The sequence below is a fragment of the Sciurus carolinensis genome, chromosome 9 (genome assembly GCF_902686445.1).
Source record: "Sciurus carolinensis chromosome 9, mSciCar1.2, whole genome shotgun sequence".
NCBI lineage: Eukaryota > Metazoa > Chordata > Mammalia > Rodentia > Sciuridae > Sciurus > Sciurus carolinensis.
Window position 1 is genome coordinate 36,739,894 of NC_062221.1, and position 72,089 is coordinate 36,811,982.

The window sequence follows — 72,089 nt, forward strand, 5'->3', positions numbered from 1 at the left end:
TTTAGTTTTCTTTTACATGTTGTGTTTAAAAATTCACAGATATTAGGTGATTATATAATATGTTAGATACATAATGTTTAAATATATATCATTATACTATGAAATCTATAAATGCATAACATCTCATTGTTATTTATAGCACAAAAATGAATCTACTAATGATCTATAAGTTTTTTGTTTTGTGAAGTTTTATTTTAAAATAACCATTTTCTTTAGAAATTAATGTAAGAAAAAAATTATATTTAAACATTTTAGGATCATTCATTCAAATAAAATACATATAATTACATTTACATAAATTAAAAGTAGACTAACAAATCTACCTGTTTTAAGATCTATTTTTCTTTACGTAAAACATGATGAAGTTCCAAAAGAAGCAGAAAAATCACGATAAAATTGAATAAAGAAAATCCATCTAAAGACTGAAGTTTTTGATTTGTTTTTGATTTGTTTTTCTCTCTGCTCAATGAAGTATTCCACAGAGGACAGGATAATGATTACTGCTCAGGCACTATGTCCTGGGGCTTTGTACCATCTATTTTTAAAATAAAGGTTTTAATTCATTTGTTTTAAACAGATTAATGCCCCAATTTGTTCATAGCTCTGCCTGAGGTCTGAGGGGGATGCCAGTTTTGCAACCATCCTCTAGTCTTATCGATGGAAGATATATCATTTCTTTAAATTTAAATATTTTTTATACATTAGAAAAATAAATGCCATACAAAAATATGAAGAGACAAAGAACTGTGAGAATACAAAGGAATAAAACTTTGCTTTCAACTGAAGACAGATAAAGTCTGGGGTAAGGGTAATAGAAAACTGTAGGAAGTTTTATTACTTCATCAGTGCTATGAACTTTTAGCACTTCTTGTCAAATGTCATCTTTTATCTTTTTGTTAGTGAATTTTCTGAAAACACCATTTCTCAGGAGATTTTTGCAATTAAAGAAAATTAGTTTAAAAGAGTCTAGCACACCAAACTTCATGCAAATTGATTTCTGTTGTCAATGTTTTCCAATTCAAATGAATGAAGATTTGTTTACATAAGTAGATTGGTGAAGATAAAATCCTTATTTTGTTAACATAAGAGACAGCAGGAAAGATGAAGTAGGACTGAAATCATTTCAAGCATACCCAACTAGTCATATTTTATATCTCTTAAGGATTTTACTGTTGATCTTGTCTATTGTTCTTAACTGTGTTAGTACATTAGGATATAATATAACTCAAAAACTACTGGTATGTTTCTATGTTTTGTTTTGAGTTTTTTGGGGTGTGAAAATTTATTACCTTTTTAAATTGCTGAAGTCATTGCCTGATGAAAAACATAACAAAACAACACTATTTTTAAAATATTAATGATTTTTCCTAAGTATAAAATGTCAGAATTGCTTGTAGTAGTGATTTTGTACCCTAAAAATTTACCAAGCTAAATATTAACATGTGAAAATTATTTTAATAATATTATCTGTATCAAAAATGATAATGTAAAATAATTAACATTTCCCATTGAAAAGTAAGTAACCTTATTTTTATCCTTGATTCAATTTTTTAATTTATCAAATACCATATTATGTTCTGTGCCAAGTACTACTTTAAGTGTTCAGTAAAATATCAACACATTACCCCAACCCTGTAAGGAGCCTATTGTTATCAGTGTGCCCTTAATAAGCATTAAAATGAAAATACAAAGAAATCATGTGTTTTACACATAACCAGTAACTTGGTAAGTTAGGACTTGAACCACAGCAATCTATCCCCAGAGCTTGTGTCCTTAAATTTGCCTTATAGTTTAGTCAAAGTTTAGTGAGGTAGCAATCTATCCCCAGAGCTTGTGTCCTTAAATTTGCCTTATAGTTTAGTCAAAGTTTAGTGAGGTAAAGCATCATTATAATTCCTTGAACATTGCATTAATTTTTTGGGGGGGGATGCTATAACAAATCACCACAAACTCAATGATTTAAAAACATAAATGTATTATCTGGCAGTTCTGTAGGGCAGAAATCCAACATAAGTCTCACTGGTTTAAAATTGTGCTGTCAACCAGGGTCATGTTCCTTTCTGGCAACTCAAGGAGAAAAATCTGTTTTCTTGTTTTTTCCACTTTCTGGATGCCATGACATTTCTTGGCTTGTGGCTTCTGGTTCTCTTCTTACCTTAAAAACTGGCACATTGCCTCTCCCCAACCATTCTTCCTCTGTCTCTACTCCCTCTGACCACAGCTAGAAAAGTCCTCTTTTATTTTATGATGATGTCCACATCTTAAGTTACTCAACCACATCTACAAAGTCCCATTTGCTACGTAAGGTAACAGCCACAGGATTCAGATTATGAAGTGAACATCTCATTTTAGTCTAGTTTCCCAGTATGAGAGCAAACAGTTGACCTTTGACTTTCTGACTCAGGCTTATTTCAATTAGCATGATGTTCTCAGTTCCATTCATCTTCCAGCAAATGTCATAGTTTCATTCTTCTTCATGGCTGAGTGAAACTCATCATATTTTCTTTATCCATTCATTTGTTGAAACAACCAAAATAAGGCAGAAAAAAAAAAAAAAAAAGGGCAAGAGGAATCACAAAAATTGAAAGGAAATCAGTGGAGAAGAGAAATGGGATGGGGAGTGGAAGGGACAGGAAAAACAAGGGACAGTGGAATGAAATTGGCCAAATTATACTATGTCATACATAAATATACCAAGTAGATTTTGCATTTATATATATATATATATATATATATATATATATGATATATCACTAATTAAAATTAAAACTGTAAATAAATGGAAGGGAGACCAGCAGAGTAGAGGAAGGGGAAAGGAGGATAGAGGAGGTGAAGGAAAGGAGAAGCATTGGAACAAATTATATTCCAAGCTGTTTTGAGTATGCCAAAATGATCCCCAATATGATGTATTAAAAAAAAAAAAAAAGAATGTGAATTCTTGAGGGTCCATTATCCTGAAAAACATAATCATCACTTCCTGTGTCCAATAATTTTAAGTCTTAGGTAAAAAATTAAGTTCTAATTTTGGTTCTGATAATAATTTGATGTGTAAACCAGAAAGGAAGTCACTAGTGAGTCACTATTCTCTACAGTTTTGTAAAATTCTAGAGTAGTGGGTGACATTCAAGGGAAATCACTTCTTAAGCAGAACTTTGAAAAGAGCAGTTTATTTAAAGCAGTTTATTTTTGATCACTCCCAGAATGTGATATAGGAATATGATCTCTTCAGGAGTCTAAGAGGTCAAATGATTTTTTTAAATAATAGTTAAACTGCCTGATTTCTTACTTTCATGCCTCCTAAAATGCACAGTGGAGTCTTCTAGAGATTGTATGATGTCTATTATAACAGCAGATTGAGATGGAAGCCCAGAGTTCAGTTGTTAATTATTAAACCCAATATTAAAGTTTTGGTAAAACATACAGCATGCTGCTTTTATTACCACAATATTTTGTTTGGGCAGTAAATTTATTATTATAACAAGTATTTACAATAGTATATAATTCAGTTAATATTTTACATAAATATTTTGCAATACTTCACTTATAATATCTAATATCATAAATATACCCATGCACACAGTCACATACATATATGTACAAAGCTCATGTAAGTAAAACTTCATTTTTGTTCTCAAGTTTGAGAGTATAAATGGATTCTGAAATGAAAACATTTGAGAATCTTTGCCTTTAGAACTTGTTGGAAATGAAATAAACTCATAAATTAATTATAATTTAAGGATTAATTATACTCTGTGATGGAGGATTATTATTTTTCTAATTCAATTTTAATTTTAACATAAAACTTTAGTATTTTAAGACAATGGAGTTTTTTTTTTTTCTTCAAAATAATATAAAACTGATTGTGGTAATACAAAATATTTTAACTCCCCCTCTTGGGAAAGTCATTTTTTATTACAAGATGATCTGCTTATTACACCCCTCACATCATATTCAGTTTTACTTACGCTCTGTTGCTTCTAAATGTGTCACAATGAATAGAAAAAATAAAGAAGTTGCAATGAGTAAAGCCTGAAAGATATTGGCTTGTGACCACAAGTCTTGTGTCTTTGGTCAATTTGTCTGAAGACTTTGACCTAGAATACTTGACCTAAAAATACCGTCTGTTGATTGTGTGAAGCATACCTAAATTTATCCTACCTATACCTAAGTTTTCTTATTAATCAAACAATAAAAATTTGTTTTGATGATTACATCAGATTCATAAACAGCAATTTGCACAATTGTGTCAGTAAGAATGTATAGAATAAATGTTAATGATTAAATTAATTAGTTTGTTGAAGATATTCAATAAATATGAGCATATTCCTAGTCTTTTTAAGATCCACATTACATAACCTAGATCATGTTAAATGTCTCATTAAAACGTGCAGTCTGCATTACTTTTTCCATCATTAAGTGTAAATATTTAAAATCTGTATACATACAGCCTTATATATATGGTCATAAAAATGTAGTAACAATATGCTTTTATGTTTACCTTGTCATAATGCAACAAGGGACATTTCTAACTATATTGTTTAAATGCATAAAAACTTGGAATTTTTTATTTTCCAGTTCTGTGTGCATTGAATTATAAATTAATTTTTTTATCCTAAATGATTGTTTTCTACCTTTTAGGTCAATTCTCTTATTAGCATTAAGCACAAACCTTTTTTTAGATCCTGAAAATAAAGATCTTCTCCTTTACAGAATTTTATTGTTTAAATTTATTGTCTTAGAAATCTATAAAATTCTTTCTCATGTATTTACTAGTGTCTTATAATTACACATAATAGCAGAGTTCATTTTGATATAACCATACATTCATGGAATATAACTTCCTCCATTTCAGTTCCCAGGGCTTCCTCTTTCCCTCTCATCCTCTCTTCCCCATTTCCTTTCCTATATTCAACTGGTCTTCCTTCTATTTATTTATTTTTTCTTTTTTAATTAGTGCCTTATATATTTGTAAAGGTGATACTGTGATATATTCATATATGTAAATAGCATGATTTTATCCATTTTATTCCACATTTCTTCTTTTTTTCTAACTCATCTTCTCTCCCTCTCATTCTCCTTCATCCATTTCAGTCATCTACAACCTATTTTCATGAGATCTGTTCCTTTTTTTTTCTCCTTACTTTGTTCAAGCGTCTGCATTTGGATGAAAACATTCAACACTTAACTTTATAGTTTATTTTTCTTAGCAAAGTGTTCTTCAGTTTCATCCAGCAAGTGCCATAATTCCATTCTTCTCTATGATCAAGTAAAACTCCATTGTGTGTATATGCCTCAATTTTTTTATTATCTGTTGATGGACAAGCAGTCCATTTCCATAACTTGGCTATTGTAAATAGCATTGCTATAAATATTTATTTACCTGTATCACTACAGCATGTTGATTTTAGTTCTTTTGGATGAATACTCTCACCAACAATGTATGAGTGTACCTGTCCCCCGTATCCTCACTGACAATTGTTATTATTCATATTCTTGATTGTCATTGTAACTGAACTTAGATTTGAAATGTAGCTTTGATTTGCATTTTTCTGATTGCCAGGGATATTGAGATTTTTTTTTATTTATTACTAGACATTTGTGTATCTTCTGTTGAGAAATGTATGATTATTTTTCTCATTGATTTATTTTTTGGTTGTTACATTTTTGAGTTCTTATATATTTATATTAACGTCCTGTCAGAGTAGCAGTTGTCAGACTTCCTCCCATTTTGTAGAATCTCTCTTCACTCCCTTTAATCATTTCTTTTTCAATTCGATGCCATTCCAATTACTGATACTTGGATTTATGTATTGAGATTTCATGATCTTGTTAATAAAGTCAATTCCTGCACCAACATGTTCAATTGTTGACCCTATGTTTTCTCCCACAAGTTGAAAAGTTTATCCTCTAATTTCCAGGTCTTTGATTTACTTTGATTTCACTTTTGTGCAGGGTGAGAGATAGGGATCTGGTTTTACTCTTCTACATATGGATATCCAGTTTTCCCTGCACCATTTGTTTAAAAGGCTATCTTTTCTCCAAGGCTGTTTTTGGTAACTTTGTCAAGTATCAGATCACTGTTACTTTGTGGGTTTGTCTCTGTCTCTTGTATTCGTGTTCATTTTGATGTCAATAGCATGCTGGGTTTTTTAAATTGTTGTTGTTGTTGTTGTTTGTTTTTACTATAGCTTTATAGTAGAATTTGAGATCAAGTATTGTGATGCCTTCCATATCACTCTTCTTTTTCAGAATTTCTTTGGCTATTATGGATCCTTAATTCTTCCAAATGAATTTTAAGACAATTTTTCTTAGTTCTGTGAAGAATGACATGGGTATTTTGATGGGAATTATATGGAATCTGGGCAATACTTTTGGAAAAATGTCCATTTTGACAATATTTATTCAGCCTATCCTAGAAAATAGAAGATCTTTAGATCTTCTTTCCAATTCCTTGTTGTATTGATACTGTTTTTTCATATTCTCAATTTCATTAATTTTAGTTGTGATCTTAATTATTTCTTGTCTTCTAGTGATTTTAGAATTAGTTTGTTCTTCCTTTTCCAAGATCTTGCAGTGGGGTGTAAGCTCATTTATTTGTAATCTCTCTATTCTTTTTTTAAATTGTTCTTCTTAGTTATACATGACAGTAGAATCCATTTTAATAAAAGCATAGAATCATGGGATATATCTTACTCTAATTTGGACCTCTTTCTTGTGGAATCTGTCTTTTCTTTAAATGTGGGCATTCAACACTATACATTTTCCTCTTAGAACAACTTTCATTCTTTTCCAGAGATTTTGATATGTTGCATCCCTATTCACAAGTTTCTAAGAATTTATTTTCTTCTCTCATTTCTTCTATGATTCATTCTTCATTTAGAAGAATATTACTCACTCTCCATGTGCTTTTGTGATTTCTATTATTTTATTGTCATATTTTGTAATTTCATCCCATTATGACCTGATAAGATGTACAGAATTATATCATTTATATTTTTGCATGTTCTAATACTTACACTGTGACCTAGATTGTGTTGTATTTTGGAAAGGATTTTATGAGCTCCTGGGAAAAAAGTAAATTCAGATATTTTAGGATGAAATAGTCTGTAGATATCATTTTATTTATAATATTATTTAGGTTAAGATATCTTTATTGATTTTATGCTTTGATGACCTGTCTATTGAGGATAATGGTGTTATGAAAACACCCAGTATTATTGCATTGGGATTCGTCTGGGTTTAATATCAAGAATTTTCTTTTATAATTAGATACTCCAAGATGTGAGACATATGTATTCAGTATAATTATATCTTATTGTTGAATTGTTCCCTTTATCAGTACATAGTGGCCTTTTTGTCTCTTCTGATTAATGTTTGCTTGAAATCTGCTTTGTCAGATATGCGACTAGCCACCCTGGTTAGTTTTAGACCAGTCACATGGAGTGTTTCTCTCCATTCTTTTACTTTCAGTCTATGGGTGTCTTTGCAGCATATAGTTGGATCTTGTTTTTAATCCATTCTGCCAATCTAGGTATTTTAATTGGGCAATTGAGACAATTGGGCAGTTGAGACCATTTACTTTAAGTGTTACTATTTGTTATTTCTCACCATTTTGGTTTGTTTGCTATATTTAATTCAGTCAATTTTAATTTATTTAGTTGCTCTTCTAAGAAGTTTCATCTATTTGGGAGATTTAGCATCTATTTTTCTTCTGTGTTGTAGTATGCCTTTAAATAATTTTCATAGTGGGTTTTTTTAGTTTATCCTCATTATGGAAACTTTTAATTTTTTTCTATTCTGAAAGATAGCCTATGTGGGTATAACATTTTTGGGTGGTAAATGTGTTCTTTCAGAGTGTGGAATATCTCTTTTCTAGCTCTTCTTTTTTTTTTTTTTTTTGTCTGAGTTGCAAAGTCAGAAGTGAGCCTTTTTGGTTTGACTCTAAATGTGATATGACATTTTTCTGTTGCAGTTTTAAATTATTTCTTTATTTCCTATACTAGGCATTTTTATTGTGATAAATCTGAGAGATTCTCTTTTGATCCTGTTTATTTGGCATTCTATATGACTCCTAAATGTGCATATCCATCCCATATCTAATGTTAATATTCTGGTATTATTTCATTGAGAAGTTTTTAAAGTCTTTAGACTGTAACTCCATGTTTTCTTCGATCCCACTGTTCTTAACTTTGGTCTTTTGATGTTGTCTCAGAGTTCTCATATATTCTGATCATGGTATTTAACTGCATTTTTTTTTTTCCTTTATTATATAGTGAGTATTCAAGTTTGTATTCCTCCATGTTTAAGATCTAAAGTTGTTTCTTTTAAATCTGAAGTTTTATTTTCTACATAATCTAATTTGTTGGTGATACTTTCAAGTGAATTGTAAAAATTTGATTCATTATGTCTTTCATTTCCAGGAATTCTGATTGGTTTATTTTCAGTATTTCTGTTTCTTTATTGAAATGATCTTTCAACTCCTGTATATGCTCTTTAGAGCTTTAGAACTTCTTTTAGTTCATTAAATATTTTATTAATCGGGGGGGGTTTATAGTCTTTCTCTGGAATTTCATCTTGTTCTATATCTGTGTGTTTCTTTATTGTGGATTTGTAAATCTGGGGGGAAAACTTTCCTCATGTTTTCAGAGGGTGGGACTTACATGTGTCAAGATGGATTCCTCCTCCTCTTTTATGTATTTGTGCTTTGGTGTGTGGTTATCTTTTTTGCTATTGAGACTTCTCTTTGTTTTTGCTATATAAGTAGATGTCCAGAAGCGGGACCTGAGGTACCCCTCTTGTTTTACTACTTGGCCCCTGGTCATTGCTTTTGAGTTTTTCTCTTCCTTATTCTATGTGTTGAAATATTGTTGGAGCTCTAGTGGGGCTAATTTGTGCATGAAGTGTGAGTTTCTGTCACTTGGCTGAGTTGTGGGTGTAGCTAAGCAATAGAATCTCTATTCTGTGAACTTGTAGTACCCCAATCACTTCCCACCTTCTCTTAGAAAAAGAGGAATGAGGAAATGCAATAATGGGGTAGCAACCAATATACAGCCTTAAAATAAGTATCCACTGCCTACTATGACATCTATAAATAACACTAATGGTCACTTGAAAAGGAATATGGAGTAAGCATTTACCATCAGCACTAAAAATAAAAAGTCATAAACTGACCTGACATTGAACAGCAGGAGTCAACTATGTTATCCACTGTATTGATGACCACAACACAAATGGTGTACAGTACAGACTAAACAAACTAAGTAGCTCAAACAGAGAGTAAATTTACAGTTCCTTAAGTGAAAAGAAAATGAGAAATGAAGGCAAGGGAAATTTTGAAATATTTAAAAAATAAACAGAGAGAAAGGAGGAAAAAGGCAGATGATGATGGTTACAAAGAAAGAATAATAAAGTAATTCTAAAAGAAATAAAATAAATAGAAGGAAATTCATTAGAGGGGAAAGAAAGATTAAGAAGAATAAAAACAAAGGTACAAACAAGCCAAAAGAAAGCCATATAAAAGTTTACCTCTCCAAAGTCAAAATAAGGTTAAAAATCAAATAAAAAGCCATTAAAAGATGAATTTTATAAATATATCTATATACAAGTATATAATATATATTTCATAAATATACAAATATATCATAGTTTTTATAAATATATAAATAATATAAAATAATATTAAATATAGAAATAGTTAACACTATATTTATAAACATAAATGTTAATATAAATATTTAATATTACTTATATATTTATAATATACTTTATATATACTTATATATAAACATATAACATAAATATTATATAAAAATTTTATAAATATATATATACACACATACACATATATGGTTTGTTTTCACTGAGGTGGTTAACAATATTGACAAAAATGAATGCTCATTGCTTATACTTCTGTGCCTTATTTTTCATTTGTTTTGGATTCTGTATCCACTGGATACAAATTTTTGTGTTTTTCACCAAGTCTCCAGCCATTGTGTTCTGAAGCCAAAGCTGATTGTAGTACCTCCCAGCTTCTTCCCTCACAGTATAGGATAATTTAATCTGGTGAGTAATGAAAATTCAAGTATTTTCTAGACAGACTAGGTTGATATACTCCCAGAATGGAACTGATGCAGAATTCTAAATGGGAAGTTAAAGCAGATGGGGTTTGATTTTGTCTGTGGGAACTTATTTGAGAATAGATCCACAACCCCTGTTGCTGAGCAGTGCTGATTTCTTCTGGATGTCTGGGTTTCAGGAACCTCCTGAAAATTCCACTCTTATAATGGGGCCCTAATCTTCTATTGCTCTCATATATTCCACTGCCAAGGATGTGAATTTTCCAGAACCAGACCTGAAATGCAGATGTACCCATCTTACCCATTTCTGACCTCTTCCCAGATGCTTGCATGGGCCTCCAGTGACAAAGGGAACTGAAGTCTTTCCCTTGGTATTCTCACTCTGGATCACCCCAGTCACAATCTTGTCTGGGCCTGTTTTAAGTCATTCCAGTCCAGGCACTCCACTCCGGACGTCACAACAGGCAACTGCTTGGTCGGTTTATGCATTCCAATCTCTCACCTTCGCAAGCTGCCAATTAGTCACATACAGGTGATTCCCACCATGACTCTAGTTTCACAGGCCAAGTGATTCTGATCATTTTTCAGTCATCAACTTGCTCCATCATCTCTGGGTCAATTAACCTCAGTCTCCCTCTCTATTTCATGTGTTCCTACAAGTGAATTTCTTTCACCATGCTTTGCTCTCTTTCTGCCTTTGTTGCCCTCCCCTCTTCAGTGAGCTGGAAATGCCAATGCTGCCACCAGTTAAGCTGGTGCATCGCTAACATATCATTTCTTTATGTTCATAACTTCTGATTTTCAGTGTGTCTATGATTATTTTACTATCCAATGTTGAATTTTAGTGAATTCTCTCAACCACCCATCTTGCCTAGAAACAGTACTCCTGCTGTTTGAATCTCCAACCGAGGAGCATTGGAGTATGCACACGTCCTCGAATCTACCAACTTCCATTCACAGTCTAATTTTCAAAGTTCCTTAGGACTAGGAAGCCTAGTAAAATTTCCGTTTCATGTTACATACTAAAGAAGGCTGATATTTAATTCCAAGTAAAGATTCAGTGAAAAATATTTGTGTATTTAATTCTCCTGGTCATACATATTTTATAAATTTTATATTAATATAGACTTATCTATAATTGCCATAAATTATTCCTCTTTCTTCCAGTGAAGGGAAGAGAATGAATGTGTGATATGCCTAGGATGAAGGGATCCCAGGTTTTAGTCCTACCGTCTAGTGGTCTTAGGCTTGCATCCCAGGTCCTGGATTTAGTATAATTTGTACTTTTTTTCCCCAACAGTGATTCTCAGGCTACATTTTTATTGAGTAATCCATGTTGCATATGATATTTACAATCACATACTTGATAGTAATCCTATAAATGGTTTCTAATTTTATTTGACACTATAGTTAGACCAAATATTTTATATTAGAGCATCATTTCTATTCTGTTTATTGAGATCACTCTGTTCTTCAAGATTTATAGTTCAAACTATATTCATTATTTTAAACTACAGGGTTATATTTACTGATTGAGAAAGCAAATTAAAATATTATAATGGTAAATATTAAAAGGTCACTAAAAGTGAATTCATGAAGTAATTTATATTTCAATATATTCCTTTTTTATTGGTTCTTTTTAGTTATGATAATAGAATTCATTATTACAGTTTTAAAAATATAAGTTGGGGTTTGTAATTATTGTTTTTTAAGCAAACTCTGAATCTAACCCCATCAAGAATGAAGATGAATATTGAAGTACAATTTTACACTGTGATTATATGGTAATAGAATACTTCCACCAATTTCATTTTTACTACTTTTCTTAGAAACTATTTTTTAAAAATAAAGCAAACACAGAATACATGTCTTTTAAAATATCATTTGTGATGGAATGAGTTAAAGCATCTATCTGAGTGTAGATAGAGATCAACAGGTAGTTTTAAAGTTTTTAAAATTTTAGTAACTATAGTCATCATTAAGAAGTTATACTGTTACTCAAAATAAACTGCAAAACTTCTAGTATATAAATACTAGAAAATAACAAATGGAATAATGCTATCAGAGGGGTATTTTATTTTACAATGTACAGCATTCTAAACAAGGTGTTTCATTTTAATTGCATACAAAAATAAAAATATACTACACTTCTTAAAAGTATATAACAAGTTGTGAAAAAAGTATGCAGTCAGGAAACATTATAATATACTACAGTCATAGAGTTAATATGAAATAGGAAAATGAAATAAAAATGAAATGAAGAAATGTTTGTTCTAATTTATTTGCAAAAGTTAATGACTACTGTAGAATTTTTAATTATTATGATTCAAGAATTAGACTTTCTAAATATGCATATTATTACTTAATATATTAATATATTCCCCTGACACTTCCATAGGTATGAATGTATATATATATATATTTTTTTCAATCAGGTTGTCTATATTCTTTTTTTCACATTGATGTTTTACATATATTGAGGACATTTTTAAAAGATAAACTCATGACTTCCATACAAATATTACATGAACATGGACAAAAAAACTTTTTAAACTAATTTGTGAGGGAACAGATGTTATAATTGGTTTGAAGGAGAACTTAAAGAGCAGACAGGTAAACAGGCAATCAGGAATGCTGACATGAACTTCCTAAACCCAAGCATTGTGGAACAGCCAGGGGCAATCAATACTCATTCCACAAAACACATGCATCACTACATTTCTTCTACAGCTTCCAGAGCTGAAAATTAGCCTAAAATAAATAAATAAATAAATAAATAAATAAATAAATATCAGAGCCACTTGGCAAAAATGTGTTAATCTAAAACCGGGTAGTGTTCCTTTATTTTCCATTTCAATACCTTTCACAATTTTTCTCTGACAAATTACAGCCAAATTCAAAAAGCAGAGTGAATCTACAAAATAGGCTGATCATGAAAATGTGATCGCTGATTATGCCAAAAATGTTCTGTGGTTCTCAGAATTACCAAGTAGCAATTCTGAAATTAAACTTATCTCCATCAAAGATAAGCAGAAAATCAAAGCTCTTAGAACACAGAAGTGATTTTTCTGAGGTAGAAAACATTCTTCAATGTGGATAAAGATATAGATACAACATGTATTCTATAGACACAAACTAAAACTATTGATTCATTCAGACAGGGTGATTTGCTGAGATTATCTGAAAGGAGCAAAAATAATTTTGAGGTTGGCTAATTGGAAAGATGGTTTCTTAAGGTTCACCAATAACAAGGCTCTTCCATTCAGGTTATAAAGGAGAGAAAATTAACATCTCACTTATCAGTTGTTTTTGCATGTTAACATCAACATCAAAGAGAGTGAAGAAATGTAATATATATATGTATATATACATGCACATACACATATATACACACAGAAAAATGTATACATATATGCACACATGGTTTGTATTTTCTAGCAGCAATTGTTCCCTTTATTGTATACTTTATCCACTTCATTATTCAGAGAGTAAAGCAAGACCTATGCTCTGGACTGTCTCTATTTGTCTTCCATTCACTACCAAGTGGACAGTTAAAAACGCTTGAGAGTGGGCCAAGCCAACAAAGGATGAAAAGGCCCATTTCACAAGCCCATTTTACACTGATGATATAGGTCACAATTTGAAGGCTATCGTTTTCATTCACTCTTTCCCTCAGCAGTAGGCATCATGAACATGGACTCTAGGTGCCAAGAAGCCCAAAAGAATACCGAGAAACCTCGCCCTCACTCATAGGCAGGCAGATCAAACAGTTCGGGCTGGACGTCCTGCAGGGAACTGAGCACCAGAGTGGCCTTTCTCGTCAAGTCTCTGTTCAGGTTTTCATCCGGAACCATGACCACCTGCATCCCAGCGGCCAGGGCCGCCTCCACCCCATTGGGAGCATCTTCAAAGACGAGGCACTTTTCAGGGAGTGGAGGAGGAGAAAACCTCCTGGCACAGGCGAGAAATATTTCAGGGTCTGGTTTGCCATTCTTCACCTCGTCTCCCAACACGATGTGGTTAAACAAACTGAAGAATTCCTTGTGTCTTCTCGTTTTCACTTTGAAGGATGCGGACTCTGAGCTGGTGGCCACGGCAATGGGTATGCTGTGCTTCTGCAGGTGGTGGATCAGTTTTTCGGCGCCTGGCATGAGTTCAGCTTCAGGGAAGAGCTCCTGTAACTTGGTTTGGCTCTCCTCCATCAGCTCCTCTTTGGACATCGGCAGCTTCAGGACATCTACCATGATCTGAGCCGCCTCCAACGCCTTTTTACCCATAACCAGGGGCTTGACTTCCCAGGTGTACTTTTTTTCATAGCGACCACATATTTCTTCCAACACCACAGAACGTAGCCGTTCAGTATCCAGAAGCAGGCCGTCCATGTCAAAGATGACGTGGGTGACTGGCCGCAGCCCCAGCACAAGCGAAGCCATCTCCACCTGAGTGGGGTTGGGAAGACGCTCGGCCACCGGTCGGAGCACGTGCTCCGAGATCCTCTGTGCACGTGCACCCTGGCCCGAGTCATCTGTTGTTAGGGCTGAGTCTCAAGGGTTCTTAATATTTTGGATGACCATCTTTTATCAGATATGTGTTTTATAATATTTTCTCTCAGCAGTTTGTCTTCTCATATTCTTGACAGGGTGTTTTCAAGAGCAGAAAATTTTAATTTTAATGAAATCCACCAATTACTGTGCCCTTGGTATTACAAGTAAAAGAGTCATAATCTAAACGAAGTTCTTTGGTTCCTCTGGAATTAGTGTAATGACTATTTTATCCATTTAGGTGTCTTTGCTCCTGTATCAAATATCAATTGACTATATTTATGTGAGATCTCTTTCTGGGCCCTGTATTATATTTCATTGATCTATTTGTGCATTTTTTTTTTCCCACACTGTATTGATTATTGTAGGTTTTTTTTTGGTTTTTTTTTTTTAAGGTGTTTGGTATCAGTCTTTCAACTTCATTCCTGTCAATATTGAGTTGACTTTTATAAATTGTAAAATCTCATTGTAAATTTTAGACTGGGTTTGGCAATATCTGTAAAAATGCCTTCTGAGTTTGTATTCATTCCATATATCAAGTTTGAAAGAACTGGCAGCCTCACTATGTTCAATCTTCCTGTCTATAGACATGGACAGTTTCTCCAGTCCTTCTTTGATATCTTACATCCAGATTTTCCTCAAATACTTGTACATATTTTGTCAGATCTGCATCTAGGTGTTCTATTTTGGAGGTAAAGCTAATGTAAACAACATTGTGTTTTTTTATTTAAAATTTAGATTTGTTCTTTCCTGGTAAAATATTTTCTTTTAGAATGTATTATGGCACTATAGGAATTAAAAGTGTGGTATAGTGAGTAAAGTAGATAAATAGAATCTGAAGCAGAATAAAAGCCCAGAAATAGTCACAAATGAAAATATTCTTTATCATCAACTTGGCTATAAACATCAGAGAAGAAAAATGGATTATGTGGAAAACTGGAGACAACTAGGTAGAGAAATGAAATAAGATAGACTGAATCACTACATTAAAACATCAAGATATTGATCCCAGACATTCTAGGATCTCTTCTGAATTGAAAAGGTAAGTCATGGAAGTTCAGTTTGTTATTCTAAACTGACAATGGAAAACTAAAAGAAAAAAAAAAATTAAAACTCATACAGTAGAAGGAAACAGCAAATTAAAATAATAAAAAATAACTACAGAGAAGTTAATAAACATGAAAAACTAACATTGTATAATTGACCTATAATACCAAGAGTTCTTTTCTGAGTCTATAAAGAAAACTATAATGAATAAGTAAAAGAAAAGTTACTATAAGAAACTAGGCAAAGTCTAGGAACAGTTATTTCTGAGCAATATGAAATTCAGAAATTCTCTGAAACATAGGGGAAAAAAAAGCTTATTTTCACTCATGAGTGTAATGCCACAGTTGAAATCATTTTCTCTTGTAAATTGGTCAGTTGTATAGAAGATTGAATCCTCAGTCTTGCTTGGCTTACAAAAGCTTATTTAACAATGCAGAACCTAAATTTCATTTGGTACAACACTGGTTAAATAATGAACATAGACAACTCCAGATTAATAATAAGGAAATATTACTTAGGTATACTATCAAGTAATTATAGAAAGAGTAGAGTACATTTCTTTTATATAAGAAAAGATAAATACAAATGAATATATGCATAATTAGATAATAAATAAAGACATTATTATAATACCACTACATAGTGTTTTACTATGGAATCATTAAAATTATATATTGTAAGAATACTTAATATAAAAAATGAAACATTATTGGAAGGGAAAATCAAGTTATAAAATATTGTAATAGTGTGATCCTATATATGTAAAAGAGAAAAATTGTATGTGTGTGTTTGTATGCATTTGTGTGTAACTTGTAAATTGAATAAAGATGACACATCTTGGAATAAAAAAAAAAAATCCTTGTACTGTACCCATGAAATCCAGAAGGTGGATCTGATCATATGTCAATGAGACCTCAAAAAATTTGACTGGAAACAAACAAACAAAAAAATAGGAAAATGATAGATGCATATTGTAAATGCATAGATTTATCTCTAAATGTACATTCAAGAGACTGGTGAATGATTGCCTGAGAAGAGACCGAGTTGAGTGGTGGACAAAAGAAAGGCTGGGAAATACTTTTCACTGTTTACCCTGTTGAAACTTTTTTAATTTTTCAAAGTTAAGTTTTTAGTTATACAAATTAGTTTTGAGAACAAAAAAGAGAGAGAGAGAGAAAGAGAGAGAGAGAGAGAGAGAGAGAGAGAGAGAGAGAGAGAGAGCTGTTTTTCCTTTTAGGGACTCAAAACCAGGAATGGTTACACATTTAGGTCATCAGGAATTGCAGTCTCAGAGAATACTTTAAACTTGCATAGAAAGTGGACTACAAGATTCAATTCATTTTATTTAAAGCAAAAAGACATGGCATTCATAGTTGATTTGGGGTTAGAAGTCACTTTTTTTCCCCAACTTCTGTTCCTGGAATTGCTGTTATTTCTGTGACACTGTTATCTATTGAGGTCTTTGTTGCTTTTGTTCTCCTGGTTCTTGCCTTGCCAGCCTATTTTCTGTGCACTAAAGCTAAACCCCTGCTTTTTTCACCAGTTCCACTAAGGGCCCTGTATAATCTTGTAAAGTTTTGGTTTAGTTTAATATCTACCAAAAAAAATTAAGTCCAGTTACATTTCTTTCTTTCTTTTAAAATTATGACTTGTGAATATATGTTGAACTAAGCAAATGCTCATTAATTTTATCTTTAAGATTACTATGCAAGCATCAGGCAGTTCTGTATGGAATTTAACTGAAGAGTAGACAGAGTTCCCCTAAATGGAAGGCAAAAATGTGTGGTTTAAATCACAGGTGTACCTTTTGTTAGCATTTCTCATCTTAAAATATGCTGCCTTTTTTATAACGAGCTCATATTTTTAAATTGCTTAGGATTTTGTCCCTCATCTCTAACAATCAGTAGTAGATATTATTTATTTGTCTATTAATTTATGTATTTTCCAAAATAGGTAACTGATTTCATGTACTTCTGTTGGTGGTAAAAACTTTAGTAGTAATATGCAAAAATTTAAATAACCTTCCATTTGGTCCTCATCCTCCTGGGTGAATGTGTTTTCTGGAGCTGAAATTTCAAAAGAGTTTAATTTATAGCTTAACACATACATTTTGATCCTTTGAGGTTGATTGACACAGAATTGTCTAGCCAGTGATTGTTGGGAGAGATGGAGATACCCTTAGCAGTACTCAATCCGCAGGCTCACGGGATTGAATTATTTCAATAAAACTACTCAGATTACAGTATTTTTCTTCTGAGACTGTGTGATATGTGAGATTTCAGTGAGTAGAACACAGAAGCAGATAAGAATCAAGCTTATTTACCCAATCAAATATCTAAGAGTTTCCAGAAAGGCAAAACAACACAATTATTCTCTTAAAAAAAAAAAAAAAAAGTTATGTTTTACAATGTTATTGTTACCTTGTGTCATTATTTTCAAGTGAATTAATAAATACGTTTTAAATTTATGCTATGACTTTTAGTATAGAAAGGATCCATAGCCACCAACAAGTTTTAGTCATCCTCATTCATTCATTTTTTAAAATTGATTTATTTTGATTCATGGTAAACAAATGGGATACAACTGTTGTTTCTCTGGTTGTACATGAAGTAGAGTCTCACCATTTGTGCTCATTCATTCATTTTTAGAGTGTAAACAGATTTAAGTAGGGAATCTTTATATAAGAGTCAAGATTTGCTCTAGAAGAATAAAACTTTGGAGCTAATAACAGTAGCAATCATTAACAGACAAGGAGAAAAGAAAGAGATGTCTCACTAGTTAAGGACACTAGAGAAAGGAGCAAGCACAGATAGATGGAACACAAAGCTGATCTGATCTCCACCATAATCCTTTTATCCTGACTGGTGTTATTTCAGAATGACCTGGCTTTCTGCCCTGACACACTACCACATTACACAAATTATTATCATTGAAAAGGCCATAGAATGTAACTGTTAAGTCAGCAGAGAGACAACTCCTTTTCTATTATAAAGATAGGTGTTTCTTTGTATTAATTTAATTTATAATGACATGAATAAGAATTTATTTACTTTTCAGGGAATTTTATTAATGATTCAAAGTGCACATTTTGCTTTATTTATATTTCTAAATTTTACATATTTTTTGTTTAATCTGTATTTATGTATTTAAAATATCTATGCTTATATAATGATAAAATTGGTAGCATGTTGGTAGCTTAAAATGTTAAAGAACATATTTAAAGGTAAGTAGAACAATCTTATATATTTGTTTTTTTATGTAGGAGTTAGATACTTATATTCTAGTTATTAATTCTGATCATTAGCACAATTAAAATATTGTTACTTATGAATAGTAAAATTAACATTGTAAGTTCTATGCAATCACTTTTTAAAAAGAAATTAAATATTTTCTCTTACAATGATTATTTAGTGTTGAAAAAAATAGCCTATATTGAATCACAGTATTAACAAATGTATATATTTTTTATCTCTTTAATGATAATAAAATCAACAGAGCCAATAAAAAAAAATTGCTATTCTAATTGTCTGTTTTTCTTCCTTACCTTGGTGGCAAGATTAAAAAACAAGAACATTTCAAAAAGTTCTAGTTGGTTACTGACGTTAGTAATAAAAAATAAGAGGGCTGATTAAATTGGTATGAATGAGCAGTACTATCTGAATTTAGTATTTTCTAATTCTAAAATTAAACATGAAGAAAGTACCACTGCCCTTTTAGATGATAATTTTTGGTTAGCCAATTACACAAAAATTTTCAGTGATATATAATAATAAAAATTTCACTAATGTTTATTTTAAGTGAGTGCATAATAAAAAGTACTTGTCATACTCTGCAAGTACAGAAATTCCAATTAAGCAAAATCACCCATAACCTATCACATTTAGTGATAGTGAATAATACGATGTTGCTGGTTAGTTTGTGGAGTTTTTAACCCCTCAAGTATAAATCAGGTTTCCTCACCTCAGTGTTCAACCTGAGAACATGGTATTTAAGATTCATCATACACTTATTAACTATTGTTGACTTTGCTAGCTCTTTATAAAAAACCATCAAAGGCAATATGATTCCTTTCAGGATTAATTAGTTTCCAATTCTTATAAAGTCTTGTAAAAATAAATTTTCAGAAATTCCTTCTTCACAGAACTTTTGCCTTAAAAATTATCCAGAAGTTTATGTCTCAGTAAATCATTTAAACAATTGATCCATTTTTATGAATTGAAGATACATGGCAGTGTGGAAGATACAGTAAGAGCCACAGATTTAAGTAAAGTATACACATTTGTCATGAAAATATGTTCTGCTAAAATAGAGCAAAGATTGGAAATTCAAATTAGATCTGCTTGGATTGAACAAAGTAAGCCAAGGGTAAGAGACATGGGATTGGGGAGGGCCATGAGTAGTGTCTGTGACTCATCTAAGGGACTATGCCAGTCAGCTCAAACAGATGGCTGCCTGGTGGCAATGCAGACCCAGAATTGTCATTGCCAGACACTCATTTTTCAAGAAAGATGGAATAACTGAATCTTAATATGAAATCTCCTGTTGTTGTGTTGTTGTTTTTAATTTTGGCAATACAAACAAAAAGCAACAACAAAAATCTACTCTATAGTTAAAGCAGGCATGACCATTCCTCTAAGGCACCTGGCAATCACATCTAATTTAATGAACTATTTAACATTGAATGAATGTTACCCAATCTCACATGCTTATAGGCTGCAACTTTAGGAATAAACATTACAAAACATGAAACTTTTATGCCCCAAATTATTTTGTTATTTCTTCCTCCAAAAACAACAAAACATTTTATTGCTCTCAAACTTACACAAACTGGCTGATAGACATACTGTCCTAAACTCCTGAAATTTTCTTTTGAGATTTGCTATTCTTGATTCATAGAAGAAACAGATTGTTTCCTATTTAGTACATAAAACAGAGGTTTCTTTTAATGGCCTTAGTATCTTTTTCACCCTTTAACCTTTAGGGGTGAAGAAAAATTATATATGTATATATACATATATACATATATATATATATGAAAAAATCATATATATACATATATATATATGAGATTAAAAAGAAGAAGAAAGGTTTTTCTTTTTCCATAGGTTAATGTTTTGTTTGTTTTTAATATACTTAATATGTTTCATTAAGGTATATTCTATCTGAATTTGGAATTTATATTAAAATATGCCTTGAATGTTTTCCATATTTACTACTTCTGAGTGTCTTGAGTGTTTTCTTTCCCATATTTACTGTTCTGTTCATAAGAGTAAAAGTTGGAATGTTAGTTTCTTATGGACTTTTCCAGTGTATGGAATGTAGTTAACTACTGTAACTGTTGGGTTGAAATTGAGTTTTCTCAAAACATGTCTTCTGTCTGTTAACTGGTTACACATAGGGTAGCTTTTACCTTAGTATTTTTTAGTCAAGTGGAGATTCTTCTTTAATCAGAGGGCTTAAAAATATATATCCCATTTCAGGGCAGGGGAACATTCTTGTCTTTGTATTAACTAACTACCCATTTCACTAATCCGTACTACGTTGTCATTGAATACATATGGAAACGAAGCCCTTCTTGTTTGACTGAATGGGTGAGACCTGGCTCTGAAGCCAAACATAATACAAGGTGTGTCGCTCTGGTCAGTGAGGACAATGATCAAGCAGGAATGGAAGGTAGGTGTATAAGACCATGAACAGATATCTTCCCCTGTATTTTCCAGCTATCTAAACTCATTTATTTTTCATATCAGGATGAAGAATGCCTGTGTCAGTAATAATTTTTTTAAATCAGGATATTTTGGTCCTTCACTACTTGGGCAATTATTTTTACTATTTTCTTTAGAGTCCAGTGAGGTTTTAAGGTTTCAAGGTTTTAAAATGTTTATCAATACTTCCACTGAAAATGGTGGAGATTAATATAAAGTATTACTAGTTTGATACAATCTTTATACAAAACTTAATATGTTTAAAATTATACAGATAACATTTTTCCAGGATAAAAATTCAATGGTGCCATAAATAAGAATTAATAATAACTAATATGCACTGAAATAGAGGGAATATGCATGGTTGAAATCCATAAAAAACATAATGAGTGCAGTACAGTTTAAAATCGAGCTTTCCTCTGACTAAGACATTATCAAAGAGAAAATTGCTATAATTTGTATGCTATGGACTCCCAGCAGGTCCTTGCTGACTCAGTGACTGACTAACAAGTAGGCTAATTTAAGTTTAATATCTCTTTTGCTCATCTTTTATTATTGGTGTGAAGAAGCATTAAGTGGACCAAAAGTCAGGCAACGAGGGAGAGAAATAATAATATGCTGATAATAAACTGAACAGGAGAAATCTGAATATAGGATAAACATATAAATCTAAGTTATCTCATTTTTTATAAAGTTCACTACAGAATTTGAGCTTTAACCTCCCTGGTAATCTAAATGGTTATATTCATGTATAATTAAATAACTAAATCTGGGCAAATGAAAACCAAAAAGAACAGTACCATTTCAGAACACATTGACTCAATTTTTAATTACTTCGCACTGCAGAAAATTATTTTGCAATAGTGCACTTAGAAATAGCAAAAACCTGTTGGAAATTAATTTATCAAATTATCATCATCTCAATTACTGCGTCATGATATGTAGATGATAGATGAAAATATATTTAGTAAATTTGTTAAAAAAGAGTAAAACTTTAGGAAATAGTTTTACTTTTCTCTTTGAAAAAAAGCACATTGTGACATACTAAATAAAATGACAAAGACAATTTCAAATTTAGCAATTTGAAAAACTATGTTCCTAAGGCTTTTTAGTCTAAGGATAGGAACCAGGAGACTTGTTTACACCTTTTGGATATGAAATTCTAATGAGCAATGACAACAGCTCCTAGGCAGATGACTCAAATCTGTTAGGAATGTTTATGTCATACAGATAAAAAGGGAAAAGGACAACGGTAATTAAGAAGGCCACTCTGAACCGTGGTTTGAAGATCAGCAGTACTTATCCATTGTTCTTGGGATCAATGATTCCAAGACAACTGACTACCGAGACTACATGTGTTGTCAGACTAATTGGATAAATTGGTACCAATGCAGCAAATGAGAGTGAACTACAGCAGCTTTAAAATGTCAGCCCTTCTTAGGAGAGGGTTTTGTTTAAAAAAGGAAATATTCCTTCATATGAGATAAATTCGAAACATAGCAGTTCTACAAGTGATATACTGGCCATTACAGTAAGAGGAGGAATGTACAGGTGTACAGGTTATGGGATTTTCACTGTATCTATTAATTTTTCTGAGATTATTGTCTCACTTATCAACAAGAAGAATATTATTTTCTCACATGTGGAGTGAGGATAATTTTCCTGAAGATCATTGACATTATAAATCACTATTCAAATGAGATTCATTGATAGGTTGTGCAGGCTTCTGATTAGGCAGTGTTATATGGGAGATATTTTTGTGTCACTCCAATATATTTTCTCAGTTCTTATGTACATGAAAATACTCCAATGTGTATTCTTGGAACTTGGGACTTTTTCATGAAGTTGGTAGTTACAGTTTTTGATGTTGTGCCGACTAAAGATTGGTAAATATAATCATGTGTATAGTCCTTTATGTCAGGTCCTTTCAGGACATTAAATACGTTAGTACCTTGTGACTTTCTAAGGGGTATGTGTGAAATAGAAATGGATGTATCCTTAGTATGCTTAATCATAGAACTTATTATTCTTGGAATATGAGAATTCATATTCAAAGCTCACTTTGGAATTTGCTCTTCTATATTTCAGATGCCATTCTCCCTAGAAGAATGCATTGTTTTGTGTAGTTTGCAATGAAGACAAAGTTTATCAAGCTATCCTTACTGGTATCAGATCCTGGTTCTTTCACTTCCTATGTAATTTACTCTCTTTTTATCCACATATAAAGGTAAAAGATTTTTGTTTTTTAGTTATATATGATGTATACATCTTGTTATGTTCCTTATAGCATACATTATGTTGAAAAGGTAAAGCTTTTCACTAGTATAAATATTTTTTATACAGGTTCTCTTAGGAAGGATTAGCAGTCATTTTTAAACTCATTTTAAAATAAAACCCTGACTAAAGTAGTCTGTTAATTAGTCCATATCAGTTATGTATGTTTTACATATAAAAAAAGAAAAGAAAACAGTGCTTTTTCTCTCTCTCATTGGTTTGTCCAGTGATCTTAAAACACTAGTTTTGCTTCACTTATTTTCAATGCTTATGTTGCTCTCTCTCAATTGATAGCATATTTAAAAACTCTATCTTCAAATTGTGTTTTAGTCAGAGGTTAAGAAAAACATGACTAGTAAGAATGATACCTAGCAAATGTTACTAAAGGACATACTAGTTAAAGATCATGTGTTCTTAACTACTATACCATGTGTGTTTTGATCTAAGTGCCTTCAAGTCCATTAAAACATAGACAGAAAGTTAATACTTGCACATTTTATAATTGTGTCGATGAAACAGACTATCATGGCAGTAACCATAAGGTGAAAATTACTAGGTGGAGAGTTCCATTATGTAGTAGTAACTAAAGAATTGTAATTGAAAGAAGGCCCTTTTTAATAATAGTCATCTTTACTGATGTGAGGATATATCTTGTGGTTATGATTATCATTCCATCATCAATACTAAAGTTGAGCATCCTGTCATATACCTTTTGATCATTTGGATAAATATCAACTTATTAAGCCCATCTTTAATTGCATTATTTTATTGCCATTGATCAGTAGGTGTAATTTCTGTATTTTGGGTACACTGTTTGCAAATATTTTCTTCCATTGTATAGGTTGCCATTTTCTTCCACTGATCATTTGCTGTTCAGAAGCTCTTGTGTTTGATGTAGCCCCACTTGTCTCACTCTGCTTTTGTTGTTTATGTGTTTGTGCTTTCACATTCAGAAATAATTTCCTAATCTAATTCATAAAGGTTTTTCCATTATATTTTCTTCCAGGAATTTTACAGTTTTATGTCTTATGATTCACTTTTAAATTCATTTTCAGTTATTTTTGGGCATTACATAAGATATGTGTTTTATACATTTTTGTTTATTTGCATGTGGATATTCAGTTTATCAAACATCATTTGTGGAAGAGACTATCCTTTTCCTAGTGTTTATTCTTGACATCCCTGATGAAAATCAGTTGAGTATACAGGCATAGGCTATTCCAAAAACAACATAGATATTGGTGGGAATATGTAGGAATTGGAATTCTTTCACGTAAAATGGCTCAGAGTCTTGTTAAACAGTATAAAGTTTCATCAGAAGTCAAAAATAGAATTACCATATGGTATAGCAATCCCACTTTTTGGTATATATCACAAAAATTAAAATATGGGTCTCAAAGAGATAACTGAAATAACCTAAATGTTCATAAAGTGGATGAATGTATAAAGAACATGTGATATACATATAAAGTGCAATAGGATTCACCCTTCGAAAAAGTAGGAAATCATGCTAGCTGAAGCAATATGGATAAACCTGGAGGACATTTTGCTAAGTGAAATAAACTAGTCACAGAAGGACAAATGCTGCATGATTCTATTTATGTGATATATCTAAAATAGTCCAACTTGTAGAAATAGAAAGTAGAATGATGGTTGCCAAGTACTGAGGAGATGGGTACGTGGGGATTTGTTGTTTAATTGGTATAAGGTTTCAGAAACAAGATTAATTCTAGAGATATGCTATAAGATATTGTGCATATGGTTAACAATATTGTGTTGTATACTTAAAAATTCAGAAAGAGGGTAAATAGCATCTGAAATCTTTCCACAGAACAATTACCATTCTTATTTGATTGTTAAAAAAACAAGCCTGAAGAAAAATTATGAATCGGATGGCCATGACCATCTCATCTTTCAGTCTCGGCCATTAATTCAGGAAAAGAAACCAGATGAGGGTCGATGTGGGATGAAAAAAAGACAAACGCATATCAAGAGACAAAGCTGGGGCTAGGTGTGTAGCCATCCTCTGATGGAGTTCGACTGACCAGAGGTAGCTCAGCATGTTTATTATATAGTTTTTATCATCAAAAGGTTATTTGTGATACAGTTTCAGCAAAGCAAGCAATCTGAAGTACACCGGACTGGTGAGGCATTAGGGTCATCTTGTTATGTTCAGAATTCTCTATCCCAGAAAGTTGTTGCCTGAGCTGACAGTTCCAACTGATACAACTCTGTGTTTTTGCACGTTTCCTTGGGCTAGCATCACCATAGCAACTGGGCCATCTTGAACTGCATCTTTGCATAAGAAGTTCTCAGTGCAGACGTAGCCATGAGGCAATCAGAAAGACTATGATTCAAAGCATCACTCTCCACATGCTTCAATATTCTTTACTTCGATATTCTTTACTTTGACAATGCCCCAGTCAAAAAGCAAGCCCCAACACAATTACCATGCCTGAACATGCCATGTCAGACAGCACATCCTCTGGAACTCTCAAGTCTATCTTCCTCAAATTCCAATATACTGAGTTCATGTGTTTCTCTTTCTGAACTAAATAGGCCTTCCATCATTATTGTTTGTTAGGCACATTATTTGAAATGATGCTTACTGTAAGAATTCTAGGATTATAGGTACTTTTGAGGATGTGAAGCCTCTTTTGTCATAGCTAATTCAAAAGGGTAACGAGTCACTGAAAGTAACTTGAGGAACAGGTACTGGTAATAGAGAGAAGAATAGTAATTCTAGCAGCAGCCGCCTACTGAATGAGATACAGGTAAAACAAAATAAACTAAGAAGTCAATTATCAAAGATTTATCAAAAAGTGTATCATAGTAATATTTGATTAATGAAATATTTTAATGTTATAGTATATCTGAAAAAATCATTATTTCTTACTAAATTAAAATATTACAATTTTTATAATTGAAGTATGTATTAATAGTTGGATACTAATGTAAATGGAGACTAATTCCCTCCTAAAACAAAAATTTACTTTATATCATGTATTTACAAATAGAGAGGGATATAGTCTTTAAGTGCTAATATAATGGACTAAATTTTTATATAATGATTCAATGTGTTGAATTAAAAATCTATCTTCTTGATTCATCTACCCACTTTTTCTACTTTTTCTCTTTGGAAAAAAAAAAGAGATGTCTTTATTTTCTTTCACATGACAGCCCTTCAAAACCATCCCAACTTTGATGTTGGGATCAATGATTCTCAGACAACTTGAACAACAGACTGTGTGTGTTTTCAAATAATGAGAGTATGGGCACTGGTGCATTGAATATTAATTGACTTCACATATGTGAGGATATTAACCTGTGATGAGGCCCTTCAGTCACCCATCAGGCTTTTCCCTTTTGTTTGTTAACTCTTGTTCAAACAAACTTTTATTTACATGAACCAGTTTACAATTCCCATATCCTTCCTCCAACATGACCTCTCTGCTTCCAGTATTAATGTAATTTTTTTTTAGCAATTCTGTTAAAATTGCTACATATATACAATTACAATAAGTTTTCTAAAAAAGAGAATGATTTAGACTGTCTTCTTCAAGTTCATGTGAAAGTTACTGTGTTATATTGGGATAATAGTATAATGTATTATTCATTTCATATTAGTTTTCTATTTGATGCATACATCTTTAAGATTATTTCATTCAGTCCCTTGGCTCATATGCCAACTCAACTTCATTCAAAAATTTTAGTCTTGTAGTCTATGTTATCAATGTACATTAAATATGTAGTGAGTAACATAGGACTCATTTTCTCTCTAGCTATTTCTCATTGTAATTACTTTTCTTCAAAAAAATGTAGTCACATGATATTAAGTTTACCTGTTTATTTTCAGACTACATCTTTCCCCTGAGGACAATATGAGAAACTATGTTCAGTAACATTCTGAACTAAATATAACTGTGCTATTTTCCTGAAATCTGAAACATACCCAAAAAACAAAACTATTTTACTCAAAGGCAGAGTCAATGCAGAAAAAGAACTAATATTCAAGAAGTCTTTGCATTAACAGAAACAGATTTCTTCAAATTTTTCTCTAGGTCTGACTGTGATACCATAAAACCTTATTCAAATTTCCTTTCTTTTATGTGGTCTGACTAACCTAACTTGATCTCTTTATTTCCCCCCACATCTACTGGTATTTTCTCCCTAATTCTGTGTCTTTATTTATTCCCTCAGATTTACTTTCACGCTTTGTCTTTGCTGTATTTGGACTGACACTAACTAGAAAATTATATGACACTTTTTCATTCTGATAACCTCTTTCGATGCTTGTTCTTGATGATCGTAGACACAGGTACAGAAAAACAAGTATTACATGATCTTACTCGTATATGGAATCTTAAAGAGTTCATCTCATAGCACTTGGGAGTAGAAAGGTGGATACCCGAGGCCAGGGACAGTGGTGGAGGAGTGCTGGGAAAGTGCTGATCCGCATGTAGCAAGTTACAGTTAAATAGGAGCAAGACGCTCTGGGATCCTATTGCACAGTAGGTGACATTAGAGAACAATTATGCACTGTGTATTCAAAAAGCTAGAAAAAAGGATTTGGAAAGTTTCACTTCAAAGAAATAATAGTATTAGGAGATAAACATATTTTGTCTGGTTTAAACTTTTAAAAATATATACATGTATAGAAAATTATATGGTTCTAAATAGGTACAACTTTATGTCTTTATGTACCAGTTTAATAGAAAAATCAATCAACAAATTGCATTTTAGTAGAACAGTTATCATTAGCAGTAATTAATTTTGTATTTCAAAATAGCTAATAGAAAGACGTCTTAATGGTTCCACTGCAAAGAAATGACATATGTCTGAGGTTGTACCTATGCCATTCATACTGATCTAATCATTAGACATTGTATACAGGCATTGAAATATCACACTTTACTCCATAGTATACAATTACCATGTGTCAATTATAATCTGTATACTGAACACATACTGGCTTTTACTTGTCAACATTCTGCAAACTATACATTTACATTATATTAGGTATTTATAAATAATTTAGAAATAATTTTAATATATGTAAGCTTGTGTATAGGTAAGATGCAAATCCACGCCATTTTATATAAGGGACTGGAGCATCTGCTGATTTTGAGCATCTGTGGGTGGTCCTGGAACCAATTCACCAACAATAAGGAGGAATGACTGCAGTTTCAAAGTGGTGTTAAAATACTAACTCAAATACATGCCAATTGGAAGAATATCAAAAATTTTGATACTTCAATAATTAGTATAGGTATATTTTGGCTGGAATAATTATTATAGTAAATTTTATGCCAATATCTGTCATCATTGCTTAATTAATTCTAATCTCTCTCCTATCACACTGGGAATATAGACCTATTTCACCTCAGATCATTAGGAGTTTTGAGATATTTGACTTAAGAAAGAGTTGGGTGGTAGTGACTAGTATTTTACTTATTTTAAACTAGGCTACTTTAATTAATTTACTTCAGTCATTTCCACAGACTAAACCAGAATATAAGACCTATTCATTAACAGAATTATTTATTGATGGGTGTAACGATACCTTGTTTTTTGTTGTTATTTAGTCTTTACTCATAATTCTAAACTTAATTCTGTAGTCCAGCTAGACTTGGAAGGGAAATATGGAAAATATGGAACCAAAAGAACTGCAGCAAGAGCACAAAGATTTTGGGACATTGGGAGCAGAAGGGGTGGAGGGGTGCTCTCCTGAGTTACATAGGAATGGTTTAGTGGTTAAGATAAACACAAGTCAAATGTATCAGAGTTGTCCACAGTCGATAATGGTAAATTTGATGGTATTGCCATTCCTAGACCCAAAGTGCTCCACGCTTTGACAATGTTCATGCCTTTTCACCCTCCCAAAGACCACATGCTTGCCATCCAACCACTCAACCTTGGCAGTGCAGATGAAAAACTGGGAATCATTTGTCATAGACAAGATGCCAGGGCCTGCATGCCTAGGTTGAAGTTTTCTCATCATCAAACTTCTCCCCATAGAAAGACTTGCTACCAGTGCCATTATGGCATGTGAAATCACCACCCTGTATACATAAATCCTCGAACAATTCTGTGAAAGCAGGAACACTTGTAACCAAATCCTTTCTCTCCAGTACTCAGCATGAAAATTTTCTGCTGTCTTTGGAAGTTTGTCTGCAAATAGCTCAAAGGAAATGTGGCCTAAGGGATTGCCATTGACAGTGATGTTGAAGAACATGGTGGAGCTGACTATGACTGACAGAGAACGATCACAGGTGACAGCGGTGTCTTGAAAGCCCTTAGTTGTTTTAATTAGGGCACACACATATGTTGAAATTGTTTTAAAATTCTGATTTAAGTTTTTGTGTTTATTTGAATCATCGAGGATGTCTGTTTAAACTATAATTACTGGATATCTATAACCAAAATTAGTAAATAATAATCTCAAGGATACAGATCTATTAATCATATTTTAATGGTTTCCAGTGACTATTTCTTAAATTTTCTCTTCCTGGGATGTAGTTTTTTAAAATATATAATTACTAATGGAGCAGGAAGAAATTAAATGGAATAAAAGTGTGATGAGACTTTAAAAGGACTAGTGATAAAATTGTCAAGCAAAGAGACTAGATACATTAGTGTAGATCTTTAGTCATGGTTTTAAATAATTAAGATAAAATATACTCTACATACCCAAATTAATATTTTACAGATTGATATACACAGCATGAAATTTTGTTACTTTTACAGAAATTTTAGTTTATTAGAGGTATATTAGAAGTGAATATGAATAGATTTGTTAGAGGGATAATTATATCAGATGCTTTAATTATTTTACCAACAGGAAAATGTAACAGCTAAACAATTGGACAGTCATCATAAATTAAGGGGTAACTGAATTATAACATAAATCTTTTAAGAATCAGGGAATTTAAAATGTGTGTGTTCTATGTGAAATTCTGTGTTGCAATACCCAATTTACTGTCAGTGAAAAATTTCAAGGATCTAATGAATACTTCTAATTAAAAGGAACTCATGATCTTAACAGAATGGAATAAAATAAAAAGGTCTGATTTATAGAAAGGCAATTTTACATTTGCTATATTTCTCCTTGGATTTCAAATAGGTCACATTTTTATATTAGTAGTATTCTGTGTAGTACTTGAAAGAATTGCTTTCCTGCATATTAGTACTTTTTGAGAATGATTCTTGTAGTGGAAAAATTGATACAGGCATTTCATCTTAGATTTTTCTTATTATAATAATAATTTCCAAGCTGATTGTGCTAATTAATCACATCAACTAATCCTACAAGGCATTAATAGTTTGCTTCTCAGCTATCAGATCTGAGTGATGGATTTTGTTGTTGTTGTTATTGTTGGTAGCTGTATTATATATTATTCTTGCTGAGAAGTTTGCATTTAGCTTTCAATTCTGATTTTTATTTATTTTTCTCATTTCATTTTATTTCCCAATATTTTGTAATGAATACTTCTTCAAGTATAGCCAAGTTAAAATAATTTTGCCATGAAAAATCATATGTCCAGCACAAAGATTCTAACATTTACATATCTATCATTTTAATTTATATTGGATGCATTTCAGGGTAAATTGCACACATTAGCTAACATCTCCATACATATCCCAGGATTCATGTGATTAATTTGAACCCATGTACTTTTCTTTTAAGGAAGTAAAAATGCTTAAATCTTAAGTTTTTCTTCTCTGTCTTCAGATAGATAATTCCACCTATACAACCAAATCACCTGGAAAGTTATATACATATTACCATTATCAAAAAAGTTCATACCCCTTATAAATCAATCCCAATTCCAAAATTCCACTTGTAGTCATCATTCTTATATTTTTGTCTTCTCTAAAATTTTACATAAGTGAAGTTTTGCAATAAATACTCTGGAATAAACCTTCTAATCATTCTGTATGACTTCAGCATAAAAATGTACCATTTACATAGGAATTTTATTAAACTCCATTACTGTGCATTACCAAGCACTTGCTTATTAAGAACAAAAGGCTGTTAAATTATTTGAAACAATAATATACTAAAATTATACTTGTGACAGAAACAATTTTGGAAATATTTTATTAAATAAAAATTTTATATTAGGAAAAAAAACCCTGAATTTGTATTTGAATTCATAATTGGGTTGCATTTCCTTTTTCAAATTTCTTTACTAGTTCAGAATCTTAATTATAAAGAATATATTATCAAATCAGTCTCAAACTTTTTCTAAAAAGACTTTTAATGATAATACCAGTATAGAAGTCCATGAGTATTTTAGGAATTAATTGAAATGTCATGAAATATAGTTTTAATCTGTAAATATATGATTATATGAGAAATATTTTGGTTCTAGGGATTAAACCCAGAGCCTTGGGCCTGCTAAACATGCCCTCAACTACACTGCCAAAAGGATAAGAGATTGGAAGTTGTTCTTGATTGCATTCATGATATTTTAGAGTTCCAACGTATTAACTATTTTATTTATTTTTTAAGATATTTTTTAGTTGGCAATGGACCTTTATTTTTTTTATTTATATGTGGTGCCGAGCATCAAACCCAGTGGCTTGCATGTGCTAGGTAAGTGTTCTGCCACTTAGCCACAACCTCAGCTACTTTAAATAATGGTAGTATATGACTGACCTAATGTATAACTTGATAAGCAGTGTGAATATTATATGATGCTCTAGAATAATATTCTAATAAGGAGTTACAGATGGGTACCATTAGTCACACATAGTGGCTATAAAATAGTCTGTATTCATAAAAAACTTACATGAAGTTTAAGTAGAGGAATATCACAATATTAAGTTTTCTTTCCTCTCACTACTTTGGCCAAGAATAGATGCACTGACTTTACCACAGTCAACCTTTTAGTTGAGAAACACTGACTTTAATAATAATTGATATATGTACTAGGTTAACAAATAGGAAAAAGCTATGCAAATACATGAAAATGAAAGAATGAAAGTCCTCTGGCTGAGGTGACCTGATAGATATGAAGAACTTCCCAAGAGCAGTGGCTGGTGTCAGCCTGTTCTTCCATTGTGCCAGCTCAGACCTGCTGAATCGGCACTTTATTAATCTACCAAAGGAAGGAAGGAAAAAAGCCTCCAGGACAATCCAGATCCATCTCTCCTTAGTTTATCCCTAAACTTTTTCAGGATTATCCTTTTACCCTGTTACTCTTGTCTCAGTTCAGGATATAGCAGGTTTTCAGTCATTTCTGGGATGTAAGAACCAATAAGTTCTCATGAAGCTTAGATCTGATATAGACAACATTTTAAGGAAGTAATATTATGAGCTATTGCTTGGGAAAATCACAGAGAACAGATGGGTTACTTTTATTTATATATGTAAACAAAGAAGAGAAATGTTTACCACCTGTTAAGGATTAGATGTGGAATGTCCCTCGATAGCTCATGTGTTGGTTCCTAATGCAAAAATATCTAGGGTTTGGGGAAATTATTGAATCATGAGGACTGCAGCCTCAACATTAGAATAATACATTTGATAAATTGATAATTTGAATGGACGACTGGAGAGGTAAAAACTATAAGCACATGGGCATGGTTGTAGGAAGCAGTCTCAGGAGTGGGGGTGGGGACTATGTCTTCTCCCTGGCCCGTTACTACCTCTCTCTATGTCTCTACTTCCAGTTGCCTACACTAAGCAGATTTTCTCTGCCACAGTCTTTAGTTTACTGCCTGGGAGCCAGTCAAGCCTGGACTGAAACCTCTGAAACTATGAGCCAAGGTAAATCTTTCTTCCTCTAAAGTTGTTCTTTTTAGGTATTTTGGTCACTGTGACTAAAACCTGACTAACACACCACCTCTTCCTGATGAGCTAATATTTCCTAGCATTGGATGTTTTAGAATCTCATGAATGAAACAGACTGTTAGTGTTCCCTTTTGTAGTAATGAGTTTCATAGAAATTTAACCTTCACCATTTTTTTCACCACATATAGTATCTGGAGGTAGAGGATGGGAGCTGTAGTATCACTTAAATGTTCATGTTTACCCAGGTTTCCACCATGCAAACAATAATAGGTATTTACTTACCAAAGTAAAAGAATAAAAACTGAGAGGTTTGCTTTGATTCTGTTTACTTTGATAATCTCTTTATAAGTGACATAGAAAATCAGCTGAGAAGGTATGATTTTGTGTGTGTTTATAGAGGTTATTACTCTATGGTAATAATCAGCTGTTCACATAGAGGTTATTACTGAGAAGGCTGGTATAGATGTTAATTGCATGAGTCAGAAAAATTCCATGTTGGTCATTCTAATCATCTTTGGTGGTTCCACTAATGTGATGAATCACAATACAGATTTAGTGGGCTACAGAAGAGATGGTGGTTAGCATATTTTATTTACTCTTCGAAGAGATTTTTCTAGGTATAACATTTCATATAAGCATTTACAAGCATAATATAAAGATCAAATTCAAGATTAAGCATTTCAGAATTGGGTAGAACAGTTGTCTTACTCAGGGGTTAGTAATAAAACCCTCCTTGTGTGCATGTGCATAAGCGCACACATTAAAAAAAAAAAAAAAAAAAAAAAAAGACCAAAGAAGAAAGGAGACAACAAAACAAAAAAGAAAGCCTAAAACACAGAACCAAAACCAAAACAAAACACACCTCAGAAAATCTGTGTACATTTTAGTCACTCTTATAGAGGTATGCACAATAGAAATGGTTATCAGCTAGGAAAAATTTTGCCTAGAGGGGACATATCTCAGTGTCTGGAGACATTTAAAGTTGGAACTGGTGGGGTATTTATTTACACCAAGTAAGTACAGGGAGGAAGGATACTAAATACCCTACAATGTTCACAATAGTCTTCCAAAGAAATAATTAATCCAAAATATCAATAGACTAACAGTAAGAAATCCCATTCTATAGTTAAGAATAGTATAAAAATAAAAAGTGTAGGGCATGGTGGTGAACACCTGTAATCACAGCAACTCAGAAGGTTGAGGCAGGAGGATCATGAGTTCAAAGCCAGCCTTAGCCATTTAGCAAGGCCTTAAGTAACTTAAAGAGACCTTATCTCAAAATTTAAAAAAAAAATTTAAAAAAGGACTGAGGGATATGAGCCAGTGGGTAAGCACTCCTGGGTTCAATCGCTGGTACCAAAAAAAAAAAAAAAAAAAAAAAAATCCCCTGATAAATTGGAATATCAGCCATTTTTTACCATTTAGAGGCATGGCCTTAGTACTCTGTTTTAACACAGCCCAGATATAAGCTTTTATCCGTTACTTATAAAATCGATTTAGGTGTCAAATATTACAAGCAAAACCCATCAATGTTTCAAAATAATAATTATTATTATACTAGAAACACCTCTGTGCATAATTGAGAGCAACTTTTTAAATGTGTTTTGGTGTATTATTTTCCTGGATAGGAATTATCATTTTTATTTAACAAGAGAACTAAGATTTGTCTTGATTTATGGGAATTCAGGTTTTAAAGAATCTTTTGTAAGATGGGAGTCATTGGTCATGACTTCTCTTTCAGTGTTATGATCTCTCTATTATGGCCCAGGAATGGGCTAGTCATAACTACTCAGAAAGAATTTACAGACCCAGGAATTTAAAAAAATAAATAACAGATTAAATATAAAGAAAACAATACCTAGTTACACTGCTCAAACTGATGAACACTAAAGATAAAAAAGCATCAAAAACAACACAAGGTAAAAAGATATGCCAAATTAGAAGATCAAGAAAAAATATAACAGCTGATGTACCAGAAACAGTTGGGGCCAATAGAAAATGCTATCTAGTTTTGAAAGAGTAAAGAAAACCCAAAATCATCAATGTAGAATGCCCTAGCCAGTGAACATAAAATTTAAGTGAAAGGCACTTGTAGATAAATTAAAGTTTATGCTAACAATGGTGGATCTTCAAATACAAGGACTTGAGTTGAAAGTGAGAAGATGGAAAGAAAAAGTGCAACAAAATTATAAAAATGGTGGAGTAGAATTAATATATCCAATGAGGAAGAAGAAAACATCCTACATATAAAAGGAACAGGTAATCAAAAAGACATAACAATTCCAAATGTGTGTGGGTTTAATAACAATTTTGATATATAAACAGCAAAACCCGACAACACCAAGGAAAATAAGAAGATATACTCCATACATTATAGATATAAATTTAAAATTCTCTATTTCAAAAAATCATTAAGGGTAGAAATTTGTGTACTATCAATCTCCTTAACTTCATTGGTATTATTGAGTCCTCCAACTAAACATTCAAATTATACATTATTTTCAAATTCTCATGGAACATATATAAAGCCAGATGGTAAGTTGAATCATTGAATAATTCTCAAAAAATTTCAAATGAGGCTGTCAAATAGAGTATTTTATCCGAACACAATAGATTGAAATTGGTAAATAGTAATAATGAGATATCTAGAAAATCTTTAAGTATTTATATTGAATAACACATCTCTAACTGGTTGAACAAAGAAGAGAACACGGGAAGTTATAAAACATTCAGAAGTGAAGGTTTATGAAGCAAAATACACTGAATTGTGTGGGAACAATTGGCTGATATTTCAGCTTCTTTCTTTATATGCTCATATTAGAAAAAAAAAAAAAAGGGAATCACTTTCTCCTAAATTTAAATAAAGCTGTAACAGATTGCCTGAACCAGCAGTTCATGCTCTACTTGGGTTTACCCAGTGTTTCGATGATGTATCATTGATGATCTCATAAGAACAAAGTTTTGTAATAGGTAAGGCAAAATTAGTTTGGTTTTCTTCACAGAGTAATGTAGAAACAAATCACAATCAGTGCTCATGACTGCTTACAAGTGTTAGTCGCAGCAGCAATACTGCTTTGATGTCCAGTTACAAAGATAAAATGGTAGAGACTTTCTATTGAAGCTTTTGCAGTCCTGGCCAGTGAAAGCTCTGAAAGCTAGAAAGAGCATTGCATATAGCTTCCTCCTGTACTAAATTTTGTGAGTGAAAAAATATATTTGTCTGCAAGGATTACTGTAACAAAGTATCAGAGGGATGGCTTAAATACCAGAATTCTATCTATTCATAATTCTGAAGGCTATGTTTGCAGAGTCGATTCCATTTGTGAGTCTAGAAGAAGCTGTTCCCTGCCTCTGATGTAGTTTCTGGGGGATTACTTGTAATCTTTGATGTTCCTTCACTTAATGAAGCATCAGACCTTTAAACTTCACATGATGTCTTTCCTGAGTTTACATCAGTGTCCACATTTCTCCTGTTTAAAAAGACACTGGTCACCTTTGACTAGGACCACCTGAATGATCTCAACTTGACTTGATTGCCTCTGTAAAGATCCCATTTCCAAATATGGTCACATTCTGAGCTACTGGGGTTTAGGACTTTCAGCATATGAATTCATTACTAAGAAGACCCAATAGGTTTTCTTCTTCTGAACTGAGACATGGTTGGAACTCTGCATTCTTAGCAGGCTTTCTGAGCATAGACCACTTGGTATCATTTGCCAACTTTCGTAGTAGTCAAAAGCAGAGTCTGCAATACTGGTAGCCAAGCAACATGTGTCTATACAATTCAGCATTTAGAACTTTTATATAATTTTATAGCTGAACAAAAGAATAGAAATGACAAGCCAGACACAAAAATAAACTAAGCACTATGTCAGCTCTGTTCTCTAGTTAGTTGAGAAATGTTTATAACACCCACCTTGTATCACCAGAAAGAAGAGCAGAGATTTTTCTCTGACCTGGTTCTTATATTTGCCTCATTTATTGTGTTAATTCTCTAAATCTCAGAAATTGGCTTGTCTAATTTTTGCTCCATGGAACAGCCAAGTCCATTCTGGGTGTTTGCATCAGACCATCTGCTTGATTGTGCTTTGAGTCCTCATCTCTGTGTGCTTGGCTGGTCCATTTGATTTAGCAGTATCCCAACTGTCATCTCTAAAGCACATTTATTCTTGGAGGAGTTTTCTTTCTTTTTTCTTTTTTTTTTTTTTTTTTGATACTGGGGGATGTAACCCAGTGTGGAACATTACCATTCAACTACATCCCTAACCCTGCTTTTATTTTTGAGGCAAGGTCTCACTAAGTTGCTAAAGCTAGCCTCAAACATACATCTTCATATTTCAGTCTCTCAATTTACTGTAATCATGTGCATGCACCACCACGCCAGGCTCTTGCAGGAATTTTCTGAGTTCCAAATAGTCAGGCCTTCTTTTTTTCTGATACTGTTCTTACTACTTGAGGGTTGCCTTTGATAGCAAAACCCACCTTTTTTCCAATGTCCTGAATGTTTGAGGACATTCATTGCTGAAAGATTATCTGCTATTTCCAATTGTCCCTTACTTGTGTGTGTGTGTGGGTATGTGTGTGGGTGTGGGTGTGTGTGTGTGTATGGTGGTGACTGACAGTCTCTTCTGTTGCTGCCTCACTACCCCCAGAATCAGGAGCAAACCTCCTTGAGGACTTGATGGAATCCTGACTGGCACAAACTGTGGCTAACTTACTTGCTCTGGAACTAGTAGCTATCACACCTACACTGTCCTCTTCAGAGTCAGAAAAGGTATCTCAGCAGCCCCTCTGGAAGACCCTCAGTCTTTGACTTCATAGCTGTAACTTGGAAAATAGCAGAAACTCAAGTCACCATCATTCCCTATAACCTGCTACTGTTCCTGGTAGGAATGCTTCCTTTCCACCATGGTGTGGTGTGTGGAATTTGGCAGGCACTACTTTAAAAACTAAATAGCACTGAGAAAACTGGAATGCATGTTTGTATGTTCATTACTTGTCCTGTGTAGTAGTTAGTAAAGACACACATCATCAGAGCCTTATGTGCAATGTAAGGTAAGATTTACTGGGGAAAAATTATCAACAGATAGGTTATAAAACATGTACTATATTATTGCATAGCTTATTCAACACACTGATGGAGTGTGTTCATTTAACTTTTCAATTCAGAGGCATCCACCATAAATAACCCTCATTTATTTACAGAGGCACTGAATGAGAGATTTTTGTGTGACAATGTAGCAATGGAAGTTGCACGGTATAGGAAGACTCTTAGGCAAGAAAAATCTCAACTAGCAGCTTACAGTGGTCCATTTCACCTTTTGAATGTAGTTCTGAGGCTTATTTTTAAAGGGGACAGGTTTTCCTTTTTCTCTTCTCCTTCTCCCCCTTCCTAACCTACTGGGCAGGGAACAAGATTACCCTGAGTTACCTGTTCTCCACAGGAAGGAAATATCTGCCAGAGGATCTAGGAAGTGAATAGCTCCCAAATTAACAAGTGAATGTTAACACACCATCAGGGTGCCCTGGGACCCCCTGTTGGGGCACACCTGGAATGTAGCCCTTGAAGATTTCCTTTAAAATCCTCTGTTCCTCCTGATGGGCAGAATCACAGCCTCAGGGATAGGATTCCCCTGAGTTTCTCCTTTGCGAGCAAAGAAATAAAACAACTTGCTCCTTTTTCTCAAAAACCATGTCGTCATTATTAAATTTTGGCATTAATTGGCATTGGGGAAAAGGACCGGACTTTCAGCAACATTTCTGAGCCAACTCACACCAGCTAAGCCAGCTTTGTATGAAGAACCAAAGGTTGAATGTGTGTGTGTGTGTGTGTGTGTGTGTGTGTGTGTGTGTGTAGAGGACTTGGAAGGAAAGTAGCTTCCCAAACACCCAGATCAGTCTTTTCTCAAAAAGCTATAGGAATAAAATATATGAAGAATAATAATAAATATATTTAACATTGACTATCTTTTAGGAAAGAAATCTCTAAATCATCACTAACATAATACTATTGATGAGTCACTTCAAGAATAATTGAGCAATTTCACCTAATGCTATGCCAAACATTTTTGCTTCCAGAAGGATGAAATGTCATGATTTAATTAAATTTAATTTGGTACAGGCACTCTTTCTGTTATGAAATAAATTATTAGATTATCTAATGGTCTAAATAACAGTGCTAAAAAGACAAGTAGGGTTTTTAAAAAAAATGCAGGATTCTGTTTTGTAAGAGCCCCTTTGTTACTTTACCCTGAAAAATCAGTGTAAGAAATTAAACCAAAACAAAAAGTAGTATATTTGAGCCATGAAAAAATTTACAATATTTTGGGAAACCCCATTATCTTAGAGTAATTCATGGCACTTTATGTTACAGGAGCATATTCATCAATTAGTCAGGACACAACAATAGACCCTTCTTATCCATGGAAGGTAAGTTCCAAAATGCTTAGCAGATGCCTGAAAATGCAGATAATATTAAAACATATAAACTGTGTGTTTTTTTTTCTATATATACACACCATTGATAAAGTTTACTTTATAAATTAGAATACTAAGAGATTATCAATGATATTAAATGATAAAATAGAAGAAGTATAATGATATACTGTGATAGATTTTATCATGCTACTCAAAATGGCATGGAGACAGGGACAAAGGACAGTTAGTATAGATAATGAAATGACTGGGTCAGAAAGATAGTGTCTAATTATCAGAGAGAAAGAAATGGAATGTTCTTACCTCCAGAGCCCTTCCCCCTCTCAACTGGTTACCAAGATCTCCAGGGAATCCCTCCTCCCAACACAAGGAGTTGCTAATGAGGATCTCCAGGGTGACTCTTTTTTCTGCCTTTTGGGTACTTAAGCAAGATAGGAAGAGGAGTTGGAGGCCAGGAAAGGAAACCTGAGATCTATAAAGAGACAAGACACATTCCTACACTCCTTCAGACACAAATTCTAGGTTCCAGCTTCTCTCCAGAGAAGTCTACTATCTCTGTTCTGTCCCTTACATAAAACATGTTTTCTACACTGCCCTCAGTGTTTCTCAGGTGTTTGTAATCTTCCAGGGGAAATGAGGAGGACCTGAACCTGATTTCCAAGACCAGTATATCAGCATGGTATTTAAAACTTATGAATGCATTTATTTCTGGAATTTTCCATTTCATATTTTGGATTACAGTAATCCTGAGGTAACTGAAACTGGGGAAGGTGAAACTCTGGGCCAGTACTGTATTCTATATTACTCTACTAGTTAGATTTTCTGACATCCTTTATTCTTTCCCATTTGAATCCTTTGTATCTTTTTAACTATTTTTTACATGTTATTTAGTTTCCTACCTAAAAATAAGTTAAACCACTTATCTTTTGCTATTTACTTCCAAAAGCAGTGCTTTTTTGGTTTGAAAAATTTTGTCAAATATTTCACCATATTCAGAGGCACTCATATTGAAGAAATGAAACAATTCACTGGAAAGTTTCCTGCAGTTGGAGTAAGTAACACTGTGCCTCAGATCTCTAAGTTAAACATGAGATTTGTAAGGGAATTTCCACGAAACCAATGCCAGACATGGGAAATCACATAAGGGAGTTTATTAAGCAAACAAAGTGTCTCCCTGCAGGGTAGAGAGAAAATGAGAGGAAAAGAGAAAGGAAAAGAAAGGGCGCGCTAGAGAGGGTGGAAAGCCAGGAGGATAGAGAAAAGTGAGAAGGACAGATGGAAGAATGGAAAAAGATGGCGGGGAAGCTATAGTAACAGTTGAATTCCTCCGGGCTAACAGGGGACCAATATCGGAGAAGGATACTTGCAAGCTGACTGATGAACCAATAGCTAGCTAGGATGTTCACAGATTGACAAGTGATTGGGAGGCGGGGAAAATGGCTGCACCTGATGGGCGGGGGAGCAACTTTACATTACAAGATTTTTCTATTGTTTCATAATTACAGGTTCTTATAAACTATTGAGTGTAAAACAAACCTGAAATTATGTACTAGCAAGGCCTTAATAGGAATATTTTGCATCCTAAAACCATGAGTTTTTTTCTATATGATTTCTTAAGGTGTGTTTTTGAATACTTTGTTCTGACTTTAAAAATCTACTGGATTTTGATTAAATCATTACTGGTGGTACACAATGAAGGGTACTCTCACATTCACCTCATCTATTTTCATATTCATGACTATTTCCCACCTGCTCATATTTTCAAGTTTCAGTTCACTTTGCATCTCCCTCTGGCTTCGTAAATCACCCATGTGGGTTCTTATGTGGATTTTTGGTTATGTAACATTTCTTTAGAGTAGTCTGTCCTCTACTCAGGTGAGGCTATTTTATTTCTCCTGGGAAAATTTGAATATATTTTACTTGTTCAGTGACTGATTTTTATTTTACTCCTGTGCACAGATCTAGACCTGACTCAGAATTTTAATTATTTTCTAGCGTCACATCTAGACACTGTGATTAGAATTAAGCACAGCCAGTCTTTAGAACCAGTTCATTATTTCTACCTCAGATACCAGTGAATATATTTAAGAGAGTTTTGATGTTCTTCATCTCACTAATATGTAGAATATTCTGCATTTCATGTACAATTTTGTACTCTAAAACAAGCAATAAATTGCTTATTTTGTTTTATACAACTTCTAAATTTGATTTTGTTGTATTTTCCAAATTTATCAGCAGCTGACCTCTGATTCATTTGTATATAATTATCCTTGACTTGGCTATTCAAACACCCAGGAGAGTATAAAAGCAGTTACACAAAATGATATATATTCACAATAAAAATCCAAGCTTCCCTGCAGTTACTTTTATTTAATGAATTGAATTGAGAGAGTGTTTACTGTGCTTAGTATTTTTATGTGTAGTTTCCCCTTTTACCTATTAGTTGTAGTTACTGTTCATTTTGATTTTTTTCCAGCCATGTCTTAAATATTCTGAAATGTCCATTTAAAGTACATTAAAATATTTCTTGTTAGAGTTGGAAAAGGGATTTAGATGATAATGATGAAAATATTATATTAGGTCTTTCAGATATAACTCAGAGCTTAGGTTTATTGAACATATGAATTGGGGCCATTTTGCATTGTAATGACACATAGGCTCTTGACTTTGATTTTGGTTAAATAGGAGTTTTGGGAGAAAACTCTAAGAATTTACCACACATGTTGCCCACAGGTCAGCTCTGCCTCCTTCCCTGCTGAGGGAACGGTGTTTCCTTTCAATGGAAGGTGAGGACAGTCCATTATTTTATAAATCACAAAGAGCTTCTCTTCTATGGAAAAATTCTACTAGAAAAGATATGGTGATAACTTTTAGTGTTTTTTGAATGAAATGTTTCTGCTGAGGGAAATATAAGGAGAGTGGAATAAAGTCTCTACCCAATCCAAGAAAGTGTCAGTAATGATATGATTTTTTTTTCTGAAAAGCTAAGATAATCAGTCTACCAATAACTCATTTAATATAAATGGGTAATTTGTGACTGAATGAATGTGAATAGTTATTATATATTATTACACTTTTTGCTAAATGTATGTATGACTTCCTGGTTGGAACCTTGGGGACAATTTAGAAGAACATGCACTTTATAGCTGTAGTTGTGGCCTTTATGGAGGATGACACCAGATGGCCTCTGCCCGGTTACCTCAATACCAATTTTTTGGAAAGAAATGAGGTGACATTTCTTAGCTGAGAGTTCTTACTATAAAAATAATTGTAACCCAATGATTAGCCCCCAAATTCTACTTGCTGAGGAGTGAATCACAATGTTCACCTCTCCAGAGTAAACTTTAGACAGACCTTTGACTTGAATCTTAGAACAGAAAATTGCCATTTCAGTGTTAACTACCATTTTCAATTTGTATTATTGCTCTTCATTATGTCATATGATATAACAAATAGGAATGGAATTTTAAACATATTCAATAGTTTTGCATTAGGAACTATTGATAATTGGAAATGCTATGCATTTTGAACAATATTTTATGTTATTGGAGTCTTATTTACTAAAAGACATTAAAATTTCTGTCCTCAAAAATAATAGTCTCTGAATTCTAGATACCCATAGGGATTAGAAGAGTTTTATTTTGTAGGACTGAGTTAAATATAAAATATTAATAGCATTTTCAACACAAATGTCAAGAGAAAAAAAGCTTGATTATTAGGATTCTGTAGAGTTGAGGAATTTGAATCTATGCTTTTTTCTGACTTTCTTCTGTGGTATTTTAAAAATCTTAGTGTTCCTTAGCAACATCAGTAGAGGAAAGAGAAATAAGACACCCTAAAATTTATGGTCTTTTCTGTTTTCCTATACTGATGAATCATTTCTAACTAAACTTAGATGGTACCTAAAACAATATTGTTCTCACCTGGAACATGGGAACCACTTAAGGGAATGCTAACATCAAACAGATGAAAGACAATGATAATCCAAGTAAGGGCTTGACAGTAGACATGAATAGCAGAAATCTATTTAAGATACATTTACAAAACTAAATATGAAGATTACTTAGGCATTTAAAGTAAGAAAGAAGGTTAAATTACCTATTTCTCCCATTGGTGAATGTATTAATAAAAATGTCACTAACAGGAACCCTGGAAACTCTGGGTATGATTGTGTAAAAGAGTGAAGAATAATTCAGTTCTGAAATTGAGTTTTGAAGCTCCTATGGGACATTTGGTACATAGTTTCCCTTTCCTAAATTATTCTCAACTGTTAGGGATTGAAGGAAAAGTCTTTGAATACTGTTCGATTGGAATTTTTGACCTAAACATTGTCTCCTCCATGTTAGATTAAAAATATTGCCAGAAAATGTGTCATCAAAATACTACAACTACAGCTGTAATGACTTGACTACAGTTATAATGGATTCTGGCTCCTGCTATTCACAAGTAGATGCTAAAATCATTATTCATATGCATTTGCGCTCAAGATCTTTCTTTGCCAGATGGCTTGTCACCAGAAATAAAAGCTTTTCTTCAAAATGATAAACGTCAGCTCTAAAAGAAAATAAGAGGAAAATATGGATGGAAGTGTATACTCTTTTCTTTCAGCCCCTCAGTTTCCACAGAGACAGAGACACACTGTTTTCTTGTTTTCAAATAATTATACACTTTCAGTATTAAATTTATATTTAATAGAAGTGATAACTACAACCAGCAGGTTTTTGATATTCTCTCCTAAATATTTTCATTGTTTTGAACCATAATTATAATTTATACAATAAAGACTATTGACTAGGCATTTTAGACATTGATTTTAATGTAATATTAAATAATTTGTTGACTTCTTTGTTTTACTGCACATATGCTCACACATGTGTCATGGAACATGTGTGTGGGGGGGAGTGTTTTGTATGTCCACGTGGGCAATGTGTTTTTTATGAGTAGAAATAGCACTGAAAATGTCATTTCAAATATAAGGGGAGAGTGTCTTTCTCCTAATATTTGCAAATACCACATTATTCTTTTTCACAGAAGACAACTGGAAATTCTAATAAGGTCATCATAGTTTAGTGGTGAAATATCACCCACCTCAGGAAGCTCTCAGCCTGAAGATCTCACTTCTGACAACCTGTAGCATCATTATCACATTCATGCTTGTTATGAAGCAGGCCAGAGACCCCCACCCAAAAGAGCCTTATTATAATTAAGCAGAAACCCCCACCATCTTTGTGGCATGTAAGTTCCTCTTCTTATCAGAGAGTTTGTTTGCACAGGACATCAGCTATCAGCAAAAATCCGTAGAAGGCATTGGGGTTTGTAGTTTCCTTTTGTTTATAAATGCTAGGTTTGCAGAAAAATGTATGAAACCTCTTTCTGTCTAGAGGATGGAACAAAATGCAAAATGCACTTGTCATATGAACCTCCTAGCTGTCCCCCCAACACACTCACTGGGCATAAAGTTCAAAGAATTTCTATACTCATGGTGCAGAGGAAAAATTCTTAGGTGTGAGCCACCTCTGAACCCTGCAGTCAATAAACCTGCTTCCTGAAAATTCCCCAGATGTCCATCCTCTTCTGTCCTACTTCAGTTAGAATTGCAAAATCCCAAGCTCCATTCCTGATTTAGTGAATCAGAAACTGTATTTTAACAAGATCCTCCAGTGATATTGATACAAAGTAAAGTCTGAGAATAGTGCATGAATCAGAAATTCTTTTTATTTATTTATTCATTTATATATATATATATATATATTTTTTTTTATAGACCGCATTTTGGTTCATTGTACACAAATGGGGTACATAATTTCATTTGTATGGTTGTGCACGATGTAGATTCATACCATTCCTGTAATCATACATGTACATAGGGTAATGATGTCTATCTCATTCTACCATTTTTCGTACACCCTTCCCTCTCATTTCCCTCTACATAAACTAAAGTTCCTCCATTCTTCTCTCACCCCCCTGCAATCCCCCCATTGTATATCATCATCCACTTATCAGGGAAAACATTCGGCCTTTGGGTTTTTAGGATTGGCTTACTTCACTTAGCATGATATTCTCCAATTCCATCCATTTATCTGAAAATGCCATAATAGTATTCTTCTTTATAGCTGAATAATATTCCATTGTGTATATATACCACAGTTTCTTTATCCATTCATCTGTTGAAGGGGATCTAGGTTGGTTCCATAATCTAGCTATTGTGAATTCTTTCGTGTGAAAAATTTTGTAAGAGTTAAACACTGATGTGTTTAGCATTAACTTTTTTAATACCTGGCCAAATAATATAAAAAAGAAGCCCAGCATCAGAAAGACTAATGTGTTTTGTTTCACAGTTGAAGTCGAGACATGTTTTCATGTGCTCAATGCTTACTACATTAAATCCAAAGGCGCATTTCATTAGTGGGTAGTTTCCTTTTTCATTGATATAGAGAATGAACAGTTTTGATGCCTTTTATAACAGATAAAAGTGTAATGAAGTGTTGTCCAATGGGTTATTATATCTTGATATATTCATAATGGAGTTTGGAAATTTTGAAGTCACTGCCCAAGATCATGAAACTCCTTGACTTTTTTAGGGCTATATAAATATAAAGGAATAGGAAAAATCTTCAACTTCAAGTAATTTGGATTAAAAGAAAATATAAAGAAGAAAACATTGACATTGTATGGGAGTGATATTTTGAAAGAAACAAATACTTTAATATTTGAGTGATTCAAAGAGCAGGCTAAATAGTAATTTAAATTCAGGATAGATTCTTATTTTATTGAATCTAATTAAATTTAAGAAACTACCTGATCACTATTCATTAAAGTAATTTAAATTTTTCATGTAATCTGTTCACTGGAAAAGCAATAGGCATAATTATCATTACAGATATTTTCTATCTTGAAAACCCACTGATTATATATCTTGTTTCTCATTCATTAACAAAATTGACCACAGGTTCTGAGTTATTCATAAATATGTTTCAATGAAAGAAATTGTTTGCAATAAATTTGACCTATATTCAAAGCCTAAATCCTTGAAAAATATTTATTTTGAATGTGTTCAGCAAGGGGTACAAACTATTTCAAATTATATGGAGAAGTGAATTGATCATACACTTAATTCTGGTTTACTGAATGAAAATTTGCTGCTTTTGTGGACAAAAATAAAATGACTTAATTGTGCATTTCCCTTCACTTCTTTTTTCTGCCATCTAGGCCTCTGTATATTACATCAAAATAGATTAGATTTATGCCATCAGGTGTATTATTGTCACCCTTCATTCTTTCTCCCCTCATTATCTCCTTTGTCACTATATCTCCTTTTCTTCATAAACACCAACAGATAGAGCATATGTGCTGAGAAAATGTTGCCAATATTTTTCTCGGACCTAGGTAAAGGAGGCCAAAATATTTGAGCATATTAGGTAAATATGAATATCTGGTTAACAGAGTTAATAGAAGAATATGAAATTATGCATGCTACTAGAAAACCAATTGTATTAAGATTATTTGTAGATTGCAGGAAAACTGCACTGATCTGAAAAGGGAAAAATTCTTGTTTAAAACTATCATTACAAATATACTACTTTGCATTCACATGTGAACATTATATGTCATACAAATAATTAAGAATACCAGTAAATCAGATTATTTTGGGTATGTGCTTATTTTCAACTCTAATTGTATATTCTTTCTAACAGGTTGGTGTTATTCATATATACAAAGGTTAAAGGAATATTCTGACTGCATTTTGCTTTCCATATAAATGCAGCTTGCATGATCAATGCTCATTTTCATATAAATGTAGTTCCTTTCCCTTTTGGATATAAATATAGTAAAGAAAACAAAGTATTTTAAACATCATCAGTGAAAGAAAATTCCTATAAAGGGGAAATATAGCTCTTTATCTTTTTTTTCCTTTCTTTCTTTCTTTCTTTGGGGGTTCAAAACCAAATATGAAGTAGAAAATAACCCTACTACATAAAATGCCTTATATCCCAGCATTAGTTCTAATGAGTGTGTAGTTTGCAGAGCAGGTACACATCAGCTCTGGGTGCCTGTGAGAAATATAGAATGTTCCTTCTCAAACTTTCTAAAACAGGGTCTTTGGGAGAATTCATGATTCTGCTTTAATAATATTTCCAGGTGATTCTCATGCACAGTAAATTTCTAGAAATATTGTACAAGATTCCAAACACTTCAAGGTTGTTCTCTACTTTATACTCAATTCCTAAAGAATTCCTGATAATGGAAAGAAGAGAAATTTTATATTTTTCCGTGTACAATCTTTACCACATTAATTAAATTTTCTCATTGTTTTAAAATATTATCTTAAATGGTAATTTTGTTTTCTTTTTCACTTAAGTAATTATTTTTTGTATGAAAATGCTACTGAGTTTTCATGTGTATTTTGTAATCTGCAAATTTACTGAATTTATTCATTAGGTCTAAAAGTATTTTCAAGGAACCTTTGATGTTAATAAAAAATAGCGGATTCTGTAATCTGAAAATAAAGATAATTTTGTTTCTTTCTATCCAATTGGAACAATTTAACACCTTTTTCTTGCATGATTACTCTTGCTAGTGCTTCTAAAACTATGTTGAACAGACCTAGTGAGAATGGGCATCCTTGACTTATACTGGATCTTAGTGAAAATATTTTCCTTTTTTTCCCCATTGATTACAATGTTAGCTGTGTGTTTTTCTAGTTGGCCTCCATCATATTGAGGAGGTTTCCTTCTATACCTACACTTTCAAGAGTTTTTATCAAGAAATAGTGTTGGACTGAACTAGATGTAAATAAATGAAATACATCCAGTACTCATGAATCAGAAGAATTATTAATACTGTCCCAAAAATGTTCAATTCAATGCAATATTTTCCAAAACTCCAAAGGCATTCTTTACAAAAATAGAAAAAATAATTCTGAAAGCTCTATGGAACCATAAACGATCTTGAATAGACAAAATAATTCTAAGAAGCAAAAACAAAGTTGGATGCATCATCTTTCTCAGGTAAAAATATACCACAAAGCTCTAGTGATCACAACCATGTAATACTGGCCTAAAAATAGAAACATAGGCAAATGGAACAGAATAGGATGTCCAGAGATAAGTCCAAACACATATTCAACTAATTTTTGACAAGGGTACCAAGAGGACTTGATGGGAAAAGAATGCCTCTTCCATCAGTAAATGGTGCCAGGAAAATTGCATTCTCACATGCAAAATAATAAAATCATATTCTCATCTTATACTACTCACAAAAATCACTAAAGACATAAATATAAGACCAGAAACTATAAAACTCCTAGACAATAACATAGGGAAAGATCTTCTTTACACTGGATTTCGCCATGAATTTTTGGATATCACACTCAAAGTTCAGGAAATGAAAACTAAATTAAATAAATTGGAATACATCATACTAAGCTTCTGCACAGCAAACAGAATACATCCTATAGATTGGGAAGAACATTTGCAAACCATATTTCTGATAAAGGATTAGAATCTAAAACTCATACTTTTCAAGATTGGAAAAACCCAAAATGGAAATAAATCCTGAGTAGACATTTCTCCAAAAAAGTCATTAAAAATGGCCAATACAGCCAGGCACACCTGTAATCCCAGTGGCTCAGGAGGCTGAGTCATAAGGATCTTAGGTTCAAAACCAGCCTCAGCAATAGTGAGGCTTGTTAAGCAACTCAGTGAGACATGTCTCTAAATAAACTACAAAATAGGGCTGGGTATGTGGCTCAGTGGTTCAGTGCTCCTGAGTTCAATCCCTGGTACTCCTCCCCGCCCCCCAAAAAAAGAAATGGCCAACAAAACACATGAAAATATCATTAGTCATCAGGAAAATGCAAATCAAAGCCACCCAACATGAGGCACTATGACATACCTGTTACAAAGAGTATTATCAAAAATCAAAAGAGCAATTTTTAGTGAAGAGGTAGAGAAAATGTAACTTGTTCTTGCAGCTGGTATGAACATATATTTTAGTATAGAGAATTCTAAAGAAATTTTTCTGGGCATATACCCAAAGGAATGAAATCACTAAATAGTAAAGATACCACATTTCCACATTCTTTATAGCATTTTTCACACTAGAGAATACATTAAAACAGCTAAGTGTCCATCATGAGAAGAATGGATAGAGAAACTATGTTGTGCACCTCAGGAGGCTGATGTAGGATTGTGAGTTCAAAGCCAGTCTCAGCAAAAACGAGGCACTAAGCAACTCAGTGAGAACCTCTCTCTCTAAATAAAATACAAAATAGGGTTAGGGATGTGATTCAGTGATCGAGTGCCCCTGAGTTCAATCTCCAGTCCCCCACACCAAAAAACAAACAAAAAAACCCCAACAAACAAACAAACAAACAAACAAACAAAAAAACAAGCAGAAATTATTTAACCCTAAAAAAGAAGTAGATATTGCTATTTTCTACAATATAGATGAACCTGAAGACATTATGCTAAGGGAAATAAGAGATATGAATTGAAAAGTATTGCATGATTTCAATAAAATAAAATAAGAATAAAAATAGTTCAAATATACATAGAAAACAGTGATTATGAGGCATCGTGATTATGATGTGTCTCCCATAGAGTCATGTGTTGAAGGCCCCATCACCAGTTCAGCCATGTTCAGAGATGGGGATTTTAAAAAAGGTAGGATCATGAAGGCTCCTACCTCCTCAGTGGATTAATCTGAGTGGACTATTGAGAGGTGATGAAAACTTTGGAAGTGGAGTTCAGTTGAAGGGACTAGGTCCTTGGGGATATGCACTTGGGGGCTATGTCTTATCCCCTAATCCCTTATGCTCTCTCTGCTTCCTGGCTGTCATGAGTTGAGCAGCTTTCTTCTGACATACTCTTTCTGTGATATTTCTGCTTTGGAGTCAGCTGACCATGGATCGAGACCTCTTAAACTCTGAAGTAAAATAAAGGCTTCTTTCTTTAAGTTGTTCTTTTCAAGTATTTTGGTCACAGTGACAAAAAGCTGACTAACTCATGAGTGGTGGTGAGAGGGGGGAAATGGAGAGATATTTGTCAGGCGATACAAAGAAGCAAATATATGAGCTTACACACAACGTGAGGGCAGTAGGATGTAGAATTGTTCTGTATGTGGTTTTCATGCCAAATGAAAAGATTTTAACCTGTTCGTGGCACAAAAAAGGAAAAGCATGTGTGAGATGGTAGATATATTAATTTGCTTCACTGTAGTAACCTTTTAACTATGGATCACATAATATGTTGTATACCTTAATTTGACATGCTACTTTTGAAAAAGACAACACAAGAGAGAGGATACCATGTTTGGACATGAAAAGAGGCATCCATATTAAACAATCCATGGGATTTACTCTGGGCTACTACAGTAATGTCTAATATGTATTTCTGTTATGCATGTTCTTGCACTAATAATTTATTATTAAAGGAGTCCATAATGTCTGAAAATATGTGATGTTATATTTTCACAGATCAAACTTGTGCTTCATGGAATTATGGAGTTTCATTCATCTTTCCTCACTTTGGGAACATCTTCTATATTCTGTAACTATGTATATCAGAATCAGAGTTTATTCTGTTGCTCAGTATGATGCTAGGCAAGTAGACAATTTGACAATGTGCTTCCTCTGTCATTCAGCCCAGGCTTTTCTACTACACAATCCATTTCAAGAATACTCTTATGTATCTTCAAGTACTGTTTCCAATGTCATGTGACATTCTTACAGTAGTTAACGCTCTGTGCTACAGTCTAATAAAAGCAATGACAGCACTGTTTCAAAATATGATTAATAACATCCTAATTTTAAAGCATAATTTGAGATATCATCTTAGTGTTTTCCATAAAGAAGATACTGAGATTCTTGATACTGAAACAGTGAGGAAGGCTATGAATAATTGAAATCAAGACCAATTTTTGCCCCCTGATATTGCTATATTCTTCTTTTTAACTATGGAGTTTTGAAATAGGTTGAAAATATTCTGAAAACAGTAACTAATCAAGTTTCAATTCTGCTTCTGTGTACTCCTCTGTATACAAATTAACCATAAGTAAAACAATTCAAAGGTGGGTAACAGAGAAAAAATAGCACCAAAGGAAAGGTATAGTTCAAACCAATTCTATGGCCGGCCTCTAAGTAAGTTCAGGGTTTCTTTTATAAGCATACATGCATTCATCTGTTACTACAAATTGTGTATTATTAACCCGCTCTTCAGTGCTGTATTTGGAGCTGAGCAACAAGTCGAATCAAGTATCATTACCTAAATCATACATTCTAAATACAACTGTTATCCCTCCAATGGAGCAAACACTGTTTCTTGGAGGGGGAATGTAATCTTTTATATGTAAAATATAGTCACAGGTACACATACAGTCATACACATATAAACATATGCATATGCATGTATATATACACACATATATATATGTGGTATATAACAGATATACAAGTATCTATTTTATGCAAGTATTGTTAAGAAAAATGCAGTTCTTAATAGGCTCCATAGGGGTGAGAAATAATGAAAAAAGAAGTTTGAAAAAAAGACTAAACTCACAGTGGCAGCAGATGCAGCTCCGGAATTTTTCTGAGAGAGGGAAGCATTACAGCAATAGTTTTGTTGGAAATAAAACATGGTTGATAGGTGACTGAGAGGCAAATTAGAGGCTTTTGTTTGAAGTTCTACTGCACTTATTTGTGATATCTGGAATTCTTAGGCAGTTCCTGTGATTCCTGAATCCAGGTTTACATGACTGTGTAATCCAGTTTCCTAGAGAGTGGGAGGCTGTAAATATGAATACAAAATATGTTCTCCCCACACTTAGATTACATGGCAAAATTGAAAGAATTTAGCAAGTTTCCTTAAAGTCCTTCATCAGTTGCCATTGAGTTAATCAAAGGCTTAATCCCTAGTGCTTGTCCTAACCAAGTGAGGTCTTCAGAAACATTATCCTAGTAAACTCATAGGAAGAAAGCAATCATTCTGCATGTTGCCTATGGAGTGAGGTCACTTCAGTTGCTAAGGAGTTCGGTACTACAACAGCAAGGAAATGGATTCTGTCAACATCTACCTAAGCTTGAAAGACAACAGAGCGTTTCAGATGTGAACTCCAGCTTCATCTGACACCTGGAATGCAGTCTTACAAGACCAGAGAATAGAATGTAGCCGAAATGTGCCTGAATTCCTCACCCATAGAAACTACGATAATGAAATGGGTGTTCTTTAAGCTAGAAAATTTGAAACAATTTGTTATAGAGTAGTAGAAATTAAAATACAACTCAAGCACACAATTTCTATTTATATCTCTGTTATTTAACACAGATTGAGAGGCCAATATGGACACTGAACCCTACCTTCCATGCCTTCTGTGATACTACAAAAAGAAATGTAAGAGAGAAATGTATGTGAGAAGTGAGATTCTAAAGATAATCGCTTTTTATATATGCCTAGAAAGGACCTTTTGATGGTGATTTCAAATAATTTTCTTAATTTTGAAAATTAACATAGTTTTAAAATTTTAAAAATATGTTGACCTTCAAATCAATCATTTTGACTTTCAAACTAAAATATATATTAATATGTACACTTTTGAGTGGAGACAGAAGCATCTGATTACCCAAAGAAGACAAAGAACCTTGGTGGTAGGTCAAACACTGGAGTCTAGGTCTTCTGAGAGAATGGACACAGCTCTTTCTCCCTCTGCCTCCTACTTCTGGCTCATCCTAGTAATGTTTTATTATTCATTTATAATCCAACCTTCATCTGATTTATGATATTGCTTACCAGAAAACTGCACTTTAGGAGAAATGAAGAAAAACATCTTTTATTGTAAAGGCAGAGAAATATGCATGACTGGAATAAACATATACAGCTATGCACAGTACTTTTTTATTTTATGAAAAATGTTAATTTTCTTAAGGTGCTACCAGAGATTACATATTTCATATTTCAACTGTGAACTGACATATACTGCAGTAGTGGTTTCTTAACAAAATAAAAGATTGATTCTCTTTTTAGCTTCGGATCTGAAAACTGATTATTGATTAAGAAGTTCTATGTTGGAGAGATTCTCTCTAAAGGTTAAAAACAAATAAGAAAATATTTGAGCTATTTTCTATGATAGAAGCAACTGAGTTCATCCATCCATTTATGTGTCAATATTCAATAATGCCTGTCCCCAATATTGTAAATAATTATTTTTCTCAAAACTAATACCTGCCTACATATACACTAAATTCCCAAACTTCATATTGTGCTTCCAACAGTTTACATTAATTTTTCAAGTTTGAGAAATGCTTTTGTTTCTGCAGTGAAGCTAGCTCTGATGGATTGAAAAAATTCTTACATAAGCTGCATGTATGCTTCCTTTAAGCTTACACGTAGCAATACCACATTTGCTCCTTTAAGAAATCTTTCCTATACAAACATCTGAGGAATATTGAAATACTAGAGTTCATAATATATCTCTCTGAAAAATTTTGAGAGTCAGAAATATAAGCAGTTGATAAGCACTTCCGTGTAGATATTTTAAGGCCGAAAGATTTTTGTCCTAGCATATTTTCATAAGAAACTATAAAAGGTGGAGCTGTAGGACTAGATAATGTGGAAATTACTAGAAACAGCATTTATGTTCTAAATGGAACCTCCTTGAGAACTAAAATTTACATTGGAAACAAGCTTGTCCTTGTTATGAGCTTGGAAACATGAGTGCAGCCTCACAAATATTTGAGATACTTCAGACTTTATCCTCTTGCATTAACTCAATTTGCCCTCCTCAAATACATAGACAAATAGTTCATTAGTTTCCATTTCTGATCTAGTAAATCACTATACATTTAGTGATTAAACACAAAATTATTATTTTACAGTTCTCCAAAATGGACTTTATAGGACTAGAAAAATATGGTTTTGTCAGGGATAGATTTTTGAAGTTGTTAGCATTCCTTGGCTATATAACCAAGTGTTATGGTTTGGATGTGTGGTGTCCCCAAAAAGCTCATGAGGGAGACAAAGTGAGAAGTTTCAGAGGGGAACTGATTGGGTTGTGAGAACCTTAACCTAATCAGTGAATTAATTACCTGCTGGGATTAATTGAGTGTTAATTGAAGGCAGATGGGGCCTTGGTGGCTTGGCTTTGGGGTATATATTTGTATTTGTCAAGTGGCGATCTCTCTTTCTGCTTCCTGATCATCTTGTGAGCTGCTTCCCTCTGCCACAGTCTTCTGCCATGTTGTTCTGCCTCCCCCTGAGCCCCAAGAAATGGAACCAACTGTCTGTCTGTAGAACGAGACTTCTGGAACTGTGAGCTGTTAGATAAACTTTTCCTCCTCTACAATTGTTCTGGTTGGGTCTTTTAGTCACAGCAGCAAAAAAGATGACTAAAATACCAAGGAATGTCATAACTTTTTTCTGTTATGACATAACCTTTTTTTCCCCTTTGCTCTGCTATCTATTTTATAGGAATCCTATAATTACATCAAGTAACACCCAGAAAAATATCACTACCTAATCATCTATAACTTATAGCCACCTGTAAAAGATCATTTTCCTTATTGGGTAACATTCACAGATCCCGGTGATTAGGCTATAGATAACTTTAGGGAGTAAATGTCAGATAAGCACATTGGTATTCTCTATCTGATGACAAAAGAGCCTCCACAAGGGTAAATTCATGGAGGGATGATGCTTGGGAATTCACCAGAAACTAGGTACTTAGGCAAGTTGAAGGGGAAATATATGAATTGCTTACCAAGAGTGAAAGAGTGATTTACTCAAAAAATTGTTTGCTTTTTAATAGTGGAATTTAGCAATGATTATAAGACTGCCATGACCGAAGACTCATTTTTTAATTTATTAATTTGGGAAGTTGGAAGCTATGTGGATTCTATCCTGTAGGACTGAGAATTGTTGACATAGAGTACATTTTGGCAAGATAAGCTCATGGAGCTTGGCAGAGCTCAACCAGTCAGCTATGCTTCTTTGGTATGGGTTCCTTCCTCTAGGATATTGAAGTACACTAATTTCCATATACTTATAAAGTCCATAAGAACTTCCTAGATTGTATCTATGGAATTAAATCCACAGTATTTTTGGTCCCACTCTTTGCTCTTTGTTGAATATGCTGAGATTAAATGGAGGTAAAAAAACTATTAGGATATGTGCTAAGTAAGCTGAAAAAAATGTTTTGTCCTGGACTTCAGTCAATTTATCTTTCTTAATTAATGACAGTGATAATTAATGACAAAATAATGTATATGAATTTTTTCTTTTGTTGAGTTTTTAAAGCTGCCAATTGCCTTGCATTTATTAAATTGTATAGTTCCTCAATATAATTTTAAGTTGTAGTTGTTATTTAGTAATCATAGTTAACATACCCATGATATAATAGAAAAACATTTGAATCCAGGGAATTTTACTTGACAAGTGATTTGAGCTTGTGTGTGTATATTGCTGGGGATTGAATCCAGGCCTGGTGCATATTTGGCAAAGGCTCAACTATATCCCCAGAGCCTAAGAATGGATATTCTTAGCTATTGACACTATACTATCTATATTAAACTTTACCAATGTTCACTTAAATGTAATCCTACCAATTCTAATAGTTTTATTAAAATCAATTTATTTTGATTGAAATAACTAATGTACAAAATGAATGAGGCTATGGAATATAGCACAATTTGGCAAATACTGTGAAATATACATGAATAACGAGATACTGTCTTTAAAGCAAAACTCCCTTGGAGAATTTTAATATGTCTTCCCCCCTTAAGATACTAATATCTATCTAAGGCTGGTGCAACTGCAGTTTTATTTTTATTTTCTTGTTTGGATTCTCCCCTCATGGAGGTTCCCTATATGTTTCTTATTCTATGTAGATCATTATTCAACATTCACTTAACAAGCATGTAATGAACCCCTCAAGTTATAACAGTTTCATCATGGAGTCAGAGAATCCCTGTATTTTTAACAGTTTTCAACATCTTTTTTACTTTTTTTGTGGTTAAGTACCACAAATACTACAATAAAATATCATTTTATATTCTAAATGTTGTGAAAAATGCAGAAATTATTTAGTGGGCAAGTGTAGTAATCTTAAATAGAATTTTACTGTGCAGTGAAACTACATTTTACTAAGTATCTCATTATATCAATAGCGTTTGTTTCATTCTAGGAATATTTTGAGATACTCTCAGATTATTACAAATGAAATTTGTCTCAAATACAAAGGCCCTCTACAAAGTTACTTTTGCTTTTAAGTGTCATTAGAAACCCATCAAAAACATAATAAAGTAAACATAACATTGAGAAAATAGTAATTGATAAAACAATTGTAATACAGCATTCCAGAAAAGTTCTATCATTGCCACAAGCCCACTTCTCTGTATCTATGATTTTCCTGTCAGTCTACCATTACTCTCCTGGCCCAACTTCCTACCATCTCTCTATCTAATCATAAAAAGCACAGGTATGCTATCCCACACTGTAACTAAAATAGTGAAAGATATTTCCTTTTTGTAATTTTTTTTCTTTTGATATTAGGATGCCAGTATGTGAATCTTTCATTATGACTTTAATTCCAACCTATCTGGGTTTTTTTTGTTTTTGTTTTTGTTTTTTTTTTTATGTTTCAGATTCTCACCTAATTTCTGTTATCAACTTATCATTTCTGCTCACACTCCTTACATTTAATGACCTAGTCTTGTATGCAGAATTTATTTCTGTCCCTAGTATACATCATTTAGCAGTGAAAATTCCAGTAAGACATACTAGGCACTAAGTCCTAAATGACAGGTGGAATATGATTTCATAGATCTCTTCAAATTTATGGGGGCAGCATTAATATTTTCTGAATGCCATCCAGAGAATTACCTTTACTGAGCAAGTGCACTGTTTTGGTTTTTTTTTTTTTTTTTTTTTTTTGTAGTCAATGTTTGTTCTTGATTGTCCTCTAGTTGCAATATCAGAATTTAAAAGTGTAAATACCCTTGCAAGAAGATAACTGCTTGCTATTGTTGGGTATTTACAATTTAAGAGTTTATGATTCTGTTTATTAAAAATGTTAAGTTGCACTTCCAAAATATATTATTACTACCATACTATTAAAATTGTCAGGCAACATACTTGTTAATTTATTTTTAGTCCCTCCTGTTTTAATAACAGCTCCCTTTGTCCCTTGTAAAGTGTTAAAAATGAGTTTTGCTATGTTTATTTATAATTACAGAAACAGAAAATACCATGATGACTCTTACAGTGTTAAAGACAGTCCATGGTGGCTAATGGTTATGAATACCAAAAATCAATTTGGCTGAATGAAAAAGTTGGAGTTTAAAGCAAGCTGTTCTGTGTGCTTTCACACAATCAAAGCAGCTGAGTACCTTTCAAAGGAAAGTAGTTCAAAGAATATGTATTTTAAAAAAGGTGTTCCAGATATCTTCAGTAAAAATAATTTTTCTTTATTAGCTAAAAGGTTATTTTATCTAAGTAAACAGCTGACCAGAGTGTATATTTTAATTTTTTGAGTAATGTTTCCTTTTAATTATTTTGAAGTATAGAATGTGAATTCAAATTATTTTCTGGTTAGAAAATAAGATGAGGTCATATTTTTAAGTTTTAAAGTGAAAATGTACATTAGATTGATGACATAAGTTTTGATAGGTTTATAGTACCAAATTGTTTTCTACAAATGATTTTTTGACTCTTGGAACTACTACATTCAATGTTATTCTATTAAAAAATTATAAATCTGTGATATATTTGTATATCTAAGATTAGAAACCCCATAAAATTATCTGGAAAAGAAACTGAATGGATTATAAGTTAAATAAACATCCTTTTTTTGTTAAGATTTGGGGTCTCTGTCTCTTTCTCTTTCACTTTCCTATGTTTATATTTGTGAATATGGATGTGTTACATAAATGAATTCTGGAAAGAGACCAAATTTTCTATATGAAAATTTTCTAGTATAGTATAATACTTGTATCTTATATTTTGTATATTGCTAATTGGTAGAGCTAGGATTTGATTTGACCTTACTTAAAACAGAAAAATGTGAAATTACACTCCATTTTTGTGTGATTTATCAAAATGTATAAATGTGTTCTACTCTCATGTCAACTAATTAGAAAGAAAATTAAAAAATAACTTAATACATTAATCTATAACTGTTACATATAATGAGAGAAGGCAAAAGACTGAAATCAGAGACAAAGAGTTTTATTGACCACAGTATAGCAAGCAACAATAGTCATTATGAGTATATTTGTGTCAGTTCTCTTTGTCCCCAGGTGTCATAAGGGCAACATGAAGAAGCCTACTTGAATGTTATATTTGTAGTGGATTTGCTTCAGAGTTAAGAAACGCTAACCATGAAGATATGTTTATATCATCTAGTAATCACACTGACTCTTTGTCCCATAATACCTCATCTCTCAAGGTTACTAACTATAATCAGGATCTGAGAAATGTCAGAGGTTATAATCTTCTGGGGCCTTATATTCTTGGCATACTCACCGAGATACATAGGAAATAGGAAGCTCAAGAGGATTTCCAGTGCTCATATTGTGTCCCTAAACTACAAAATAATAGAAAAAATTAATATATACTTGCTGTATTCAGGTATAGTATACTATGAAAGAAATTTTAGAGTATATGTAATACATGATTATATATTTTTATTATTATGTATTTTTAAACTTGTCCCATTTGAGTAAAGAGAGACTGTTTGAACAGTATCTAAGGAGTCAAACTTTGTTCTTTTTTTCATATCTTAGAAAGAAAAATGCCTTCTTTTTTAAGCTAAGTAACTCTTAAAAAGGCACAATATGGTGTCCTACTATTCCAAGGTTTGCAGATAATTGAAAAGGTCACTAGTATGAAAATTACTATACAATTATTCCTCTCAATTTCTCAAAAGTAAAACTGCTTTATAGATGAATTTAAGGAGAAAATCTTTAATCAACTATCATTAAGAAATCTGCTTATCTGAAGAGAACAATGTTGGGTGAAATTAGATGAGTCCGTACTCACTATATTATTTTAAAAGTAATAAAAATGCATTAGTTTGCACATTTGAATTAAACCTAAAAAGATAATCTAAGAGAATGTTTTCTGAAAGGAAAATATGACTTTGTGAATCAATTTGCAATACCACATCAAATATGGGAAGCAAATTATATCCATTTTGATTTTTGAATCAGTTTAAGCTCAATCTATTTAAGAGTCCTTTCTAATTTCTAGAGTAGGACAGTAGTTTGCAGAGACAGCAACTTAAAATTGAATCTTTGCCTCCAAAAGATGGCAAATCACATTATCTCTTTATATGCATAGAATAAAAAGTATATAAAACCAGAATAATTGACAATTTAATCCTAATCTATTACCTACTATGTAAAATGGCATATTAATTTCTACAGATGGCTTCAAGTTCAGTGGTCAAGGATTTTATGTGTTTTTATCTTATTTTCACAGCAATTTGTGTACTATTTGGAAGTAAAATCTTTGATTTCCAATATTAATTTAAAAATTACCTGTGTTTTCTTCCCATAATTCCCTTTTTCCTTAGTTTAAACTGAATACAAAGAATTATGATTCTTTACCCATGAATTTTAGTCAGTGTTAAAACTGAGGCATCCTAGAGGTAAGCCTGAATGTACCCTTTTTAAAACCTAAGTATATAGAAAGGATTCTGCTTAGGAAGGATTGATAATAGAAGGCAGCAAGAGAATGTTTAGAATGTGAGAGTTGAGTAGATTCTCTGAAAAATCTGTGTGGGTAAAAGTAGTTTATGGTCCCATTAATAAATTCTTACCTGGTAACGTCAGTCAAGTTTTATAAATTGTTTGCCTTACTCTACTGTCTATTTTCCTGTGTGACTTATTATTTTCTAACATTCTACCTAATTACACATTTGCTCCATGTAATGTGTACTGTCTTGTTTTTGTGTATTGTCTTTCTTTGTCATTAAGAATGAGTTCCATGAAGGCAGGACTCCTGTTGATGTTCACAGCAGGATTGTACTTTATTTCAAAAGTAAAATGCTATTACGCTTTTGCAAATATGACTAGCAAGACAAATTAAATGAGATAGGAACATCAAAAAATTCTCATTTGAGGGTAGGAAGTAAATGAAAAATACAACTCAGATACAAAATTTCAGTTCACTAAACTTTATAGAGGTATATAAGCAGTATGCTCTTATTTTATGAATCAATAAATAACTTTGAGTTTTTAATTAATTGGACCAGTGGATGACAGAGAGGCAGTGTATGGGTATTGTAACAGGTGACATTTACACTGATTAACAGGAAAATTAAAGAATGGTAATATTCACAGTGCATAAAAATGATTAACTATACTCTGTTTCATCCCTTTTTATATAAAAGGAAGAAATATAAAAAACTTCTTTATTCAAAAATTCAAAAAAGAGAGTCAAGTGTATTTCTCAGAGGTATTTTCTAAAAACCTATTTTACAGTATTTTTTTATGAATATATATGTTTCAAACAGAAGGAAAGAATTAGAATTCCTTAAAAATTGTGCTATACAGATACTTTAAAGACCTACAAATCTCCAGTCTATTTTGTAGCCACAAGGAGTAAACACATAAATATGAATTTGATTGCCTATTTGTTGAAACATATTTTTAATAAGTTTCTCTGTTACAGTGCACCTGTTCATCAAGCAGGTTAAACTAAGTGATGATAACTTACTTTTCACAGTTTTGTTTCAAATTTGTCCAAAGAGAATGGGAACGATTTTTTTAGAAACCTCAATCTGACTGTATCTATAGGTGTATCTTTATACATTTACATTAATTTATCTCTAGTTTTTTATTTCACAATGGCAGAGAACAACATTCTGAATCTGTACTCTCTACTTTCTATCCTAAATTTTCATCTACCTACTGCAGGAAGACATGTTAGACTAGTGTAAAAGTACAGAATGCTTGAATGAACTGTGAATTCTGATTCACTGATTAATTCAATATATTACCTAGAAAAAAAATTGCCAAAGATTTCTGAGGACTCTTGTCTTCATTTAGAAAAATTATGTGGAAAGAGTTTAACTCATGTTCATTTTTAACATGAAAGAAAATGCAGGAAGAGTTGTAATGCCATATCCTATATAGTCAGTAAAAGTTTATTCGTGATTTACTTCAATCATTCATCCCAGTAACCACCACTACTCTCATGAATACCCCTGATTTTTCTCTGCTATATTCAATAAACCTAGTTAGCATAGCCTATGTTTTTTTATTTTTCTTCTTATAGATTACCTTTTTTTAGTAACTAAAGGAATACATTAAAACAAAGGAACAGATGGCCATTAATGGAACAGAGTTATACAATTTTCTTGTTCTGCCTGTAAATCATATACTGATACTTATTGTATGTTTTTCCTTTCATTTTAATTTAGTCACCAAACTCCCTTTTAGAGGGATTAGTTTGGGTGATGACATAAGCATATTTGTAGAATCAAATAGTTAAAATAAATGCTAATTGTATATTTAATATATGTATGACATATTTCTAGGTAATTGGGATATAAAAATAAGGAAGAAAAGATGTAAATATGCACATGTTCCTCAAGAAAATTCTCAAAGATGAAAAAAATGGAAACACACCAGACTTAGGTTATATCAGCTAAATATATGTCTTAGAGTTAAGTTAACCTTGATTGTGAGATTCACAATCTTCATCTATTTAATGACAAGGTGGAACTAGATAATATGATCTTTATACTAATCAAAACAAGGTACATATGAACAATTTATTTCAGATGACAATAAAGCCAGAAAGAACAATTCAGTTAAAATATTTAGTTAATTACTGAAGAGTGATGCAAGCTGGTGAGAAAGTATAAAATTTTATGAGCTGCAAACACAAAGGGAGTCATACCCTTATTCAGGCTCTTCTTGACAAACCTCTCCAGGTACACACAAAACTAGATGTGTCAACATAAAAGACTGGAGAAAACTTCCCCTGTGGTTCAGACCTCAGAGACAGTGTGAAGCCTCAGTTCCCTATTCCCCTACCTCCTTTATGGGAAAAGGCCTCAGGACACAGTGGGAGGAGACTTGACCTCATCATGGACAGAACATAAGTATAGACTCATTGCAGCCCATACAAGGTGACAGATCATTAAGAAGTACCTACATTCTGCCACAAGTTCACAGAGAAATTTACATTAACAAAATAAAAGTACTTTACCTACCTAAAATAAATGCTAAACAATAACATCAGAATAGCACTCTCCAAAAAGGATGATAAGAATTAAGTAGAACAAGAACTGCAGTTGACTGCAAGAATAGAGGGAAGAGGATATAGAGAGATAATCTTCAAATTGTATCTAAAAAGAGAAGTCAAGCTGGATGTGGAGAAAACCCTTGTATTACTGCATTGCATTACTGTAATAAAATACCTGAGAGAGCTAATTTAAAAAACGGGAAAGGTTTACTTAGCTCACAGCTTTGGAGTTTCAAAGGCTGTGATAAGGAAGGGAATTTTGGCTTCTAGTGGGAGTGGTGGAAGACAGCACATCATAGTCTGAGTATATGTAGAAGCAAGGGTCACATCTTGAATAGGAGGAAAAAGAAAGAGAATAAGTGGGACCAGACTTGGTTCTTTTAATAATGCATCATAAATAAATGGGACATATCATAGGAATTAAAGACTGATTTTAATCCAGCCAGTGATAACACACTAATGAATTGAAGATGAAGAATAACACAAGCTCAACATAAGCAAAAGAGTTTTATAAAATCAATACCATTTGCAAAAAATATATTCAGAATACTAGGACTGCAGGAGAGATTCTTTTATCAAATATGTGTGGATATAAAATATTTTTTAAATATTACTGAATTTTCCCTTTGGAAATTCAGAAAAAAAGCCCTAACTCTCTTCAATACTGTGATAACTGAAAGAAATAAGGAAACTGTCTAAAAAAGGTTGAAGTTAGCAGAGATTGTTTCCAGAGGTGTAAGAAAAGTCATCTCCATAACACAAAGTGCAAGATAAAGTAGCAAATATTAATGTTGAAGTCATAGTAAGTTTTTTTAGAAAATATGACAGAGATAATTGGTGAAGTTGGCTATCCTAAACAGATTTTCAATGTAGATTAAACACCTTTATATTGGGGAAAGATGTTACTAAAAATTTCATATCTGGAGAAGTAGAGATCTGGTTTCAACCCTTCAAAGGAAAGACTGACTTTCTTCTTGGTGGCTAATGCAACTGATGTCTTAGAATTGAAGCTCACTTTTATTCATTTATCATTCCAAATATCTTAGGGATTTTAAGAATTATTCTAAATATATTCTTCCTGTGCTTTATAAATAGAACAACAAAGCCTGATTGACAGCATATTTGTTTATAAGAAAAAAGATTTGCTGAATATCTTAAGCCCACTGTTGAGAACTATACCTCAATAGGATGCCTTTGAAAACATTATGTTGAGGATAATACACTTAGATAACCAACAGCTCCCATGGAGATGTACATTGAGATTCATGTTGTTTTCATCCTGCTAACACAATATTCATTCTTTGGTCAATGTATCAAGAGGTAATTTTGACTTTCAAGTCTTATTTTTTAATAATACATTGTGTAATGCCATGGTTTTCAGAAATGTTTATTCCTATGATGAATCTGGGAAATATATGCTGAAAATCTTCAGGAAAGGATACCCCCACTATTCTAGATGACATTAAGAACATTCATGTTACGTGAGCCACGTTTTAGTCAGCTTTTTCATTGCTGTGACCAAAAGACCTGAAAGGAATAATTAGAGGAGGAAAAGTTTATTTTGGGTCTCAGGGTTTCAGAAGTCTCAGTCCCTAGAAAGCTGATTCCATTCCTTAGGAATAGAGGTGAGACAGCTTCATGGCAGAAGAGTGTGGTGGAGGAAGTGGCTCAGGGCATTGCATCTAGGAGAAGAGAGAGAGCTCTGCTCAACAAAGACAAAACATACACCCCAAAGACACACCCCAGGGACTCATCTCCTCCAGTCCCACCCAACCTGCCTACAGTTACCACCCAGTTATAATTTCTGTCAGGGGACTAGTGCATTAATTAGGTCAAGGCTCTAATAACCTGATCATTTCACTCTAAACTTTTTGCATTGTCTCACACTTGAGTTTTGGGAGGACACCTCATATCTAAACCATAATAGGACAAGATCAATATATAAAAATTAACATGGGTTTGGAAGAAGTTTATTCCAATCCTCTTGAATGACTTTGAGATGTTCAAGGCTTGAGTGCAAGAAGTAACTGCAGCTGTGGTGAATTGGAATTAGAAATAGAACCTGATATGCAACTGAACTGCAATCTCCTAGTACACCTTGAATGAATCAGGAGTTGCTAGTTACGAATAAACAAAGGCAGGGGTTCCTTAAGATGAAATCTGCTCCTAGTGTAGATACTGTGAACGTTATTCATATGATGACAAAGGATTTACAGTGTTACATAAACTCACTAATAAAGCAACAGCAGGGTTTGAGAGGACCTATTTCAGTTTTGAAAGAAGTTCTACTGTGAGCAAAATGCTCTGAAATGGCATCACACACTGCAGAAGAATCTTCCATGAAAGAGTAAGATAATCAACATGGCAAACTTCACTATCGTCTTATTTTATAAAATGCTTCAGCAACCCCACACTTCAACAACTATCACCCTGAACATTCAGCAGTTATCAGTCTCAAAGATTGTCCACCTGAAAAAAGACTGACTCAGATGGTCATTAGCATTTTTAACAATAAAGGGTGTTTTATGTACCCCCCCCCCTCCCCGCCTCCACCCTATGTTGGGGATGAATTCAGGGCCTCATGCTTGCTAGACAAGTTCTCTCCACTGAGCCACATTCTCAGACTTTATGAACTACTTTTAACTAAGCTATACACATTGATTTTTTTTTCTTATTTTTATTAGATATGATGTTTTCTAGACCATGTAATAGACTGCAGCATAATGTATATAAAACCTTTTGATGCACTGGGATATCAAAATGTCATGTGACTTATTTTCATATTCAATTTTATTATAGAGGTCTGAAATTTAACATGTAGTAGCTCTGCAGTATGCCTATATATATTTTTGACAAATGTTTGAACATAATTCAATGGAATAAGGATAGTGTTTCCAATAAATGGTGCTCAATCTTTGAACATACAAATGGAAAAAAGAAATCTTTTTTAATCCATCTTACCATTTACAAAAATTAGTACACATCACTGAACTAAATACAAAATGTAATACTATAAATTTAAAAAAATAGAAGAAAATTGTTTTTACTTGGATTAGGCAATTTTAAGTACAACTAAAAGTATATCCTATAAAATTAAAAATTGACAAATGGACTTTCAAGAGAACTAAGGATTTATATTAATTGAATGTACAGTTAATACAAGCCTTAAACAGAAAAATAATTGTAAATTAAATATTTATATAGAACTTTTATCATTATGCAAAAAAGATACATAATTCAAAAATGAGATCAACCCTATTAAAGTCAGGCAAACACATACTCTATCAAAGGAAACATACAGATTCAAATTAAACCACTAGGAAATACCACTACAGACTTTATTTAAAAGGTAATATAAAAAAGGAAAAAAACGTTTTTCATAATGATACAGCAACATTGTAAAACCACTTGAAATCCTCTTACAAAGTTAAGCATACTTTTTTTTTTGCAATCCCAGTTTTAAGTATATATCCAAATGAAATGAAAAAGAGACATATTTATATGGTTCATAATTTTAAAAACTGTAAGCAATCTCCTGTCCTTCATTTTATGAATGGATAAACTACACTGTATCCCTACAATGACGTGAAAATGAGTGAACAACTAATGCATGCAATAGCACCAGCTAATGTCCAGTGCATTGTGTTAAATGAAAGCAGTCATACTTAAAAGATCGTACATCATAGGATTTCATTCATATGACCTAAGAATTTGTCTATTTATTCTAACACTTCATATTCTAATATTTCTGGATTCCTGAGTGATCTGTATTAGCTTATTCCATAATAACAGACTTGATATGACAACAAATGATGTTCAAGAGATTTTTTTAACTGATCATTAATTTCAAAGAGCAATAAAAAACACACATATAGCTTTCAGTAATTCTGGTTCTTTTCCCAGGTTTTCATTCCTAGTCAATGACACCAGAATCTCCTTAGCTGTTCAAGTTAGAATCTCATGAATCATGTTCACTACATAACCTCTGTTCCTTCATGTACCACAACTACCAAGTTCTACTGAATTTTATCCACTCAGTTTCTCTCAAACTCATGTGCTCATCTGTATCTCCATTATACTTGCAGGGTTCATGTCTTTTCTGGATTATTAAATAGTCTACTGGTTGATTTTCTGAATTCAAATATTGTCGCCTTCAAACCTGTTCATTAAATGACTTTTATGTATGCATACTACATTTTTTTTTCCATTCATCTCTTGATGTACACCTATGCTGGTTCCCTGACTTGGCTACTGAGAACTATGCTGAATGCATAGGAATGCATGTATCTGTCTTTAGTTCTTTTGAATGGACATTACAGAGTGGCATAGCTGGATCATATAGTAGTTTCAATTTTAGTTTTTGAGAAATCTCCATACTTGGATTCAACAGTAATGATACCAATTTACATTACTAGCACGGTGTATAGGAAAGGGTTCCATTTCTCCCTAAACATTTATCACCCTTTATTGTTATTTACATTCTCAATGATTGCCACTCTGACAGGAGTGAGATGAAATTTCAGTGTAGTTTGTATTTATATTCCTCTGATGACTAGAAATAGTAAATATTTTTCATATAACTTTTGGTCAATTGTTCTTTTGTGAAGTATTTGTTTAGATCATTTTCCCATTTATTGGATAGGTTATTTTTGGTGGTTTATTTGTTTGTTGTTTAGTTTTTTGAGTTCTTTATATATACCAAGTATAAATGAGTAGTTGGCAAAGATGTTCTCCCAAGCTGTAGGTTCTCTCTTCCTGCTGTAAATTGTCATTTGATGTGCACATGCTTCTTAGTTTGATGCTATCCAATTTATTCATTCTTGATATTATTAACTGATATATAGGAGTCCTATTGAGGAAGTTTCTGCCTATCCATATATATGTGGGAATCTTCCTCCTATGTTTTTTTCTATCTGTTGTGAAGTTTCTAGGGTTACTCCTAGGTCTTTGATCCATTTTGAGATGACTGTTGTTTAGGGTGAGAGATAGGTGTCTAATTTTAATCATTTACATAGGGATATCCGTTTTCACAACACATTTGTTAAACAGGCTGTCCTTTCTCTAACCTAAGACTCCTTTGTCAAGAATCAGATGATTGTAGGTGTGTGAGTTTGTCTCTGTGTCTTCATTCTTTGACTAATTTTATGCCATTACAAGCTCTTTTTGTTACTATGACATTTTACTTTACATATAAATTCTAGTTGAAACAGACGTAGCATATTGTTTAAGGAAATAAAATTTCAACTGTCAAAAGTTTAAGTCTAACTCTATTGTTTACTAGCTTGGTGTCCTGGGTAATATATCTTTAACCATCTAAGACACAGTTCCCTCAATGGTAAAATTCAATTTCAATAAAAGCAACAAGTAATTCTTAAAAGTTTTGAGACTTGAATGAGGTTATAATTATAAAGCACTAACAATAGTATCTAATTCTCAATTAATGTAGTATATTTTTGCTATACTCATAAAGTCCCCAAAACCTTTATGAATGCATTATTTCTACTTAAAAATATACTAGTAAGAGTAATATATTCTCTTTTTTTAAATAGTATAGTCTAAAAATGTCTTTGTAAAATGATATTTTTAGAATGCTCATGTCAGCAAATGTAACTATAGCAATAGGCACTAACTGTAAGCAATAGACATATAACTATTGAACACCTATAAGCAATAAGCAAATGTTTTGTGAAAAAACTTAATTATCCTTAAAGGCAATGTTATTAACTCAATTTTAAATGACTGCATCCTGATCGAACTAAAAATACTCTTAACTTTGGACAAATTATATAACCTGTTGGTGGTAATTTTCTAATTTTTGAACCAAACATGCAAATAGTTTACAGTTTTATAATAAGTATCAGAACTAAGTTGTATATTGTGCTTTACTTGTAGATAATCAGTGAAGTTAATTTCTTTGGATGACTATAAATGACAAAATAAAGGTTAGTGGTAAAAGAGGGGTTAAAACACAGAGTGTAATTTTCCTATGAAAAATTTGTTCATTGGATAATATTTAATCAATAATAATTTTCTTTTAGTAGTCTTTTAGATTTCTTAAAGTTGCAATGTATTTATAAATGAAATATATTTTTCCTTGTTGTTTATTATAGATACCTTGTTAACTTTGATTACCTTTACAGGATTATTTAAATACTTTTAATTCATAGGAGTTGGAAGATTGTTACAAAGAATTATAAAAAATATACAGTGATTGAAAGATAAAATATTAAGTAAACATTTTAAGAATTTTTCACATATGTTCATATATTTAAAAAATGTTGATATCACAAAAGTTGGAAATAAAATGGTGGTTACAAGAAGCCAGAAAAAGTAGAGGGGAGAGGGTTAGGGAAAGGTTGAGAAATGGGTACCAACATGCAGGTAGGCAGAGGCAGGAAGCTCTCATAGGTTATTGCACAGTAGGATGATGACAGATAAACACAATGTGTTACACATTACAAAAAGGAAGAAGAAAGGATTTTGAAAATTTTCACCATAAATGATAAATTTTGAGAAGATGATATTTTAAACCTGACTTAAACATTGCACAAAATATACATGTATTGAAGCATCACATTGTCCCATTAGTATGCACAACTTTAATGATTCATAATAAACCAGTTAATTTGAATAAAAATGAATATGAATAATGGAAAAGCAATAATAAAAACTGACTTTATGCTATCCATTTATGAACATAGTTCTGTCTCAATAGTAATTTTTACTATAGATTCAAGGATTAATCTGTTTTTAAAATTTTGTCCTTCTTTCTAGTTTAAATGTTTATAGACTTTCTTACAGAAAATCTATAGTGCTTTCCAAAAATTATTTGATAATACATTTTTGTTTGTCATGCAGCTCCAGTTTTCTGTTATTTTGTAAATGCAAAGAGAATATTTTGTACTGAGATGTCATTGTGTTCTTTGTTAATAGGTCAAATACACACATGTGAATTAGTCTGGGCACCAGAAGCTAACGTTTGCACATACAGTACAAAGTGCAAAGCAAAAGTTAACTCAGCTTAGCAGAGCATTGAGCACAAATGATGCAGAAGTCAAAAAGAAAATTATTATATATATTATAGCTGTAAAAATTGTATATGTATTTATAAGGCTTTCTATTCAACTACACTTTTCCAGTTTGAGTCTAAATCAGTGTTTTTACTTCCACCTCTATCTTTAAATTAACCCATTTTATTTAAAATAGTATAGAGTACTAATCATTTTAAAAGGCATATTACAATTAGGTAAATAAGGAAATAGTCAAATAACCTCCCTGGAAGAATAAGACCAGACATTAGCTAGTCCCAGTAACTATGCCTGCATGTGTGAAAAGTCCTCCTACACATTTAGTCATCATTCTGTAGTTCATTTCCAAAATGAGTCATTTCTAAGGATTAAAAAATACTGAGTTTGCCAGTTAAAACAATATTTCAGGCCACATATTCATTGCACAGTCACAGAATTTAAAACAATTCATGAATTAGATAATTTTACCATGGTCTCCCCAAAATCTGAAGATCAAAATATTTGGGAAAAGAATTTTGATAAAGTAGAAGAGGGGGCTCTATTTTGAAGAATTTGAATTTGCTTGAAACGTAAATTGAAGAATCTTTGTGAAAAATAACTCATTCAAAATATCTGTAATTTTTAAAAGTTGAAAAATTATTATTCCTTCTGTACTCTACTTTTTCTGCCACTTACTAGTCAGTGGTAATTTCCTATAAAAGTAGAGGTGAGACTTTTTAGTGCAGTCATTGAGTTCAGTGTAACATATTCTGAAACACCAAAAGTTCTTTTCTTTTAGAAATAAGATGACAGAACAATTCAGACACATAATTAATATATAAAACTCTGCTGATTTGTCCAAATATTTAGCAATGTATAAAAAATACATAAAGCTGTTTGGTAATAAAATTGTAAACTTTCTGCTAGAGGAAATGAAAAACAATCATAAACCAAGAGATTTTTACAAAAGATGCTGAGAAACTCTTAAAAGTTTGCTATTCCCAAAATAGTTATAATCAATCACTAAATAATATGCCCAGGTCATTATCATCTTCTAGAGGTCTTTTTGCAAAGTCGTATTGAATTAATTTGCTACTTTCTGTAGTTGTCCTTGCTAAAAGCATACTATCCCCTCTCCATAGGTTTAATGTTGTTTGTATGTTTAATTGATCTCCTTATGTGATGCATTTTAAACTTTGGTGATATTGCATAGAAGACATAATATAAAGTGTTATTCTACATACAAATTCCTCAAATGCAAAATCACATGTTTAAATATGTGGGAAGTATTCAAATTTTATTTTATTATACCTTTATTATTTATTAAATCATTTCATGATACAGTTACTTAACAAAAGTTTAAAGGAAGATCAAATGAGTTCATTGAGAGACTAGAATTCATCTTTAATTCTGCCATTAATTTTACAGTACAGAAAAATAAATAAATCTAAGATTTATATTGAAATCATTTTATTATGTTGCCCAGTAATTTTTACTTTTTATCTATGCATTGAAAGTCTTATAACAAAAAATGGTAACTGCTCCAATGCTCCTAAGTTTTTCTTAAAAATTTCCTTGGTAATAATAAGTATTTAATTGAGCAGTAATAAAATTGGGTGCAAATCAATGTATATATCTATTTGTAGCTGATTGGTAATATGTTACTTGAATAATAAATATATCCAGAGTTGGATATAGGAAAATTTATTTAAAGTTTTGGAATAGTGAAAGTATTAGGGTACCTGATCCAATCATGTTGGGAGAAATCCTAAGTCTTGGCTAGCAGCTGTGAATGTTTCAAGTGTGTAAGGAAAATCTTCACACATTCACGCCCGACAGGAATACCTACCGAGAGGAACATTCCGTTCTGGTCACTAAGGAAAGTAAAAAACTGTCCCCAAATTTACCTAGTGTTACCAAGGGAACCTGTATAGGGGCCTGGTGGTCTGATCCCCCGTGGCA

General features: G+C 32.6%; 1 protein-coding gene and 1 pseudogene across 1 annotated transcript; both read right to left on the reverse strand.

Moving 5' to 3' along the window:
- Positions 1 to 13,819: 13,819 nt before the first annotated feature.
- LOC124992333 (pseudouridine-5'-phosphatase-like) lies at positions 13,820 to 14,482 on the reverse strand. Its single transcript, XM_047563026.1, has one exon. It carries the CDS (start codon positions 14,456 to 14,458, stop codon positions 13,820 to 13,822), a length of 639 nt encoding a protein of 212 aa, XP_047418982.1. The 5' UTR covers positions 14,459 to 14,482.
- A 14,940-nt stretch (positions 14,483 to 29,422) lies between these two features.
- On the reverse strand, positions 29,423 to 41,688 carry LOC124993573 (peptidyl-prolyl cis-trans isomerase A-like; annotated as a pseudogene).
- Positions 41,689 to 72,089: the final 30,401 nt, after the last annotated feature.

Excerpts from the sequence above, each read along its gene's own strand:
- LOC124992333 (XM_047563026.1), bottom strand. The coding sequence starts at position 14,458 with ATGGACGGCCTGCTTCTGGATACTGAACGGCTACGTTCTGTGGTGTTG.